We start from the raw sequence: 71835 nt of genomic DNA on the forward strand, positions 1-71835 counted from the left end.
TCTTATAGCTTCCCACCCTTCCTTTGGTTTCCACTTGCGTGGAATATCATTTTCTATCCCTTTTATTTTAGTGTAAGATTGTCCATAGAGCTGAAGTGAGTTTTTTGTAGGCAGTATATAGTTGAGTCTTGTTTTTTAATCCATCCTGCCACTCTATACCTTGTGACTGAAGAATTCAATATATTTATGTTTAAAGGAATTATTGATATGTAAGGACTTATTAATGCCATGTTATTGTTTTCTGGCTGTATTGTGTTTCCATTATTCCTTTTCCCCCCACTTTCTTTCTGCTTTTGTGAATTGGTGCTTTTCATGGTAGCTTATTTCTCGGATTCACTTCTCTTTATATTTTCTGAAGCTGTGATGGGTTTTTGCTTTGTGGCTTTTAAGGCCTACATAAAACTTCTTATATTTTTCTTAAAAATTTATTTACTTACTTTTGGTTGTGCTTTGTTGTTGCACAGGCTTTTTTCTAGTTTCGGAGAGTGGGGGCTACTTTCTAGATGCAGCATGTGGGCTTCTCATTGTGGTGTCTTCTTTTGTTGTGAACTTCAAGCTCTAGGTGTGCAAGCTCCAGTAGTTGTGGCATGAGGGCTCAATAGTTGAGGTCCCCAGGCTCTAGAGCACAGGCTCAGTAGTTGTGGTACATGGACATAGTTGCTTCATGGCATGTGGGATCTTCTGGGATCTGGAATCCATGTCTCTTGCATTGGCAGGCTGAGTCCTTACCACTGAGTTACCAGGTAATCCAGAAACCTCTTATATTTTAACAGTCTACTTTAAGCTGATCTCACTTTGATCACATACAAAAGCTCTCCCCATTTATGTTTTTCATGTCACAATTTACCTTTTTATATGGTGCATTCATTAACAAATTAGAGTCACTATAATTACACCTTATATTATTTTCATTTAAATTTTATACTATAGTTAAGTGGTTAATACATCATCGTATCATTGAATTAGAATTTTCAAAATTTGACTGTATATTAACTTTACCACTGTGTTGTGTATTTTCACATGTTTTCATGCTAACCATTAGTGTTTTTTCATTTCAACTTGAAGGCAGGTCTCATGGTGATGAGCTCCCTCAGCTTTGTCTGGGAAAGTCTTCATTTCTCTTTCATTCCTGAAGGACAACATTGACAGAGTAGTCTTGAATGGCATTTTATTCCTTTCAACAGTTTGAAGATATAATTCCGCTCTCTATTGGCCTGTACAGTTTCTTTTAAGAACTATAGTGATTCTTTAATGGATATACCTGTGTGGGTTACAATCTTTTTTACTTCTTGTTTTTAGAATTTTCTATTTGTCTTTAACTTTTGACAGTTTTATGTGTCTTAGAGAAGGTCATTTTTGATTGAGATAATGGGGTGATCTATTAGCTTCATGAACTTGGACATCCAAGTTTCGCCCCAGGTTTGGGATATTCTGAGCTATTACTTCTTTAAATAAACTTTCTTCCCCTTCTCCTTTTCTTCTCCTTCTGGAACTTCAATTTTGCAGTGCTCCTTAGATCGCATAGGCTTTCTTCACTCTTTCATTCTTTTTCCTTTGTTCTCCTCTGACTAAGTTATTTTGAAGTTCCTGTTACCGATTCTATCTTTTGTTTGGTCTATTATACTGATGTCCTCTATTGCATTTTTTGTTTCATTCAATGAATTCTTCAGCTCCAATATTTCTGCTTGGTTCTTTTTTGTGTTTCTTTTTCTTTGTTAAATTTCATTTTGTTCATGTATTATTTTCCTGATTTCATTGAATCGTCTCTAAGTGCTTTTTGTACCTCATTTCATTTCCTCAAGATAACTATTTCGAATTTTTATCAGGTAAATAACAAAACTCCATGTCTTTGGGCCTGGTTACTGGAAGATTATTGTGATTTTTTGATGATGTCGTGTTTCCTTGATTTGTTGTATTCTTTGGAGTTTTCTATTGCTGATTTTTGAATTTGAAATAGGAGTCACCTATTCTAATCCTTAATAACTGTCTTTAAGGGAAAAAATCTTCATCAATCCTGCTATAAACTCTGAAGCCTTCTTAAACCTTATATGGATATACCTCCTCTCCATGCTTTTTGTTCTCTCTTGTGGCATAATTTTTAATCTTGTACGTCTTCATTCGATCTTACAACAAACCAGGCTGGCTGCTAATAGCCTGTTTTTGTTTTGTTTTGTTTTGTTGTTTCTGCATGGCATGTGGGATCTTAGTTCCCTGACCAGGGTTTGAACTTGTATCCCCTGCACTGTAAGTGCATTTTAACCACTGGACCACCAAGGAAGTCCCTGATAGCCTCTTTTTTGTTTTCTCATAAGTGGTGCTAGAGTTCACATTTGTGGTTTTTGTTTATTTGTTTGTTTGTTTTTGTCCCTTGCCATAGTCCATCTTCTGAGCATACTCCCTGTCTACCAGGACTTACTTTTGCTTTTACCCTTGAGAATATGGACAAGCAGCTGGTTTCAGACTGAGATAGATGACGACTGGGCACTCAGGACATTGGGAGTGCTTGCAGGCCAGGTGGGGGGATCTTCCAGTGAGGTTTTCTCAACAGAAAAAATCCTGTGTGTTTGTAGTTGATTGATTTCCAAACAGAATATCAAGAATGCCAATATTATCACCAAATGTGCTTCATTCTGAGGCCTCTTCTCTTAGCTGCTATCTCACTGTGTGCTCACATGACTTCTTCACTGTGCACACACAGTGAAGGAGGAAGAGAACAAGTTCTCTGGTCTGTTTTCCTGCTCAGTCACTTCAGTCGTGTCCGACTCTTTGCGAACCCGTGGACCACAGCCCGCCAGGCTCTTCTGTCCATGGGATTCTCCAGGCAAGAGTACTGGAGTGGGTTGCCATTTCCTCCTCCAGTGATAAAGTTTTCTTATAAGAACACTAATCCTATCAGACTAGGGAACTGTCCTCCTGAGCTCCTCTAACTGTAGCTATTTCCCAAAGGCCCCATCTTCAAGTACCATCACACTGAGAGTTAGGGCTTCACCATATGAATTTAGGAGGGAAGACAAATACTCATAACGTTAGGCAATATTCAGGTAAGTGTCACATGAATTCTTTACATAATGACAACTTCCTAGATTTACCACTAAAAGGAGCTTACTAAGGAATATTGGCAACAGCAGGCACAAAAGTATATAATGGGTCTGTTGTACATACTTGTAAAAATGTATGGCTTTGGTTAAAGAAATGATGGAACAAAATGAACAGGTAAGTTTGAATCTCAAATTAAACAGTGAAGATTCCAAATAACAACAGTTAACTCTTACTACAAGTCATTACTTATACTGCCCAGAAGTAAATTTTAAAACCAACTGCCTATATCTATATTGTTACTTATCTGTCTAGTGATATATATATCTTGGCATGGATGCCTTATAGGGTTTTCTGAAAAGTAAACTAGTTGCATGATCATGGATTGGAATGGTTTAACTATTTTTAAAACACAAATGTTACCTAAAAAAATTCATGTTAAACCTCAGTTACAGCTAAGTCTATGAGCCCCATCTAGAGTAACCTTTAAAACAAGAAACTTCTAAGGAGTACTAATAACATAAGTGAATAAAATAAAAAAAATTAAAAGGAAAAAAAATAGATGTGGCTATCTTATCCTAATAGAAGTGGATATCTCATTGTGGTTGGATTTATATTTTTGCAATGACTAATGATTTTTAGCTTCTTTTCATTGTGCTTATTTGGCCACTTTTATATTTTCTTTGGAAGAATGTCAATTCAGATCTTTTGCCTGTTTTTATTTGTTATTTACTTAATTTTCCCTTTGTTTATTTTTATCATTTCCTTCTGCAGGAGATCTTCCCAATCCATGGATCAAACCCCCATCTCTTGTTTGGTAGGTGGATTCTTTACCACTGAGCCACCTAGGAAGCCCTCCTTTGCCTATTTTTAGGGCTTCCCTGGTGGCACTAGAGGTAAAGAATCTGCATGCCAATGCAGGTGACCTAACAAGGCATGGCAACCCACTCCAGTATTCTTTTTTTTTTTCCTACGGTGAGCATCCATTAGGTGCCATATAGCCCAGGATGCTCCTAGAGCCAGGTGGTTGAGAGAGAAGGCTCCACTCCAGTATTCTTGCCTGTAGAATCCCATGGACAGAGGAGTCTGGTGGGAGTCCAGAGGGTCACAAAAGAGTCAGACATGACTTAAGTGACTTAGCTCGCACACCTATTTTTAAATGGAGTTGTTTCTTGATTATTGAGACCTCAAAGAGGTCTTTATGGGGCTTCCTTGATGGCTCAGTGGTAAAGAATCCACCTGCAATGCAAGAGATACAGGAGACACAGGTTCAATCCTGGGGCCAGGAAGATCCCCTGAAGAAGGAAATGGCAACCCACTCCACTATTCTTGCCTGGGAATTCCCATGTACAGAGGAGCATGGCAGGCTACAGTCCAAAGGGTCGCAAAGAGTCAGATGCAACTGAGCAGCAACGGCTGTTATTTTGTTATCTTCTAGATACAAGTCCTTTATCAGATATATGATTAACAAACATTTTCTTTGATAATGTGGGTTGTATCTTAATTTTCTTGAATGTGTCCTTTGTAGAATCTGCTTTTCCTTCTCCTCCTTCTTATTCATTTTACTCATCTTTGCCATTTCATCTTAGAATATTGAACCTCTTCATATAAGGCATCATTATCCTCTCTGATAGCTTCTCTTGAGTGATGTTCTACTGATCCTGGGACTCATAGAAAATGTGCTCCAGTTTATCTGTGGTAAGGATAGCTTCAGCAGCAGCATTTAGGGATTCTTCCTCAAGAACTTCAGGGGCTTCCCTGGTGGCTCAGTGGTAAAGAATCCACCTGCCAATGCAGGGGACACGGGTTTCATCCCTAGCCCAGGAGGATATCACATGCCACAGGGCAGCTAAGCCCATGCACCACAACTACTGAGCCTGTGCTCTAGAGCCTGGGAGCTGCAACTACTGAGCCATGTGCCACAACTACTGAAGCCTGTGCATCTAGAGTTCATGCTCTGCAACAAGAGAAACCACAGCAATGAGATGCCTGTGTGCTGCAACTAGAGTAGCCCCAGCTCACTGCAACTGGAGAAAAAAAGCCCATGCAGCAACAAAGACCCAGTACAGGCAAAAATAATGAACAAATAAATAATTTTTAAAAAAAGAACTGCAAGAAGACAAAAGCAACTAAAGAAGGAATCATTATTTACCCACTTAACTGGAAAAAAATAAAAAAGCCTAGGAATGCCAAGTGTTGTAAAGAATGTCAAACAATAAACCAGTGTAAATTTTTTCACTAGTTGTAAAGTTTATCATATATATACCATATGATCCATAAATACTCCTTTGTATATACCCAAGAGTAGTAGTGTTTGTCAAAGGAAAAGATGGTATTAATATTTTGTGGAGAGATGATCTTTATTTGTACTGGGTAGTACCAGACATTATAGGATGTTTAACATCTGGCCCTCACCTTCTAAATACCAGTTGACTCCCCAATCCCTGGGACGATCAACACATCCCAGGTAAGAACCACTACCCAGATCAGATCAGATCAGATCAGGTGCTCAGTCGTGTCCGACTCTCTGCGACCCCATGAATCGCAGCACGCCAGGCCTCCCTGTCCATCACCAACTCCCAGAGTTCACTCAGACTCACATCCATCGAGTCAGTGATGCCATCCAGCCATCTCATCCTCTGTCGTCCCCTTCTCCTCCTGCCCCCAATCCCTCCCAGCATCAGAGTCTTTTCCAATGAGTCAACTCTTCGCATGAGGTGGCCAAAGTACTGGAGTTTCAGCTTTAGCGTCATTCCTTCCAAAGAAATCCCAGGGCTGATCTCCTTCAGAATGGACTGGTTGGATCTCCTTGCAGTCCAAGGGACTCTCAAGAGTCTTCTCCAACACCACAGTTCAAAAGCATCAATTCTTCAGCGCTCAGCCTTCTTCACAGTCCAACTCTCACATCCATACATGACCACAGGAAAAACCATAGCCTTGACTAGATGAACCTTTGTTGACAAAGTAATGTCTCTGCTTTTGAATATGCTATCTAGGTTGGTCATAACTTTCCTTCCAAGGAGTAAGCGTCTTTTAATTTCATGGCTGCAGTCACCATCTGCAGTGATTTGGGAGCCCAGAAAAATAAAGTCTGACACTGTTTCCACTGTTTCCCCATCTATTTCCCATGAAGTGATGGGACTGGATGCCATTATCTTCATTTTCTGAATGTTGAGCTTTAAGCCAACTTTTTCACACTACACTTTCACTTTCATCAAGAGGCTTTTGAGTTCCTCTTCACTTTCTGCCATAAGGGTGGTGTCATCTGCATATCTGAGGTTATTGATATTTCTCCTGGCAATCTTGATTCCAGCTTGTGTTTCTTCCAGTCCAGCATTTCTCATGATGTACTCTGCATATAAGTTAAATAAACAGGGTGACAATATACAGCCTTGACGAACTCCTTTTCCTATTTGGAACCAGTCTGTTGTTCCATGTCCAGTTCTAACTGTTGCTTCCTGACCTGCATACAAATTTCTCAAGAGGCAGATCAGGTGGTATAGCTGCATTAGAAGATGTGAAAAAGAATGTTCAGTAGCATTATTAATAATAACTCCTAACTGGAAACAGCCCAAATATTTATAATAGAAGAATGAATAAATAAGTTGTGGTATAATCACCTAGTGGAATATCCTGATAACCTCATGATACCAGCATACCAGCCCTCATTTGCTTATATCTAGGCTTTTAAATTTAAGAGTAAAATAATCTTACTGTCTTGTTGAGTCACTCTTTTCTTTCCCAGTCTCTAAAAAATACTGGTTTGAAAATTAATGACTTAGAAATGAGCCCTGATCTTTGGTAAGGACCACATTAAACAAATGTGGTATTACAATGAGATTTTTTTCCCCTTTTAATCACTAGGTTGTTCCCTAACATATATGAAATGTTTAAGACTTAGGCATAATGCTGGCTGATGCAATTTGAGTATGAGATAGCATTCTGAGTTTCGATGCTGCTATTACTTTTGAAATTAAAGTATACAGTTGGTTTCTAGCTATATGATTTATAAGGCAGATTACTGTGCCTTAGCAAATCAGCCTTTGAATGTCTGGTCATTTTTAAAAACTTAATTAATTTATTCATTTTTGGCTGTGCTGGGTCTTCGTTGCTGCCCGCGGGCTTTCTCTAGTTGCGGCAAGAGCGGGCTACCCTCTAGTTGCAGTGGGCAGGCTCCTTATTGCAATAGCTTCTCTTGTTGCAGGGCACAGGTTCTAGGGCATGTTGGTTCAGTAGCTGTGATGCATGGGCTTAGTTTCTCTGTGGCATGTGGGATGCTCCAGGATCAGGGATCAAACCCATGTCCCCTGTAGTGTTGGCAGGCAGATTCTTAACCTTTAGACCATCAGGGAAGCCCTGTCTAGTTATTTTTAATGTAGTTAAGTTGTTCAAATCCTGGATATCTGGAGGTCTTCAATGTGCTTGGATAGCCTGGACCTTGAATGTTTTGCTAATTTTCATAAAAACAGGACTTGGCTGGCTTCATAAGATAGAAGCCTTAATGGTATTCTCTCTTAAACAGCTTGGATAAAATTCTTATCACTAATCTGTGCTGGTGCTGTTGTAACATCTGGTTACACATGGTTAAGGTCGTGCTATTCCTTTTCTAACTAGACACAGTTTTCCGGAAGCCCCAGTTTCTTTGGTGGTACCCCTCAGTTCAGTCACTCAGTCATGTCCAACTCTTTGTGACCCCATGGACTGCAGCACGCCAGGCTTTCCTGTCATCCCCAGATCCTGGAGTTTGCTCAAACTCATGTCCAGCAAATCGGTGATGCCATCCAGCCATCTCATCCTCTGTCATCCCCTTCTCCTCCTGCCTTCAATCTTTCCCAGCATCAGGGTTTTCTAATAAGTCAGTTCTTTGCATCAAGTGGTACCCTAGGCTGTTGAAATTATTTCATGTACCCTTATCCTTTTCCAAAGTTGCCTATATTCTGGAGAATTATGAGAAATTGCAACTCATCTTTCTCTTTGGTTGGGGATCTTTCACTTTCATCCCTACCACATCTCAGAAGACAAGCATCAGCAAAATATACATACATATATATAGAGAGACAATATATAGAGAGAATATATATATATATTCTCTATCAATAGTTTGCATAGAATGATGCTAAAGCTGAAACTCCAGTACTTTGGCCACCTCATGCGAAGAGTTGATTCATTGGAAAAGACTCTCATGCTGGGAGGGATTGGGGGCAGGAGGAGAAGGGGACGACAGAGGATGAGATGGCTGGATGGCATCACGGACTCGATGGACGTGGGTTTGGGTGAACTCTGGGAGTTGGTGATGGACAGGGAGGCCTGGCGTGTTGTGATTCATGGGGTCTCAAAGAGTCGGACACGACTGAGCGACTGAACTGAACTGAACTGATAGTTTGCATCCAATTTAACTAACTAGAAATTGAAGTGTGTTAGTCGCTCAATCGTGTCTGACTTGTGTCTGACTCTTTGTGATCCCCTGGACTGTAGTCTGCCAGGTTCCTCTGTCCGTGGAATTCTCCAGGCAAGAATATTGGAGTGGGTTGCCATTCCATTCTCCAGGGGATCTTCCTGACCCAGGGATGGAACCTGGGTCTCTTGAATTGCAGGCGGATTCTTTACCACTTGAGCCAAAGCTAGCTTTTAATTTGACTAACACAAATTTAAATTCTCATTCTCCTGCTTACTATTTGTTGATCTTGACCAAGTTACCTAAACTCTCCAAACCTGGTTCCTCTTTTTAAAAATGGAATGGAGGGAATTCCCTGGCAGTCCAGTGGTTAAGACTCCAGGACTTCTACTGCAAAGGGCACAGATTCAATCTCTACTTGGGGAACTAAAGATCCCACATGCTGCATGGCATGACCGAAAAAAAGAAGAAGAAAAAAAAGAGAAATAAATAATCAGGACTTCTCTGGTGTCTCAGTGGTAAAGAATCTGCCTGCCAATGCAGGAGACACAGGTTCAATCCCTGATTCAGGAAGATCCCACATGCTGTGGAGCAACTAAGTCCATGTGCCATAACTACTGAGTCCGTGCTTTAGAACCCATGCTCCATGACAAGAGAAACCACTACAATGAGAAGCCTGTGCACTGCAACTAGACAGTATTCCTCACTCAGCGCCCCCATGCACCAATGAATGCCCAGCATAGCCAAAAATAAATAAATGAATAAAGAAATATTATAAAAAGAAACAAAAAAAGAAATAAATAATGATAGGAAAAGTATCCTAACTCCTTTAGTAGTCAAGAAAATGCCCATTAACATTACTTATAAAATTGCCCCCACCCAATTTTGAAGCATCATAATTTGTTATTCATTGGCTGTCATTTTGTCTCACCTCCAAGTTGTTGGATATTATTTAGGCCAGAGGAACAGGAGGAAGATGATCATATTATTAATAACTGAACTGCAGGGAAAGTGCCAGTCTCAAGGATACTGAACTTCACTGGAATATGGCCAGACTGCTCATGTATCTTTTATGCATTTTCTCCTCCCATCCTATAAGACTAATCAAAGCTCTCAACAACATGACAAGGCTAGAAGATCTCTCTTCTCTTTTCTGTACTACAGAGAATTATATCTATGTTAATGAAGAAGAAATATTCATGATATATTGAGCTAAATACATACACACACACTGAATATGAGAAAAGTGTGGAATAATACATAGAAGGTTATCTGGAGTTTGCAGGTGAAGAAGGAAAAGGGGTGAAATTATATATATTTTTATAAGATCAACATATTATTTACTTGTTTTCAGTAAACACAGGCTAATTTTATAATTCTGGAAGGAAATTTGATCACAGATTGAAGAAATATACAAATTTGAAAACTTTTAATTTAATATGGATATATAGTTTAAAATATATTTTATTATCATTTATTATTAATATAAGCTTAAAACTTATAATTAACTTATCACCTTAAAGTAAAAATATATTTTTTTTTTTTGGCTGTGCTGGGTCTTCATTGCTGTGCTTGGGCTTTCTCTCGTTGTGGCAAGCAGGGCCTACTGTCTAGCTGTGGTGTACGGACTCCTCATTGTGGTGGCTTGTCTTGTTGCAGAGCATGGGCTCTAGGGTGCACAGGCTTCAGTAGCTGTGGTGCTTGGGCTCAGTAGTTGTGGCTTGTATGCTCTAGAGTGCAGGCTCAGTAGTTGTGGTGCATGGGGTTAGTTGCCCCAAGGCATGTGGAATTTTCCCGGATCAGAGAGCAAACCAGTGTCCCCTGCATTGCAAGGCGAATTGCTAACCACTGGATCACCAGGGAAGCCCCAGAAAAATGAATATATTGCATAAACCTGAATATTCAGTGACATGAGCATCAAACATATGTTTAATTTAGAGTCATTTCACAGAAAAATTTCTATTTGTAGTATACATTTCTTCCACCAAAAGGGCCAAACATCATTCCAATAATATGAGTTATGAAGTTTTATTTATTATTGCATATGCTAAGTCGCTTTGATCGTGTCCAACTCTTTGAGACCCCATGGACTGTAGCCCACAAGGCTCCTCTCTCCAGGCAAGAATATTGGAGTGGGGTGCCATTTCTTTCTCCATCATTGTATATAGTCTTTGTGAAATGGATGCAATAAACATGATTTTTTCTTTGAAATCACCCGTAGATCATTTGGTATTTCACAGAGGCATTTTGAGGAACACACTTTAGAAACTTGGAATTAGAAGAGTGATTTCCATACTCTTTAAACAATGCACCCTTTCTGGTAAAATATTGATTATAAATATTTATCTATTAATGATAAATTATATGTTTATTTCTCTTCTAAAATTTTATGTATGTTTAAAACCTACACGAAATTCAAAACATTAAAATGATAAAATCAAACAAAATTATGTTTTAAAAATACTTTACATTAATGCCACAAAAATGTACCTTTAAATATTTATCTTCAGGTATAAGTATTTTATTGAGCTCTGTATTGCTAAACATACTTTGTTATTTTGAAAACCACGGTCAACATTTTGTGATACAATGATTAAAAGGATTGGTTCTAATTTAAAAGAAATCCTAATTGCTGACAGATAACGGTTGGATAAAATTACTTAGAAGATATGATAATATAGCATTTGCAGAAGCCAGATAAAAGAATGATACAAACAGCTCTTTTGAGAGGCTCTTCAGTGTTATTTGCTTGCTTTTGCTCTGTATTTCCTTTTCAAATTTCTATTTTAGCTTGTAATTTTGGAAAAGCTCCTGATTATAGTAAATGACCATTGTTCTACAAAATTTATGATGTTTCAGCAAAATGAAATAGCCTCTATCACATTAATTTTCTTCTTGTCAATACATTCCAATCATCATAGTCTTTAGTCTGTTGCAGAGGTTGCAATGGTGTCAATAATTTCCCAGTCTGTCAGAAACTGGTAAATGACAGAGAACTGTCATAATCTGTATGTTACAAGTGGTACTGCCATGATGTCAGTGAGATTATCTGCTGCAGATGTTAATGGTCATAATCACAGCTTAGTGGGTCACCATGTCATTGTGCACCCTGCAGCATATAGAATTGATTCAATGCTTCCTGTGTGCCAGGAACTGTGCCAAGCATTGTATAAGCATAATATCATTTAAGATAAACACTTATCCAGTTAGATGTGCTTAGTTGCTCAGTCGTGTCTGACTCTTTGCGACTCCATGGACTGCAGCTCTCCAGGCTCCTCTGTCCATGGGGATTCTCCAGGCAAGAATACTGGAATGGGTTGCCATGCCCTTCTCCAGGGGATCTTCCCAACCCAGGGATCGAACCCAGGTCTTCTGCACTGCAAGCAGATTCTTTACCGACTGAGCCACCAGGGAAGCCCATCCAGTTAGATAGGTATTATTATCTACACGAAGACTCAGAGGTTAAGCCATTTGTCAGGAGGCAAATAGCGAAGCTAGGGCTTGAATTTAAGGTTTGTGATTCCAGATGTGCTCTTTACCTATAAGCTATACTGCTTCTGGTAGTATCTGAAGTATACATTACGAAAGCTCAAAAATGTTTGGTTCTCTTCTATTTTATGCATGTTGTGTGTGTGTGGTGTTAGTCACTTAGTCATGTCTGAATCTTTGTGACCCCATAGCCCACCAGGCTCCTCTGTCCACGTAATTGCAAGGATATATTTCCTAGTGTTCTTGTAATTGGTAAGGGCCACCTAATGAGTTCTGGCCAAGGGGCTGTGAACAGAAGTGATATCTTTTGTTTCCAGGTAAAAACACTTAATTGGTAATATGCAACTCTCTTACCACCTTTCTTTTGTGTTCAGATGCTATAGCTTCTCAAATTCAAATAAACCTGATAACTCTGGAGAGTTACCTGAATCCGTAGAGTAATTTGTGTGAGTTAAAAGCATACTTTTGTTCTGTTAAGCTACTGAGATTATAGGACTATTTGTTAACATACGTTTGTATGTGTGTGCATGCTCAGTCACTAAGTCCTATCCAACCCTTTGCAAACCCATGGGCTGTAGCTGGCCAGGCTCCTCTGTCCATGGGACTTTCTAGGCAAGAATACTGGAGTGCATTGCCATTTCTTTCTCCAAGGAATCTTCCCAACCTAGGGATAAAAATTTTGCTTGGCAGGTGAATTCTTTACCACTGAGTCACCTGGGAAACCCTAGCTTACTATAACCTGATTACTTCAGAAAACTGGTACTGGAAGTAGAGTACTGCCACAACAAAACTCTGAAATATGACATTGGCTAAGTGGTTTTGTGGTAGGATTTTTCAATGGCAAAAATGTGGTGAAATTGTAACTTGCAATAGACTCAGCATATATAATTAAGGAATTTGTAACTCCAAGAGATTGGAAAGCAATGCTAGTGGGAAAATATGGGGAAGAATCTAGAAAATAAGATGTTAGTACTATTTGTCATAGTGATGGCATTGTTCATCAATAGTTGCTGGCTTTGATTGGTGTGATGGTTAATTTTATGCGTCAACTTGATTAGGCTAATAAGAAATGCTCAGATAGCTGATAAAGCTTTATTTCTGGGTGTGTCTGTGAGGGAGTCTCCAGAACAGATTAGCATTTGAATCAGGAGACTGAGTGAAGAAAACTACCATCACCAATGTGGGTAGGCATCTATCAATTTGTTGAAGGCTTGGATAGAACAGACAGACAGAGAAAGGGCAGTTCACTCTCTCTACTTTGACAAAACACTCATTTTTTTCCCCGGTCATTGGATATCAGCACTCCTGATTCTTAAGTTTTGGGATTCAGACCGGGAATTACACCATCAGCCCCTCAATTCTTAGTCCTTCAGACTGAGTTACATCACTGGCTTTCCTGGTCCTCCAGCTTGCAGATAGCAGATGGAGGGACTTCATGGCTTCCATAATAGCATAAGCCTACAAGAAATTTCTCTGTGTGTGTGTGTGTTTCTCTTTCTCTCTGTCACCGTCTATCTATAATATATACATATAACATATATATATATATGTATATCTTAATGGTTCTGTTTCTCTGAAGAGCTTGAGTAATTCAATTGACAAGAATAGCTCAAGAAAGAATTAGCTGGTTTGCAAGCAGAAATAAAGGGGAATATTGGGAGACTGGGATTGACATATACACAATACTATATATATATAGTATCATGTATATGTATATATAAAATAGATTAATAAGGACCTACTGTATAGCACTGGGAGTGAACTGAAAGTCACTCAGTTGTGTCCGACTCTTTGCGACCCCAAGGACTATACAGGAATTCTCCAGGCCAGAATACTGGAGTGGGTAGCCTATCCCTTCTCCAGTGGATCTTCCCACTGGAGAACCAGGGTCTCCGGCATTGCAGATAGATTTTTTACCAACTGAGCTATCCAGGAAGCACAGGGAGCTATACTCAATACTCTGTAATGATTTCGATTCACTTTGCTATGCACCTGAAACTAACACAATGTTGTAAATCAACTATAAAATGTGAACCTGTTAACCACTCAGTCATGTCCCTGCTCTTCATGACTCCATGGGCTGTAGCCCTTCCAGGCTCCTCTGTCCAGGGGATTCTCCAGGTAAGAATACTGGAGTGGGTTGCCATACTATACACCAACAAAAAAATTTTTTTAAGAAATAAAGGGGAATAGTTTATGGTTGGAAAATCCAACTGTATTTCAACCTCAAACTGTAAAAAATAAGATTGAGAGATCTTTGGAAGGACAAATACCCATTGAAATGTTTCAAATTATTAAAATGTATCATGGGAAAATCAGACTAATTTAGTATTAAATAAAATACTCAGGTCAAAGATTACCTTAATGTGGTTTTTCCACAGAAGTCTGACAACCTCAAGTTAATCCACATTAAAGAAATGGGGAGATATGAGAGCAAGAAAGAAAAAACAAAAACAGTCTATGGCAAATCTGAAAACTACATCTGCATAAGAAGTGCAGGTGTGGTTATTGGCACATGTTGCTGACTGAAACCAAGTCTGTTTTTGAAACAATGGAACTGTTAAACCATAAGCCTGTAAAAAAGACTTATACCACTCCTTGGACCACCAGGATGAAAAAAATTCTACGTCATCAGGGTCAATTTAGGCCATAAGACTTAAAAACAACTCTTAGGCCACCAAAATTATATAGACAAGAAGCAGGCATACCCCTCAAGGCATACCTCAAGGCATACCCCTCATAGTCCATAATGCTTAGTTCAGATATAATACCTGTACAAACATGCGTAGAGATTCAATTAATTTTATGAAACTAGCATAGCCTTAACACAAATCTTGTAAAGATAATTCAAAATAATAAGCTAATTGTATTGATGGGTAAAAATACATCCATTTCTAATAAATAATAGTAAATATTGTGGATTGATTAGCTCAACCTCCATTCTATCTTCCTAACTGCAGTTAGAGTTCTGATGGTAAATTCATTTCTGCCAATTAGATTGACTTGTTAGATATGTATAATGTGTGTATGAGATGGAAGACATGCTGCTGTTGCTGCTGGCAATGTCATGGGTATGAGACTGGTGACTCCATTTAGCAAAGACACCTTTGAGTCCAGGTGTGGCAGACATATTTGATGCCTAACATTGAATAACCTGATTTCTGACTTGTCCTGTCCATGTCAGCCAGCCTCCATCCTTGGCCACCTCAGTGTTTGCACAATGAGCCTACAAGTGGAATAGCCATGATGGTAAGGATGGATGCTATACATGGGCTCAAAAACATGGAGTACCTACCAAAACAAGCTAGCATCTTGGTGGCAAGTTGATTATTTCAGACCTTTTTGCCATGGAGGATAGTGTGAATTGCTCTTAACAGAATTGACACCTTATCCAGATATGAGTTTAGCTTGCTTTCTCTGCTGGCATCATTATGTGAAATTTACAAAATGCCTGATTCAAGGGATCCATTTTATGGTGAAGAAGGTGTGGCAATGGCCACAAGACCACAAGGACCCATTGGTCCTCTAATATACCATAGACCTCAAGATTAACTGGTCCAATAAACTGATTGAATGGCTGGTTCAAGGCACAGCTAAGGCACCAGACAGAGGACAACACCTTGCAATGTTGGGATATTGTCCTTCACAATGAATAATATCTACTTAGATATCAACAAATGATATGTAGCATTGCATTTCTAATATCTAGAATGCATGTCTTGGAACCAACTCAGTGACTCACTTACAAAATTTGTATTTCTTATTTCTACATACACAAATCTGCTTCTCACGGGGAATGCTTCCACCAGGAAACACATTAAGGGTTCTACCTAACCTGAAACTACACCTACCAGTGGTAACTTTAGGCTTCTCATTTTGATAGAGGAGAAAGCAAAGAAAGGAGTTACTATACTAGTGGGCATAACTATCTCTGATTATCATGAGAAGTTAGAGCTTCTGCTTCATAATGGAGGCAGGATAGAATATATTTGTCACTCAGATGATCCACTGGGATCTCTTTTAGTTATTCCATGTCTGATGATAGCAGTGAATGGACAACAATTACAGTAAAAGTGACTCATAATGGCAAGGCAACAAAGGGCTCAAACCCCTTGAAGATAAAATGTTAGGTTGTCCCAAAAGGTAAATGACTTAAACCAGCTCCAATGTTGGTCAAGAGCAAGGGTAATAAAGAATGAATGATAGAAGAGAATATGTTGATCAACTGGTCTTCAATCAAGATTAATCAAAGCAGGGGGGCTTCAGCTTGTTAATTAACTCTCCTAAATTACTTAATTTTAGAGACTATGGCCTGCATCTCCTTAAAAAATTTGATATAGTATACTTAATATAGGGTAATAGTGTATCTGATTAGTACAAAGGGTGAACTGAGGCAGATACACATATGTTGTGCAAAGGGTAAACTGTTGTACATTTGAGTCCTCCCTTTTAAAGAATATGTATTGTATGAAGATTCTTCAAAAAACTAGGAATAAGCTACCATATGACCCAGAAATCCCACTACTGGACATATACCCTGAGAAAACCACAATTCAAAAAGATACCAGTACCTCAGTGTTCATTGCAGCATTATTTACAATAGCCAGGACATAGAAGCAACCTAGATGTCCATCAACAGATGAAGAGATAAAGAAGTTGAGGTACATATATACAATGGAATATTACTCAGCCATGAAAGGAATGAATGTGAGTGAGCTGAACTGAGGTGGATGAAACTAGATCTTGTTATACTTACTTTCTGAAGTAAGTCAGAAAAACAAATATTGTGTATTAATGTATATATTTGGAATCTAGAAAGATGGTGCTGATGAACCTATTTGCAGGGCAGGAATAGAAATGCGGATATAGAGAATGGACTTGTGGACACAGCAGGGGAAGGAGAGAGTAGGACGAACTGAGAGAGTAGCATTGACATATATACACTATAGATAGCTAGTGGGAAGCTGCTATATAATACAGGGAGCCCAGCCTGGTGCCCAGTGCTCTATGATGACCTAGAGGGGTAGGATGGGGAGGTGGGGATGGGAGGGAGGCTCAAGAGGAAGGGGGTATATGTATGTGTGTGTATATATATATATATATATGTATGTATGTATGTATATGTGTCTATATATAGTTATGGCTGATTCAGGTTGTTGTATTACAGAAACCAACACAACAATGTAAACCTCCAATTTAAATTTTTTTTTAATTATTTATTTTTTTATTTGTCTGTACCAAGTCTTGGTTGCAGCCCACATGTTCGTTAGTTGTGGCATGTGAGATCTAGGTCCCTGACCAGGGACTGAAACCAGGGCCCTGCATTGGTAGCATGGAGTGTTAGCCACTACAAACAATAAATGCTGGAGAGGGTGTGGAGAAAAGGAAACCCTCTTGCTCTGTTGGTGGGAATGCAAATTGATACATCCATCATGGAAAACAGTGTGGACATTCCTTAAAAACTAGGAATAAAACTACCATTTTGTTGTTTAGCAGCTCGGTCATGTTATTGATATTTCTCCTATCAGTCTTGATGCCAGCTTCTGCTTCATGCAGCCTGGAATTTTGCATGATATACTCTGCATATAAGTTAAATAAGCAGGGTGACAATATGCAGCCTTGACGTACTCCTTTCCCAATCTGGAACCAGTCCATTGTCCCATGTCCGGTTCTGTTGCTTCTTGACCTGCATACAGGTTTCTCAGGAGGCAGGTAAGGTGTTCTGTTATTCCCATCTCTTGAAGAATTTTCCACAGTTTGTTGTGATCCCCACCGTCAAATATTTTGGCATAGTCAATAAAGCAGAAGTAGATTTTTTTCTCTATAATTCTCTTGCTTTTTCTATGATCCAACAGATATTGGTATTTGATCTCTTGTTCCTCTGCCTTTTCTAAATCCAGCTTGTACATCTGAAAGTTCTCAATTCATGTACTGTTGAAGCCGGGCTTGGATAATCTTGAGCATTACTTTGCTAGCATATGAAATGAGTGCAACTGTGCAGTAGTTTGAGCATTCTTTAGCATTGCCCTTCCTTGGGATTGGAATGAAAACTGACCTTTTCCAGTCTTGTGGCCACTGCTGAGTTTTCCAAATTTGCTGGCATATTGAGTTCAACACTTTCACAGCCTCATCTTTTAGGATTTTAAATAGCTTAGCTGGAATTCCATCACCTCCACTAGCTTTGCTTGTAGGGCCCACATTCCAGGATGTCTGTCTCTAGGTGTGTGATCAGACCATCATGGTTATCTGGGTCATTAAGACCTTTTCTGTAGAGTTCTTCTGTGTATTCTTGCACACCTCTTCTTAATATCTTCTGCTTCTGTAGGTCCGTACTGTTTCTGTCCTTTATTGTACCCATCTTTGCATGAAATATTCCCTTGGTATCTCTAATTTTCTTGAAGAGATCTCTAGTCTTTCCCATTCTATTGTTTTCCTCTATTTCTTTGCATTGATCATGTAGGAAAGCTTTCTTATTGCTCCTTGCAGTTTTTTGGAACTGCTTTCAGATGTGTATATCTTTCCTTTTCTCCTTTGCCTTTTGCTTCTTTTCTCAATTCTTTGTAAGCCCTCCTCAAACAACCATTTTGCCTTTTTCCATTTCTTTTTCTTGGGGATGGTTTTGATCCCTGCCTCCTGTACAATGTTATGAACCTCCATCTAAAGTTCTTCATGTACTCTATCAGATCTAATCCCTTTAATCAATTTGTCACTTCCACTGTATAATGTTAAGGGACTTGATTTAGGTCATAACTGAATGGCTTACTGGTTTTCCATACCTTCTTCAATTTAATTCTGAATTTGGCAATAAGGAGTTCATGACCTGAGCCACAGTTAGCTCCTGGTCTTCTTTTTGCTTACTGTATAGAGCTTCTCTGTCTTCAGCTGCAAAGGATATAATCAACCTGATTTCAGTATTGACGATCTGGTGATGTTCACGTGCAGTGTCTCTTGTTGTCGGAAGTGGTTGTTTGCTATGACCAGTGTGCTCATTTTTTGTGTGTGTGTGAAAGAAAATTCTGGTTCATGAACTAGAGCCCAGGCTTCTCCCTCCTTCCATCTTTAGAAAACCTCTGATTTGAGACTTTCAGATCTATAGTTCTGGCTCTAAGGGAGGAGATGTTTGAGAGTAAAGTGAGCAATGGGGAACTGTGGGGAGCAGCAGATGAAGCTTCCCTTACTCACTCCCCCCTCAACTCACCCTCTGCTGTACAGCCTGGTTCCCAATAGGAGTTGGGGACCCCTGCACTAGGGGATATCTGCCTACATTGACTACATTTTTTTTTTTTTTTTAAGGAGAGACTACTTTGTTTTTTTCTACTGTCATTGCAGTAAGCTACCAAGCTCTGTTTGGTATTTACTTTATATTTTCAAGGTTTTTTGTTGCTGTTGTTTTTTGGTATGATCTCTCTGGAATAGGTTAGAATTAATTCTAGACATTTTATTATGTTCAGAATAGTCAGGTACTTTGCACAAACTTCAGAAAAGCCCCTATATTGCACCAAGTATTTAGTAAAGCTATGCTTCAAGAAGTCATCTTCCAGTCCATGGAGCTCAATTCTGGCCTGTTTCTCCCAGAAGCATCTGAATGACCCTAGACAAGTGTAGCACCTCAGTAAGCCTCAGCAACCTTGGAAAGTTGATGATTTTGGTATCAGACTCCCCTTGTGAGGAATACAGGGAAGAACAGATGCAATGTAGCAAGGACAGCACATTTCCTACTGCTGGCCCTCCCAGTTCTCTGGGTCTGCAAAATGAAGGAACACAGTGTAATGTAGCTGATGCAGCGTCTGGCACAGAGAGTTCTCTGTGTTTGTAGCTACATGTATCAAGATCCCTAAGCCTCCTAATTCTAACTGGCCTCCTCTGCAGGGGTGGTACCCTTGGAAAGAGTTCCCTGGATGTTAGGTTGGTAGCAAACTCAGAGGGCAGTAATTACAGGAAGTTAAGTCTCCTCTGGCCCCCAAGACTCTCCTCCTCTATGACCTTGGGGAAGGGACTTCCTGTTAGGACCCCATCTTGTTTGTGTGGCTGTGATGAAGTGGTCTGGGGCTTGCACTCTCCTACCTCAGCAGCCTTCTTTGATATTCTACAAGCTTCCAGCTCCAGACCCACAGATTCTCTTCCAGGGCAACCTGTGAGGACGGTGGTGACAGATCTCTGCCTTCAGGCCACCCTATGGGTGAGTGGTCTGCATGAGACCTTCTCTTCAGATCCCCTCAAAGCAGAAAGGGTTCTGGGTTCCCTCCCCCACCCCAAACCACAGGACCTCACAACCACTTGACTGTCCTTGAAAGGGGGGAGAGAGCCCAGACTGACTATTTTCCAGTCTCTTGAGGAGATGGGCCAAGCGAGCTCTGACACACCCATCTCGATTCCATGTGGTAAACCTCCCCTCCGACGAAAATGGCCGTTGCTGACTTGAATTTTTCCCTGGCTAAGGAAAAGGCATGAGTCATGTTATCTTCTCAGGTCTAGGGTTTGGGGAGTGGCGAGGGTCACCTAGGTGGAGGGTAGGATTATATAAACTAATATTCTTTGGATTTATACTAGAGGTGGGGGAGGGGCAGAAAACCCACCATTACTAATGGATATTACATTAACTAGTCAGGGTAAATTGTATTAGTCCGTAGAAGATTGTTGAGGCTTTATTGCCTGGCATGTGAACTATCTGGAATGTTTGATGAGTATTTATGTGCATTGTTCTACGTTAATTAAATAAATTTGTTTAAGTTGTATTTTAAAATCCTCTTCCCTCTAGCTGAGATTTTGTTCTCCATTTTATGTGTCACTCAGTGATATGTGTTAAAATTTCCCACTGTGACTGTGGATTTGTCCATTGTTTATTTCTGTCAGTTTTTGCTTTGTATGCTGGCTTTAAGAGGCATACAAATTTAGAATTTGTATTACTATCTTCTTATTGCATTGAACCTGTTATCATAAAGAAATTTCCCTTTAAAGTGTACCTTTTACTGATATGGTTATTACCAGTTTTCTGAGGTTAATGTGGAAAAGGTGTACATTTTGCCATTTTTTATATTCTAATTTTCCTGATGATTAAATTTTGCATGTGTCTCTTTTCAGGAGTATTTGATGAGAGGTTTCTTGACCAGTCTGATAAAATGTCTATTTGGAGTATTTAGCCTGAATCTTTTAATATAAATAGATCTAATTTGGTTTATGTATATCATATTACTGTATATTTATTTTTACCTCATATACATTCCTTTCCCTTGCCTTTCCTTTGATATAGTTGATGTTTTATAACTATTAAATCGTTACTTCACATGGCTATCTAGTTAAACTTTCTTTTGCTGTTCTTGTAGTGTTCACTCTTCAGATTACAGTGGACATGTTTGCATTTTCACAGTCTAATGTTAGTTAATTAGTTCTTTAAAACTGCTCAGAGGATTATGGGACGTGAGACACTTTGATTCTCTAAACTGTCTCCAAATTTATTGTCACACATTATCGTTGTCTCTATATTTAAATCCCCAGAGGAAATGTCAATTGTGTTCTATAGCCAATACTCATTTAAATTTGCCTATATATTCCCAATGCCGTTAGTCTTTCTTTATAGCGTCTATGTGCCTCTGCTGCTACTGCTAAGTCACTTCAGTCGTGTCCGACTCTGTGCGACCCCATAGACGGCAGCCCACCAGGCTCCCCCGTCCCTGGGATTCTCCAGGCAAGAACACTGGAGTGGGTTGCCATTTCCTTCTCCAATGCATGAAAGTAAAAAGTGAAAGTGAAGTAGCTCAGTCGTATCCGACTCTTAGCGACCCCATGGACTGCAGCCTACCAGGCTCCTCCGTCCATGGGGTTTTCCAGGCAAGAGTACTGGAGTGGGGTGCCATTGCCTTCGCTGCTATGTGCCTCTACTAAGGATGATATTTCTTCTGCCCCAAAGAGTCTATAATATTTTAGATTGAAACATTTAGTCACAAATTTCCAAGTTTTTGCTACATGATGATGAAATGAATGTATATTCTTGTAAGAATGTTTCTCCTCCATTATACTTTTTTCTTACTAATATTCTTATACTGAGTTGATGTCTTGTTACTTTTGGAAACTTCTCAACCCTATTCTCTTCAAATACCTCTTCTCTACTATTCCCTCTCCTCTCTGGGACTCACATTAGCCATGTGTTAGATATACTCTTCGCATCACCTGTAATTCTCCATACTTCTCTTTTGGTATTCTCCATATTATGTCTCTCCAGACTACATTCTGGATCTTTACATCAGACTTATCTTTTATTTCTCTAATTCTTCCTTCAGGGAGATAGGTCACTTTGACCCTGGAACCATCACACCATGGTAGATTTAAGAGTATGTTTTTTGTCCTCCTAGAGCAGAACAGAAAAGTGAGACTTGGGGATGAAAAGCCACTTGTCACAGGCCACCTAGCCTGAACCAAGTACAGCAGGGTCTAACATCACAGACTACACTCTAGATCCAGACCCTTTCCCCAGTGCCTGTTTTCTTCTTAGCTGTGACTGATCCCTATCTCTCATTTCCTGAACAATGGAGCCACAGTGAGGTCTCTTAGTCTTTACTTTTAGCATTGTGATACATTTCTGTTCAGATTATAAAGTCAATGATATTTCTTCAGTAGCCATGATATTTACTGAGGACTTCTTCTGGTACTGTGACCATCAACCTGTCGTTGATGATTTTAGAGCGCACTGATAAAGTGAACCTTTTACAAAGAAGAGCACAAAGCTGGGGTATTTACCAAAGGCAACACAGATATTGGTCTGAACAGGTCACTTCCCAGCAGCACCATCTGCTTCCCATCAGAAGCACGTGATGCTCATATGGACAACCAAGCAAGACAGTAAGTGACCAGTCAGCATGACTGACATGTACCAACCAAAACCTTGTAGCTAAACATGTCATTCTTCTCTCCAACCTGGCAGAGTGAAAAATGATGGGATGAGGTTAATGTTTGAGCATTCTTCACTGTAGCTCCAATATCATTTGGAAAAATGTAAAGAAGACTTTCCAAGCCTATATGGACCACTTTGTTCTCTCCACTTCCCCACAGTGCTCCATATGCCATTCCACCCCATCATCAGAGAAGTAGTTTTCAGAAACAAGACCAAATGCATGTTAACATGGAGACAAAGCAAAAGCCTCCAGAGAGAAGAATGGAGAGAAACAGACAGGATAAGACCTTTGGGAGCTGGTTCAAGATCATAGTGAGTGTCCTGGCTAAATGGACCTAATGTGTAGAAGATGACAGACAGTCATGTTGGACTTATGTAGAGATGCTGGGAACTTTTCTGGGGAAGTGGAGTTCATAATCCATCTTATTACTACGAGGAATCTTCTTAGATCATCTAAGGATGAGTTCAGAGAAGCAACAGAAAGGAAACAGACTGGCTGCAAGGAGGAACATGGGAGAGCTTATCTAAAAGCAAAGGAGGAAAAAATAAAATAAAATAAAAGCAAAGGAGGAAACTACTGCCAGGGAGATGGAGGACTTCACACCAGATTACGTGTTTGGCTCTAGCTGGGTGTAGGAGGAGGTTGAGTCTCTGGGGTCTATGTCAGAGGGGCCGGTGAGGTGTACCTCATGTGGAACTTTATTAAAGGAAGTACCTGTGAAACATACTAACTTGATTTTTTCAGGAAAAGTATTTGAATGAAAAAAAAGGGGGTACCTAGAAAATCCATGTCTGGTGCCAAAGTCAGTGATAACAGATATTGTCCTATTTTCAAAAATGATTTAAAGCCTGATAAAATGTCCTAAAGCAAGACACAATTGTGTCTTACCTTAACCTTGGATTCTATTATATCAATTTTGTTTCCCATTTGTTCTTTGGCTCCTACATTGCCTTTGGTATAAAATATGATGAGAAGTGGCTGCTTAATTGCATTCTGAAGCAATTCAGTGTGCCCTTCATTCTAGTCAAAGTAAGAGAGGGCATGGAGGCGATGAAAGGAAAAGGGGTAGGTGGCAAGCACAGAGAATTCAGTCTGGTCTCATGTTCTGTTTCTCCTGTCACTCTGAGAAAATGCAAGCCCAGTTCTTTGTAGAGAATGTCAACATTGCCTGTGCATTGAAGAATGTCAACAGCAAGATTTTCAGTGAGGATAATGAAAGAGTGTGTGTCAGGGGCTGACTAAGGATAAGAGGGCAGGGGAGGGGCATGGTCTTGCTTGATCCCATGCACAGATTTCCTGGAGCTTACCCAGCCCCTCTTGTGTTCTCTACAGATATCTATCTTTGTTGAACCCTGTGACACACCCCAGTCTGTGCAGAAGGCGCTGAAGTCTGAAAAGGTGGGACAGGTAATGCAGACTTAGCACAAGCTGTGCACTCATACCCAGACAGTCCTCTTCCCCAACCCACCCTCAGACTCAGAGCCACTGAACCCCATCCCTAACTCTGCAGCTTACTATGAACAAACCATAGGATGCCTGCCAGCAAGCTCTTGGTATCCAGAGACTCTGCTTTGGCCCTGGTATGGCTACAGCAGTAATTGTAGGGGAGGTGAGGGTAGAGGGTCTGTCTGGGTAGAGCACTCAGAGATGATATCATGGGGTATCACAGTTGGTGCTGTAAGTACACCAGCGTGGACCCTCTCAGCTTGTCTCCCTCATCCTGGCTTCCTGGAGACTTGATAACCTGTCATATTGGAATGACACAGAACTGTAGAAATGGCATGGCTGCTTCCCTTCACATCCATTCAGCAATCATGCCCAACTTGAGGACCTAGGCCCAGTGTTGGGGCTGATGGTGTGGGTGGTCAGATAGATCGGGTAGAAAAAGCAGATTTGTCTCAGTTATCCCCTTTGGGATCCTCACTCTCTTTTCTCATCATAGCTTTTGTCCTTGGACCTGAGCAACAAGAAGCCCTACCTGGTGCATGGCCTGTCCACCCTATAGAGAATGCTTCCACCAAAAACTTGAACCTCTCCAACACTGAGGCGAGGTGGGGCACCCAGATCCTCCTTTGAAAGAAATGTGGGAGGCCTCATGGGGTGGTGACAGATGAGCGGAAGTGGATTTGTAGGGAAAGGAAGGGTGTGGGTGCAGAGCCATCTGGTCCATGTGGGTATTCCCATAATTCCAGGTGAAGGCTTCAGGGGAGATGGACAACAGTCAGCAGCTGGAACCAGAAGGGATGTGTGCAGACAGAAATACTGTGTGCACCGCTTTCCGTGATAACCAGTATGAGGTCTTCCTCTGCCTTGTCTCTACACCCCTATGTCTCACCTGTCCCCTCCTCCGTCCACTCCATATTCATCCCCTTCCATCTCCCTCCCTACCTCCTGAGCCCCACCTCAGTCACCTCCCTGCCACAGCATCCTGGGCCTGAGGGCATCCCTGAGGTGTGTCCTGACTTTTTGAAAGAGTGCTGGACCCCCAGTGAGGCAGCAAAGCACCAGGCTCTCTCCCCATATCCTCTTCTCTCCACAGCCTTCCCTGGGTCCTGAAGGAAGGAAGGGAGGGAGGGAGGGAGGGGAAGAAGGCCTGCAGACTGGATTTGAAGTGCTGGCCCTTGTGGAACCAAAGAAGGGAGTCGGAACAGTCTGGCTGGGAGTTACCCATGGAAGGAGATGAAAGAGAGGGTGGTAGGAAGGAATGGAATAAACAGTCTCTCTCTGAGTCAGTCCATGGATTTGTGACATGGGTGAGATGACCTAAGAGCCCTGGAATGGTAGGATACTGGGCTCTGTGGGGGGGCACACAGGGCTGTGATGATGTAAGTGACTTGCTCCAATGAGGAAGGTCATGTCCACAGTTTCACGGACTTTTCTCTTTTGTCTTAATTTTGACAGCACCATCCTGGAATTGTTCCCCAGGTTAAAAAGCTTGGTAAGTGCATTCCTTGATCACAGACTCCTCTAAAGAGCACTGACAGTGCCCATAAACTACTCTGAAATCTATTAGGACCCATTCAAGTTCCATTTTTGAACTTGACCCTTAAATGTCCTGGGGGAGGGGGGCGGACCATTCTCTGTGGGAACCTGAAAAGGCTCTGGATCTTCTTTAGCCATGTGTGCCACAGGCTTCAGGTAAACCATGGAGGTGACTGAAAATGTAGTCCTACCACTGGCATTTCCAGGGACACTTTCTTCCCTGACCTCTGATCCCCAACCCATCCTGGGCCCATCCTTTTCCCTGACCATCCAGCACCACATCCTGGACTGCACTGCTGACTTCCTCTTCCCTCCCCTAGGATGGCCAGGAGACACTCTCAGGTTCTAAATGTGCTGTGGAAGCCCCCAAGTGCTTACCAATGTACAAGGTGAGCACAGAGGATCCAGCAGGGTTCCAGGTGGTACAAGAGGGTGTGTCAGCCCTTGTCCTGAGGACTGTTTTAATTCCAGGGAAGTTTCTCTGGATCTGATCAGGTGAACAGTCAAATCCTGCAATTCCTGCAGCAGTAAGTACCCCTGGGAATCTGAACAAGGGGAGGGCCAGGACAGGGGAGGCCACCCAAGCTCAGGTCTGCTCATGGGAGTTTTCAAGTCTTCTTTGAGCTTCAGACCACAGAGAGAGACTCGCCTCACTTCTTCCCTCAGCTATTACTTGATCCATGACTATGGAGATCGCCAGGGACTGCTGGGCTTTTATCATGAGGAGGCCTGCTTCTTCCTGACCATTCCATTCCACTCCAAGGACTCAGGCTTGTGAGTATCACAGTGTAGACTCCTCCCCCAGGACATGTGGTTCCCCAGCAGATGCAGGGCAGCTCCTGCTGACACCTATGCTGGCCAGACCACCACCCACTGTTCCTCTGTGTCTCCTAGAAGCAGCATGCGTGCGCACTTCTTGGACAACAGGAATATGAAGATGCTCAAGGACCCCAGTGAGTGTGTGGTGGGAAGAATGGGCCGGAAAGGGTGGTAAGGGGGCCAATCACAGGGTCCATCGTGTGGCTGCCCTGACTTTCCCTTCTTCCCCTCCCCCACAGACCCGCGTGTCCAGATGATGAAACACACAAAACATGACATTGTGCGTGCCCTCTGTGCATTACCCAAAACTCAGCATGACTTCAGCTCCTTTGAGGTGGACACACCTGCTCCTCGCTTGGTGGTGAGGGGCAGAAAGGCGCAGGTGGGAAAGAGGATGAGGGGTGACTGAGTACCTGGTCTCTTCCTTATCAGGAAACGATGTTCTGCTTCTCTGTCAGTGGGGTGTTCAAGGAAGGTGAGTGTGTGTAGCCCGCTCCCCCCAGATGCCACACTGCTCTCTCGCCTGGTCAGGCTCCCTCCCACCAGAACTCTTCCTTCCAGATTCCCTCCCCTCCCCAGCCCTCAGTCTTCCCACAGACAACCCAGGTCTGAACTGCGTCCATGTCTGCCCTGCCCACCCTGGACACTAGGGACACAGGCTGTGGAGTTTGGTGGCTCCCATACCAGATCCTTACACTGAGAACCTGGGCTACTACTTAACCTCACAGTTTCCTCATAATATCCATCTCTTCAGCACCTGAGAAAAATGCATCCCATGAACTTGTGAAGTGGTTGTCATGGGGACATGTCACTGGGAGCAGACATCTCCTACAGTTGCCCTCCCCATTCCTGACATGCAACTCCCCATGTGAACAGCTATCCCCTCAGCATGAGTGTCAAGTCAGACCCTGACTGGGGAATGACGTGGGAGCCTGTAAACACGTGGGGTTCTTAGGGGGTACTCTTGCTTATTGTTTGTTGTTTGTTGTTGAAGTGGAAGGAATTTCTCAGGGCTGTGTCTGTGCCTTCACCCGGACCTTCACCACTACTCCCACCAACTTTTCCAGGTGAGAGCCATGTTGTGGGTGGGATGGCCCATCCAGCCTGGGCTCAGGGCCCTGGGCATGTGGATGCAGATCTTAGGCTGACTCAGTATTGTGGAAAGCCAGCAGGGAGATCCAAGGACCAGTCTAGCCTAGTGGTTAGGAAGAGCATGGGCTCTGGAATCAGCACATGGGTTCTCTCCTTGACCCAGTGCTCACTCTCTGTGTGACCTTGGTCAAGTCACATGATCTGTCTGTGACTCTGTCGTCTTCTGAAAAAGGGGGATCAGACTGTACACTCCTGTACTGTAATGTACTGAGTTACTGTTCAGGGTAAATGTGAAGTTGTCCCTGGGTTGGGGAACAGACTGTCCATTGAGTGAAGCTGGTAGACAATCTCTCTGAAGGTGAGCTCTGTGCGAGGCTCAGCGGAACCAGTTAAGGAGCCTGGGGACAGACACAGGAGGGTATGGAAGGGATCTAGTTGCTGAGTGTTAGTGTGGAGCAGTCAGGATTGGGGTGCAGGTGGTCCATCCATAAATTGTCCACATGTGCATTTTTCCTCCAGTCTTTGTATAGTGAATGAAGAGCTGTTTGTAAGGGAAGCCAGTCCCAGTGAAGCTCAGCGTCTGCATTCTCCATCCCAGTGCCTACACTGTCGACCACGTTCATGTTCCGCCTCTCCCCTGAGTAGCAGGAAATGGTGTGGGCTTTCTCCTCCCAGTGTGGAATCACCTCCAATAGTCTCAGAAGTGACTGCTGCGTTTGCATGGAGTTGGGAGGGAGCTGGGAGGAGTGGACGAGTAAGTAATGGGAACTTGAATGTAAATTGTTTTCCTTGTTTATTTCAGTTATTTCTACCCTGAACATTTCATTCTTAGTACATAGTAAGCTACTAGTTGTTTTGAGCAGGCTTGTATCACTTTTGTGAGTTTGGTGAATCCTGCGCCTGTCTGTACAGACAGTTGGGTTTTCAGGCACTTTTATCTTGATACACTGGGGCTGAGGTTCATTCCACTCTGTATGTCACGGTAGATGTCCAGTGGGGAGCAGGGAAAATCATTGTTCCACAACATACCACCCAAAGATACCCCTTTAATGTTTTCATCTTCATTATGTCTTCCTTGAAGTTTGCTTATGTAGGTATAGGCATATTTGTGCATATATATATATATATATATATATATATATATTTGTGTATTTATCTACAGAAAATGAGATCTCATCGTGAGAGAGAGAAAAGGAAACCAGAGACAGAAACGAAGAGAAAGAGAGGCATGTGGCTGGATGGGGAAGTGAAGTCCAAGGATTGATTACTTAATCTTCAATGCCTTGAAACTTGAGTAAGATTAAAAGTTAATGTGAAGGAGCCATCCCATCTCATTTTTTACCCTAAAATTTTCCCATGTACTCATTTTCTTTCTTAACCTCTTATTTCTACTGCAGAGTAAAGAGATATTTCAAATGGGATAGTGTAAATTTTAAGCCCAATATATATTGAGTTATTAGTGAATGAAAGAAATACCATTGTATTTCAGTAAAATGGTAGTACTTTTAGTGTTTTGTCCCACATGGAGGCAGCAGATATTGGAAATTCTGGTGTGACATGGCTGGATGTTGCATGATCTGATACCCTCTGCAGTGTTGAATGGGAGACAGGTCCAACATTTTCCTATCAATGTATTAACATAAGGAGCAGTTCAGGAGCAGCAGTTAGGCAACACCACAGCTTACTGCCCTGTTGCCATCTCTCACTGAAATCACCAGGTGAGTCAAAGGCAAGCCTGTCTTCCCAGCATGGGGACTGGATCAGAGTCTGCTCACAGATATGATGTTGGGTGCCTCTTAGGAGCTTCTGAGTCTCCCAAGAGATTAGAGTTCCTTCTCTCTTTAGAACTTTGAACTCCAGCCGTATCAGAGAGACTTTGCTTCCTTTCTAATGATATCTACTTTCTCATTAGGAGAACCATGAGAAATGACAGCGCCTGCCTTAGCCCCAGGCTTTCTCACTCACTCCTCAGGACAGCTCTGTGTTAGAGATGAGTCCCATTTCACAGATGATAGAGCTGCTCCTCTTATAGCTTCTGTCGCCTGTCCAGATAAGCAGGAACTTTGGGTGAGGTTCTGTCCCTTGCCCTCTCTGGAGGACAATGGAGCAGCCTCCCTTTTAGACTATGGGCTAGAGAAATGGTCACTTTGCTCTCCTGTGATATAACAGGCTCAAGGGGTACTCCCTCAAAAGCCCCTATTGATGAATATAATACTGCACAGACATGTGCACATGCATTCATTACCTAAGAAAAGAATTCATTATGTTCAGTTTCATGAGGAGATGAATTAGAATTAAAATGAATTGCCAGCATATCTACGTGTGTGTGTGTGTGTGTGTGTGTGTGTGTGTGTGTGTATCATCGGGCTGTGTGTAGGAAATGTATAATATCATTACTTATAAAAGCACAGTATGTCAGGTAAATATGTGGAGATGACATACCTCTGAGAGAAAGACATTTCCTTCTTTACCTCGGAGTCTCCTTTCCCTAGTGTGCAGGGCAACTTTTGAGGACTGCGGAAAAGAGAGTATCATTTGCATGTGGAAGCCCTTTAAGAATCCAGTCTGGAAGGTTCCACAGGGGCACTTTTTCTGATACCCAGAAGCAAAGAGCTGAGAGATGGCAATGGAAAGGCAGCTATGGTGGCCTTCAGTGGAGAGGAGCTGATCAGGGCAGAGTGCTTCAGCTAGGCACCTCCCTGGTAGCCTCCACATCACCACTGTCTGCAGCTGAGAACCAGGAACGCTATTGGGTAAGAATCTTCCCTGGGTCGTTAGAGGATGGGCACAGGGCCAAGCACCCAGGGAGAGCCCAATGCTTGTCTGCATCTTTCACCTCCGCAATCTTCACTTCCTATGTACTCCACTCTCAGTTGGGTTCATCCCTAACTTCTTGCTGATTACCACCTCCACCATTCATATTTTGGCTGAGTAGTAAGAAAAATAATAGTACACATAAAACTGAAAAAAAACCCATAAAAATGATAAAAGATACCAAGCACACATATTAGATAAATGACTAACTTATCAAGGTAAATCATTCAGCACATAATGGTTCACAGCATCAAATCCTGGTCTTCTGACTGAAAAGGCTCTGCCCATCACCTCTGTTTCTGTAGTGAGTGTACTTATGCGTTAGGACTGAGGCCAACACAGGTAAGGGACTCAGCACAGGTCCTGTGGTCAGCTGATGACTCTGGAACTGGAGATTTGCTTGATGACTTCTGTCTAGCTGACCTGTGCCTATTCTCTGCTCTCCTGTACTAATCCTTCCTTGGGGGTTCAATAAGAAGTTACTTCTGGTCAAACTAGAGTTTGAAAAAAGACACCAGAAAGTGTGAGGAAATAGGAATTGATGAGATGGAACCAACGTTTACTTGATGCTACATTTCCAGATACTTTTTCAAATCTCCTATTTAAGAGGACATAGGCAGAAATGTTCTGAGGTGGTGCTAGTGGTAAAGAACCTGCTTCCCAATGCAGATAGACATAAGAGAGCAGGTTCGATCCCTGGGTCAGGAAGATCCCCTGGAGAAAGAAATGGCAACCCACCCAGTATTCTTGCCCGGAGAATCCCATGGACAAAGGAGCCTGGTGGGCTGCAGTCCATAGCATCGCATAGAGATAGACACAGCTGAAGCGACTTAGCATGCACACACAAGATGCAAGGTGGGCCAGGAGTAATACACCTCAAAGTCCCGTTGTATATGAGCCGTTCTCTGAGGTTTTCTCCTTTTCTTCTAACAAGTCTATAAGTAGGCGCCCGCAGTCCTGTTTTACAGATGGTCAGCCTCAGGCTGACAGAGAATGTAAAATTTCCAGGGTCAGATGCTTACCCTTTGCCCTCTGCACAGGCCAGACCAGCAGCTGCATTTTAGATGATGGATTTCCAGGGCTTAAAGACTGATCGTGGAAAATTCACCTGATGTAGAATCTAGGTTGTGTCATGCTCCCCACTGGACATGAAGATGATAATGGGGACGAAGTCCTACTCCCTGGGCCAGGAGGAATGGGTGTGGGGGCCACAGTGATTACCTGATTCCTGAGGTGCTGAACTGAACCCAGGAGGCAGCACAAGCTGTTACTCTTTGGAAAGAGGACCTGGATTGTAGGACAGTAACATGTTCAACTACTATATGAAACCTGTTTTACATTTTATCTCATTCAGCCCTACTCTTTTCAAGGCCAATATGCACTCACAAACAGTGAGAAAGAGAGTTTTTTGCGTGTGATTTTTTTTTTATTTTTTTACTTTACAGAATTGTATTGGTTTTGCCATACATCAACATGCATCTGCCACGGGTATACACGTGCTCCCCATCCTGAACCCCACCTCCCACGTCCCTCCCCATACCATTCCTCTGGGTCATCCCGGTACACCAGCCCCAGGGTTCCTGTATCCTGCATTGAACCTGGACTGGCGATTCGTTTCTTATATGATATTATACATGGTTTAATGCCATTCTCCCAAATCATCCCCCAAATCATCCCCCCCTCTCTCCCACAGAGTCCAAAAGACTAAGCTTATTATACAGAGTGAAGTAAGCCAGAAAGAAAAACACCAATACAGTATACTAATGCATATATATGGAATTTAGAAAGATGGTAACAACAACCCTGTATGCGAGACAGCAAAAGAGACACAGATGTGTGTGAATTTTTTAAATTGAGATACAGCTGATGTAGGGCATTATTTTCAGGTGTACAGTAAAGCAATTTGGATATATATATATGTATTTCAGCTTATTATCCATATATTATTATAAATTAATCAGTATAATGTCTGTACCTTACTGTAATTCCTTATTGGTTACCCTTTTTGTGATAAAAGCTTGTATCTGTTAACCCCAAATTCCTGTTAATTAATTTCTGTCCCTCCCCACTCCCTATCCCCTTTGGTAATCATAAGCTCAGTTTGTCTGTCTGTGAGTCTGTTTCTGTATTGAATATAGATTCATTTGTATGATTTTTAAGATTCAACATATAAATGATATCATATCATAGTTACTTTCTCTTTCTGACTGACTTAACTAACTATAATATTCACTAGGTCTGTCTATGTTGCTGCAAATGGTAATATTTCATCCTTTTATGGCCGAGTGATGGTCCACTGTTTGGGTGACTGTGTGTGTGTGTGTGTGTGTGTATCATATCACATCTTCTTAAGCTAGTCATCTGTTGATGGGTACTTGTGTTGTTTGAGTGTCTTGATTACTGTAAATGGTGCTGCTATGAATGACAGTTTTCTTTCCTTCCGGCTATGTTCCCAGAAGTGGAAATGCTGGATCCTATGGTAGCTATATTTGTAGCTTCCTCAAGTACTTCCATACCAATCTCCATAGTGGCTGCACCAATTTAATTCCCACCCGCAGTGTATCAAGGTCCCTTTTCTCCACACCCTCTCCAGAACTTATTATTTGTAGACTTTCTGATGATAGCCAGTCTGACCCATGTGAGGCATAACCTCATTGTGCTTCTGATTTGCATTTCCCTAATATTTACTTATGTTGAGCCTCTTTTCCAGTTCCTCTTGGAGATCTGCATCTCTTTGGAAAAATATTTAGATCTTCTCCCCATTTTTTCATTTTGTTGTTTACCTTTTGTTTTAGAGTTGTGCATTTTGGATATTAAATCCTTGACAGCCACGACATTTCAAATATTTTTCTCTCATCCCATAAGTTGTCATTTCATTTTGCTGATGGCTTCCTTTGCTGTGCAAACCCTTTTAAGTTTAGTTAGGTTCCATTTGTTTATCTTTGTTTTAATTTATTTTGCCTTGGGAGACTGATCTAAGAAGATATTGCTATGATTGTTTTGTCAGAGTGTTTGTTGCTTCTGGTCTCAGAATTCTAAGAGTTTATATTTAGGTCTTTAAACCATTTTGAGTTTATTTTGTATATGGTGCGAGGGGGTGTTCTAATTTCACTGATTTACATGTAGCTGTCCAGTTTTCCCAGCACCACTTGTTGGAGAGACTGTCTTTTCTCCATTGTACATTCTTGCCTCCCTTGTTGAAGATTAATTGACCATAGGTGCATGGGTTTGGGCTTCCCGGGTGGCACTAGAGGTGAAGAATCCTCCTGCAATGCAGGAGACGTGGGTTCCATCCCCGGGTCAGGAAGATGCCCTGGCAGAGGGCATGGCAACCCACTCCAGTATTCTTGCCTGGAGAATCCATGGGCAGAGGAGCCTGGTGGGCTACAGTCCATGGGGTTGCAAAGAGTCAGACACGACTAAAGTGACTTCGCACGCAGGCACACACTCGTGGGATTATGTCTGGACTCTCTACTCTGCCATTGATACATATGTCTGCTTTTGTTCCAGTATCAAGTTGCTTTGATGACTGTAGTTTCCTAGTATAGCCTGAAGTCTGGGAGGGTTATGCCTCAAGCTTTGTTCCTTAACTCAGGATTGCTTTGGTAATTCTGGGTCTTTTTGTAGTTCCATATAAATTTTTGAAATATTTGTTCTAGTTCTGTGAAAATGTCATAGGTTTTTTTTGATAAGCATTGCATTAAATATGTTGATATCTTTGGGAGGTGTAGACATGTTTAAGTGTTCTGATCTAAGATCATGGGATATCTTTTGAATTCTTTGAATTTTCTTCCAATTATTTGATCAAGGTTTTAGAGTTTTTATGTCTTGGTTAAGTTTATTCTTAGGTATTTTTGATGGCATTTTAAATGGGATTGTTGTTTTTTTGTGTGTGTTTTTTTTTTTTTTTTTGCAATCTCTTTCTGATATTTCTTTATTAGTGTGATGGAATGCAATAGATTCCTATAGATTAATCTTCTATTCTGCTACCTTGCTCCGTTCATTTCAGGGAACAGAATGTAAAAGTTAAGTAACATGACCTAGGAAACAGCATTATTAACTACTACTTCAGGATTCATAAACGGGAGTTACAAAAATGATTCAGCATTTCCCATTTTATACTTTAACTGACATTCGACATCCCAGGAAGCATCATTATTCAGTTGTTCTTTTCAAAACAATGTGAAGAACATGCAAAACACTAAAACTCATTACAAAGTATTGGATACCCTCTGCATAACAACATTAAAAACTGTGTAAACACCTGGAGATATTATATTCACATATAGATTTCTTAAGCTATAGAGTAGGTCAATGATATCAACAGCACACAAAAACACTTGACTTTTTTTTTATACCATTCATTTGTGAATGATGCAATTTATTTTTTCAATTTTTTTTAATTTTTTTATTTTTTTTTAATTTTTTATTCCTTTATTTCTCATGTGTTCCACATCCTGAACCCTCCTCCCTCCTCCCTCCCCATACCAACAAAAACACTTGAAAAGAAAAAAAAAACTATGTAAATAAGTAAGAATTAAATCATATTAAGTGAACAGGATTGTCATGATGTACCAAAAATATGATGCTATTTTTTGCAAAGAATATATATCAGCATGGGTGTATGAGTGTGATTAAATATGTTAGTGCATTACATGCAGAGAAAAATCTGGAAAGTAGGCACCAAGAAGTTAAGAGAAACTCATGTCTCTATTTTTTCCATATGTGTTAAACAAAGAGAAGTATTAATTGGTGACTTATCAACATATTAAGAGAAAGTTTTGTAAAACGGGTTTATCAACAGCTGAGTCACAAAAGAATGGTGTAGAAATACATTCATTGACTTAGGTATTAAACAGATCTCTGTAATGATTATTTGGTGAATATGCATTGTCAAAGATAGAGGATGTTTTTATTTTATAACGTTGCCTTTCTAGGGTGTTTTCAATATGTAATTTACTGAATAAAATGTTGAAAATACAAAAAATTGCACCCTGATAAAGATACAACATTCATATATTCATTGTTTCAGAAGGCGTTGAAAACAATGTATTTGACAGTTTTCTATATGTGTGTGTATTTATATGTGTTTTTTGTCTCAAATTGTTTATATCAATTATCCATACACTAATTCGTGCAGCTTTCTACTCAATTCACTAGGAGGCTGGATTTCCAGTCCCGGGCTTGATGATCCCAGCATGGGCATAAACACAGAAGGATTGCTGCCAGTGTGAAGTCTAGAAATCTTGGCCTGTGGAGGGGAATCCGTTCCATTCCACACCAATACCACGGCTCTTTCCGTCCCCCATCCTTTGCCAAACCCCCAGTTCAGACATTCACACCTGCAGTTCTGACTCTGTTCACCAGGTGGCAGCACTCTCCATTTTCTACATATTTTTCTTTCTCTCCCTCAAGGAAAAGACATTATTTTTTTTTAAGTAAAAAGTTTCCTAAAAGACAGAAGTAGGTACAATGGGCTTTAAGTTTCTTTGAAAATTCAGACGTGTGTAAAAAGACTAACAGGATATGCGTGTAGTTTCTATCCTGCTTCTCACTGAGGTATTATGTATACCGTGTGTGTACTATGTGGAGGGACTGTCGGTCCAATTCCTTATCTGCATCTCAGCCTCTCTGTCTTCATCCGCAGACCTGCATAACTGGAAATGCCTATAGGAAACATGATGGACGTTAGTGGCCATCCCTTGGGGATGGGGATACAACCCTCATCCCTTTGACTTCAGACCTCATTCTAAGCAACAGTAGTCCAAGCTTGACCCCGAGTCTTGGAAACTATCATGGAAACAAGAAATGATGTAGGTGAGTGGGAGAGCTTGTAACATGGGACAATGTGGCACCTTCTAACTCAAACCTCTGTCCTTTTGCATAGGACTAATACCTACTTATTACCTTTTCTGACTGGGCATTGCTCAGAGAGTCAAGGATGAGGTGGTCAGTGTTGGTTTCAGTTTTGCTTCTTCTCACCAGATCCAGCTGCAGGTTTCCCTTTCTTTTGTTCTGTCAAAATGGTACACTTTGGAATTGGTTTGGAATTTATTACCCCTGAGGAGATAAGAGGGTGGTTCTATCCATTTAGTCATCTGACATGTCCATTTGAGATGCCATGGAATTCCTGCTTTATAAAGATGTTCTCTGCCAGTCAGGGGGAGCCTGGCATGTATCCACAAGAGATGGAAAAGAATAGAGACTGAGCTATCAAGACAAACACAGGACAGAAACTCTGGTCCAAATGCCCAATCTATTGACTCAAAGAAATGGTTTTCCCAGATTTCTCCCATGATGGTCACTTGTTTTCTGGGTTCCTCTTATACCTGACACTCTAATATGATCCTTTGTTCTCTTTCTCCTGTCCACAAATGTACACCCCCAGTCGTTTCCTCTAGAAGCTAGTAGTTGAGAAATGTTTTCCAAAGATGACTTCAAATCCAGAAACAGGAAGGGAAAACCATGGTAACACTCGATTCCATTAAAAATTGCATGGCAAAAAATCACATAAGCAAAGTAAAATGAAAAATTACACATTGGGGAAAATATACAACTTATCTAACCAACGAAGTTTATGTCCTTGTACAGAAAGCTTATGAAAATAAAAGGCAAATTAGAACATTCTGAAGCAGATAGTGTACTACATACAAAGAAATATTTCCAGAAAATATGTTCCTTAAACATGTTAAAAACTATTTAACCTAACTCTTGACTAAGAGATGCAAAGAGAAAAAAAAAAAAAAACAAGATGCCTCTTCTCATCATTTACATAGTCTGTGAAGTAATATGGAGACATATACGTTGCTGGTTGTAATGTGACATGGTACAACTCCTAACCAGGGAATTTGTTATGATTTTATAAAATTACCAGGAGACTTACCATTGGAATCAGCAACCTCTTCTAAGAAATTACCCTAAAGTAACAATGTAAAAAGAAAAAAAGATTTAAGTACAAAATCATTCCTGCCAGAATAATGCATACAGCAGAAGATAAGAAACAAGACACATACAACATATATATTCAACCAGCCCCCTGTTGCGAGGGTCTGGTTGAATAAACTGTGGTCCATCTACATCCAAAAGGACTATGCAGCTATAAAAACCAATAAGAGTAAAAAAAACCAATAAGACTCTCTTTCTCTATTGCTATGGAGTCATTGCCAGGATATAATGTTCAGTGATACTAAACAACAGGTGTAGAAAAGTGTGTAGAGCTGCTGCTGTCCCATAGGATAGCCACTAGCCTCAAGTAACTACTTACAGGAAGTTAAATTAAAATTACATGGCATTAAGAATCAATCACAGTTGCCACGTTTTAGTAGCTAAATGTTCAATTCCTGAATAAAATGTTAGTTAATGACTGCCATGTTGAACAGCACAGATACAGAATATTTTCCTCGCTCCACGGAAATTTCTATTGGATAGCACTGGTATAAAGTATGACAACTTTTACATCTGAAAGGAGAAACAAATGTATGTTATCTGTTCTTATATTCTCTAAACTGGGCAGTAAATACAATCGATGATAAAAATGTGTACCTATAAGGGGACAGAAGAGCAACCCAGGATGCATGACAATGATGTAGATTTTCTGACTATGAGATCTAGGTTTATTAGCTCTATTCGCTGAAAGGGGCAAGAAACATTGACCAATCTAGTAGCAATCAGCAACTGTAGTCCCTGCACTGAATTTTCTAAACACATTTCCCACTGAAAGGCACCAGGCTTCCTGGAGAAATGCCTGATTTCTGGTCTAGGTAAGGATTGTACAAGGTGGGTCTGGACTGAACTCTCGTAACAGAAATTATATCAAAAAGAAAAATAACCTGAGGGGCTCCCACTGACCAAAGATAGAACAATTGGACCATCAAAAACATTCATGCTTATAATGGGGACTGCAGCCATGAAATGAAAAGACGCTTGCTCCTTGGAAGAAAAGCTATGACCCACCTAGACAGCATATTAAAAAGCAGAGACATTACTTTGCCAAGAAAGGTCTGTCTAGTCAAAGCTATGGTTTATCCAGTAGTCATGTATGGATGTGAGAGCTGGACTATAAAGAAAGCTGAGTGCTGAAGAACTGATGCTTTTGAACTGTGGTTTGGAGAACACTCTTGAGAGTCCCTTGGACTGCAAGGAGATCCAACTAGTCCATCCTAAAGGAAATCAGTCCTGAATATTCACTGGAAGGACTGATGCTGAGGCGGAAGCTCCAATACTTTTGGCCACCTGATGGGAAGAACCGACTCATTGGAGAATCCCCTGGTGCTGGGAAAGATTGAAGGCGGGAGGAGAAGGGGATGACAGAGGATGAGATGGTTGGATGGCATCACCAACGTAATGGACATGAGTTTGAGTAGGCTCCAGGAGTTGGTGATAGACAGGGAAGCCTGGCGTGCTGCAGTCCACGGGGTGGCAAAGAGTCGGACACGACTGAGTGACTGAACTGAACTGACGTAGGGAATCCTCAGGCTCCCAACACGGGAGTCATCTGCTGTTCCCACTCTCAGCTTCCCTCCACAAGCCTGGCCACCTGCAGCCTGTGAGAGGTGGGCCAGGCCCAACTGCAGGGAATGGGTCTTGAAGGGCAGCCTGGGGGGCCTTGCAGAAACTTGGGGTGCAGAGGAAGTTCTGGGGTCTGTCCTTTGCACTCAGACATTGAAGGTCCATTTCAGTGCACCCCTCCCCAATATCTAGAAGCTTAAATGAGGCCAAAGATCGAGGGTGTGAAGGTTTAAAATATCCCAGCTGGCTCCAGATGGGGTGGACCATGAAATTGAAGCCAGCAAGAGGGCCTAGGGGGCTCATTGCCTAGTAGGGGAGCTGTGGGGGTCTTCAAAGCCTTCAGCAGGCCACGATTGGCTGCCCCAGCCCAGGAGGCTTTGCCAAGGAAAGCTGTCACCAGCCCCCCAGTTTGAGCCTCACCTTAACACACCCCAGTAACCCCCTGAACACCCGATGCCACAATTTGTTCACACATCCCCTCGGGCCCCCAGACCACAAGATGACCACATGCTGCATGTGGGTACATTCAGCCCAGCACACTTGCCAGGAGGATCAAGCACGTAGGAGGTGCCCCAAGGAAAGGGGACACCAGGGGTCAAAGATGACGTATACCTGCTCACACAGATAGGTAATAGTTGTGGACCCAGGAATCATTTATGACTCTGCCGTATGATCATCCCAATTGAGCAGCCTCAGGGAAATCACATGGCTAAGAGAAGGGAATCTGTCTCTAAACAAATGTTACATTCAACAGTTAGGAAGGGTCTCCACTTCCCAGCATTTTAACTAAGGTCTTGAGTTGACAGTAGTTTCTCAACATGCATCACTCTGTCCTTTCCAAATAAACTCTCTTGAAATGAAGGCAAGCTCGTGGGTTTAACCACCCAGTTAGCAAAGCAGTGAACACCACAGAGACGGGAAAGGTTGAGAGCCTTCATGAACATCCAGAGGGGCAAATGTTCAAAGGGCAGGTTTCAGGGAAAATTTAGTCCCAGGATCATTCAAAGTCCCCATAAACAGTCAACAGAGGTAAATGAAAGCACCTTTGAAGTACCTTCCTTGTTGTTGTTCAGTAATTGCTCATGTCCAGCTCTTTGCAACCCTATGGACTGCAGCACACCAGGCTTCCGGTGTCCTCCACTATCTCTCGGAGTTTGCTCAAACTCATGTCTACTGAGTCCATGATACTATCCAACCATCTCATCTTCTGCCATCCCCTTCTCCTCCCGCTTCAATCTTTCCCAGCAATCAGGGTCTTTTCCATTGAGTTGGCTCTTCACATCAGGTGGCAAAAATACTGGAGCTTCAGCTTCAGAATCAGTCCTTCCAGTGAGTATTCAGGGTTGGTTTCCTTTAGGATTGACTGGCTCCATCTCCTGCTGTCCAAGGGACTCTCGTGAGTCTTCTATAGCACCACAATTCAAAAGCATCAATTCTTTGGCGTTCAGCCTTCTTCGTGGTCCAACTGTCACATCACTGCATGACTACTGGAAAAATCATAGTATTATACGGACCTTTGTCAGCAAACTGATGTCTCTGCTTTTTAATACGCTGTCTAGGTTTGTCATAGCTTTACTTTCAAGGAGTGAATGTCTTTTAACTTCCTGACTACAGTCACCATCAGCACTAATTTTGGAGCCCAAGACTATAAAATCTAACACTGTTTTCATTTTCCCCCATATATTTGCAATAAAGTGATGGGACCAGATGCCATTATCTTCATTTTTTTGAATGTTGAGTTTTAAGCCATTTTTTTCACTCTCCTCTTTCGCCTTCATCAAGAGGCTCTTTAGTTTTTCTTTGCTTTCTGCCATTAGAGTGGTATCATCTGCGTATCTGAGGTTACTGATATTTCTCCCTGCAATCTAATTCCAGTCTGTGATCCATCCAGCCCAGCATTTCACATGATATACTCTGCAGATAAGTTCAATAAACAGGGTGGTAATAGATAGCCTTGACGTACTCCTTTCCCACTTTGGAACCAGTCCTTTGTTCCATGTCTGGTTCTAACTGCTTCTTCTTGACCTGCATACAGGTTTCCCCAGAGGCAAGTAAGGTGCTCTGGTATTCCTGTCTCTTTACAAATTTTCCACAGTTTGTTGTGATCCATACAGTCAAAGGCTTTAGCGTTACCTATGAAGCAGAAGTAGATGCTTTTCTCGAATTCCCATCTTCTTTCTATGATCCAACAGATGTTGGCAGTTTGATCTCTGGTTCCTTTGCCAATCCAGCTTGTACATCTGGACATTCTTGGTCCTCATACTTTTGAAGCCTAGCTTGAAGGATTTTGAGCATTACCTTGCTGGCATGTGAAATGAGTGCAATTGTGCCGTAGTTTGAATATTCTTTGGCATTGGCTTTCTTTCGGATTGGAATGAAAACTGACCCTTTCCAGTCCTGTGGCCGTTGTTGAATTTTCCAAATTTGATGGCATATTGAGGGCAGGACTTTAACAGCATCATCGTTTAGGATATGAAACAGCTCAGCTGAAAGTCCATCACCTCCACTTGCTTTGTTTCTAGTAATGCTTCCTAAGGTCCACTTGACTTCACATTTCAAGATGTCTGGCTGTAGGTGAGGGACGACATTATCTCAGTTATCCAGGCATTAAGATCATTTTTGTACAGCAGACACCTTCTTTGGGGCACCTAAAATAATCCCAGGAAAGGAAAATATACACATGCCCAACACTAGTAATACAAAATTGGGTCACCTTCAAAATTGAGGCATCCATAAAGTGACCAAAAGTCTGTGTGTTAGTCTGCATACAGGAAAACACACTCCTTTCAGTCACTGTCTTCTTAGACCAGGTTGTGGCTATCAGATTTTAGCTCTGCAGAAATGCAAAGTGCAAAAAAAAAATGTAAATGATAGTGAAGGTGAATATTAAATTTGGGGTTATCTTGGGGTTGGATAAGACTCTTGAGAGTCCCTTGGACTGCAAGGAGATCCAATCAGTCCATTGTAAAGATTAGTCCTGGGAGTCCATTGGAGGGACTGATGTTGAAGCTGAAACTCCAATACATTGGTCACTTGATGTGAAGAGCTGACTCATTTGAAAAGACCCTGATGCTGGGAAAGCTTGAGGGCAGGAGGACAAGGGGATGACAGAGGATGAGATGGTTGGATGGCATCACCGACTCAATGGACATGAGTTTGGGTAGACTCCAGGAGTTGGTGGTGGACAGGGAGGCCTGCCATGCTGTGGTTCACGGGGTCACAAAGAGTTGAACACGACTGAGCAGCTGAAATGAACTGAACTGAACTGAACTGAACTGTCACGGCAGTGCTGTGTTGTGATACACCTCACTGAGCTGATGAAAGGACTTGAGACAACAAAGGAGGAGAAAAGCCTGAGTGATGTCAGCGACGATGCAGAGATGGAACAAACCAGAGAGCTAGCAGGTGGACAGAATGTTCTGGCCAGGAATGTGACTCCAGGAGGCAGGTAGGACCTCACTGGCAGATGGAGTCCCTGGGGTCTGGGGACAGAGAGAAATTAAAGAGGGTGTATATTTTCCAGATGGCATGGGGCATCTCTTACTCATGAATTCTTCCCCTTTAAGTCTGCTTCCTACTTTCAAGGAGGTTCAGGGAACTGAGTATCAGCACAGTTTCCCTACTCTCAGTGGACCTGGTCCCTCTCTGCTCCGTGGACCAGTGAGAGACATGTGGGGCACTTTACTCCTTACCATTGTTGTCACTTTTCAGTGTATGAAGGGGCTGTGTAGTGTCCATGGAAGCAAATATGGTCCTTCCCCAATCAGTCCTACACCCAGATAGCCTCAGTGCCCAGGAGTGTCCCATCAGTTACCTCTCAGCCTTATGTGCTCACCTGGGAGCCCCCACTCTTCACTCCAGTCAGAGTGGACTCCCCATCTCTTCCCTTCCATCCACCCCTCCTTTAGTCTTGCCCACTGTTCCAGGCCTAGTTCCTCTTTCAGGAATCTCTGATGACTCCAGTGAACATCAAGATTGTTCAGGATTGTTGTCTATTCAGGATCTTTTGTTCCCTACCGATTTTAGAATTATTGGATTTGGTTCTATGAAAAATGTCATTGTCATTTTGATAGAGGTTGATTTGAATCTGTAGATTGCTTTGGTGTTATGGTCATTTTAGCAACATTAAGATTTTCAATCCATAAGATGCACTATCTTTCCATTTATTTGTGCCTCTTTCATTTTCTTTCACCAGTGTCTTACTGTTTGCACTATAGAGGTGTTTCACCTCGTTTGTTAAATCTGTTTCTAGGTATTTTATTCTTTTTTATGCAATTGTAATGATATTGAGCACCTTTTCATATACATGTTGACCATTTATATATAATCTTTGGGAAAATATCTCTCTAGGTCATTTGCCAAATTTTACTCAGACTTTTCTATATTGAGTTGTGTGATTTCCTTACATATTTTGAAAATTAATTGCATGTTATATACACAGTTTACAAAGATTCTCTCCAATTCCACAGGTTACCTGTTTATTTTGTTGACTGTTTCTTTTGTTGTGCAAGATGTTTTGTTTTGTGGTCCCACTTGTTGGTTTTTGCTTTTGTTACTTGTGCATTTGTAATATATCGAAAAATCACTGCCACAACCAATGCCAAGGAGCTTTTTCTTCTATTCATAAAACCTGGGAGTTTTATGGTTTCAGGAAATAGCAAGAGAACTAGAAATAGAAAAGGGACCTGAATACCTGAATGCATTTTTGCAATCTCATGATAAAACTTTAACCCCGAGGAGCTGTTTCTTATGGGAGTGAAGAAAGTGGTTTCTTGAAAGGAATCTGCCCTTGGTGGAGATGCTGTGAAGATTTTTGAAATGACAATGAAGGATTTAGAATATTCCATGATTTAGAATATTAGATAAAACAGTGGCACGTTTTGAGAGGATAGACTCCAGTTTTGAAAGAAATTCTTCAGTGGGTAAAAGGCTAACAAACAACACTTCATGCTAGTTGTTTCTGAAAAAGAAGAGTCAATTGATACAGCAAACGTTAGTGTTGTTTCATTTAAAGAAGTTACCATGGCCACCCCAACCTTCAACAGCCACCACCCTAATCAGTCAGCAGCCATCAAAACACATGCCTGACCCTCCACCAGCCAAACGATTATGGCTCTCTAAACTTTCAGATATTTGTTAGCAAGTTTCAGCAATCAAGTATTTTTAATTAAGATATGCACTTAGTTTTTTAGACAATGCTATTGTACACTGAATAGCCTACAGTACAGTATAGACATAATTTTTATAAGACATGGAGAACCAAAAAATTTATGTTATTCACTTTGTTGCCATATGGGCTTTCTTGCAATGGTGTGCAACCAATTCACAGTATTTCCAACATATACTTGTATCTATAATTGAGGCAAGGTTGAGTGAATTGGTAGGAAGAATAAAGTTTAGGTTCAGAAGACGTGGGTCCCAGTCTGGAACCAGCCAATGAGTAGGAGCATGCCGTGCAGCAGTGTAGACCATTAAAGTAGGTCCTGAACCTCAGGTTCCCCATCCAGGGAGTGACCACTCTCTCCTTCATACGGTCCTTATCAGGATTTACTGAAACCACAAGACAGTAAAGGTCACCCAGAGTGTTGAGTCTCAGTCAGGTCTGGCTGAGGCTCAGTTTTGTCACCTATAAGGAATGAATTACAATGTGGAGTTTGTAGTTATGTCAAAAGGATTAAATGTTATACGTAGATTAAAGATAAGCCAGTGTCATTTTATGTACATAATTAATGAGAATATAAAAATGGTGATATCTCATCAGAGGTTAATGGAACATTTTTCTTCCTTCTTTAGTTTTTTTTTATTACTTTCAAAGCTCATTTAAATATTTTGAAATATATTTAAGAGTATTCCACAAAACAAATTATTCAAAAATTTTAAGACTTGCAATTCTACCTCAGGAAGATTCATTTGGTTTTTGCCACGCAAAACCAATCCACTAAAACTGACAGACTGTCCATACATTGCTACCATGGGCTCTTTTACAGAAGGAGAAACAATCCCCAGCTGCCACAGGTTCTCAGAAATACAGAGTCTGATTTTTGTCTGAGGAACGATGCTGCAGTTCCTTTGCTGAAGTGTCCCCAGCATCCCCCTTCAAAGTGGAACAGTGAATTTTCGGTGACTCTTCAGACAAGATATTTGAAAAGTTCAGCATCTGAAGTCAACTATGTGATGCTACAGCCTCTGAAAACTGGTGCGCTCACAGCCTTCGGTCCCCATTCACATGCAAAGTGTGTCTGGAGATGACAAATGTGGTGGAGTCATTATATGCCTGAAGTGAAGTGAAGTGAAGTCGCTCAGTCACGTCCGACTCTTTGCGACCCCATGGACTGTAGCCCACCAGGCTCCTTGGTCCGTGGGATTTTCCAGGCATGAATACTGGAGTGTGTTGCCATTTCCTTCTCCAGGGGATCTTCCCGACCCAGGGATTGAACCCAGGTCTCCCGCTTTGTAGGCAGACGCTTTACCATCTGAGCTACCAGGGAAGCCCCCCATTATATGCCTAGTGGTAATCAAACCAGTAGGGTGTGTCTGGGACTTCTCACATGAGGTGATCTTTAAGCTGAGATCTGAGCTTAAGGAGGCTTTAGCCAGCAAAAGGGGTAAGGGTGGAGACGAGCCAAATATAACAGGAAGGACATACCCTGTAATCTGGTTCATCCCTTTGGAAAATCCAGAGTGGAAATCCCTTACCCATCAGTCTATCACTCAGGGAAAAACTTTGTGAACCTTAACAGGACAGCTGTAGAGAGATGTACATGAACCCCTTCTGCCTTCCTTGCTCCCACCTCAGGCATATACTAACCAGTTGTTCTCTAAGAGTCATATTATTACTATGATTTCTATGTGGGAAACCACAGAGAAGAAAATTGTTAGGCAAAGCAATCTGAGCATGAATTTATTTTATATATTCTCCCACTACTCGCAATGCAAAGCAACTTTTACAACATTTTTCATTCCTTTTCCCAAATAGCACTTCTCACTGGATAAAATTCAAAAACTGGAGATCTGTGCCACCTGGTGAACATATCTGGAATAAAAGCCTTGGAAGGAGGAAAGGAGCAAGATGCCCATCACTAGGAAATATCTGGTAGGATTTTATGGTAAATGAATCAGTAAGGGTGAGTCAGAGCCCATGTACATTAAATCTACTGGCAAGAGCTTTTCTTCAGCCTCTCCCTCCCTGTTGTGACAGGAAACTGATATACATGTGATTAAAAGAGTAAAGAGAAAGTGTAGTGTGAAAAAAATTATCGACTCATATATAAACACAGTTAAGCCACATAAATTGTTTTTTGAAATAAAATTCACAACTAGTTCTATACTATAATGTTATAAAAATTGTCATTAATTACTTTTCTGACTTCAAATTAATATCTTTCTTTTCAAAACTAATGAAATGCAGGGATGTGTATACAATAGATAAAGTATATTTTTATGTTTTATTAATCTTTTTCCATAACACGAAATGTATTCTTGATAATTTACTTTGTTCCCCAGATATATTTCTCTGTGTACAGTATTAAATAAGTAAATTTACATGAGCATATCCGTTCTTCCACATGTTGTTCACAGTATGTATATATACTAAGTTCTGTATCTATATATCTATGTTGATATATGTATGTATGTTTATGTAAATATACATATGTAAATGTATGTACATTCATATATACTTCCAATATAACTGCTTTTGTATTTGTTTGATCTTTATATGTTTGTGAATCATAGTTCTCATTCAAGGTTTTAAGAGACTTTAAATGACCCTCTTTACTGATCAGATTTATTTGTATTATATAGTATAAAACATGTGCTCTAAAATATGTTCCTAATATTTTGCCAATAATTTGATTTATTTTGTATGTGACATTTTTGTTTGGGAGAGACATGGGCTTTTTATCACTTCACTTCAATTGCTCTAATTAATTTTGTAACAGAGTTCCAAGCTTTTCTTGCCTCTCAGATCTAGTTTTGGTTGTCCTGGTGTCAATGCCATGTTGATAGGGTCCTCAAACAACCTTCTCCCCCATGTCTTGGTCTTGAAGATAGGTGAAATCCACTCCCTGGATATAGGGCCCCAGGAATTGAAGTGTCCTGAAGGATTTGTGTGAGGCTCAGGTTGAAGCAGAGGAAATTAGACTCCATGGAGGGAAGGAAATGGTCATTTATGGAGTTATATTAGGCCAGATGCACTTTACATGGTATCTTGTATACGCAAACACAGATTCAAATATTTTCCCCATTATTAATCAATGTAGACTTTGGGCTAAAGCTGTTTTCCATTTTGTTATGAGGCCCTCAAGTCTTTGGATCTAGAATTCCCAGTGGACTAGTACTCAATGCAACCCTATGCATTACTCACTTTTTCAGTCATGCACGCTAAATTGCTTCAGTTGCATCTGATTCTTTGCAACCCTATGGACTACAGCCTGCCCATCTTCTCTGTCCATGGGATTCTCCATGCAAGAACAGTGGAGTGGGTTGCCATGCCCTCCTCCAAGGGAGCTTCCTGACCCAGGGGTCGAACCCGTGTCTCTTGTGTCTCCTGCATTAACAGGCAGGTTCTTTACCACTTGCGCCATCTGGGAAGCCCTTTATTTTTATATTTAAAAATAAACCACGAAAATTAAAGGAATTTTTTTACTGTCAAAAGAAAAAAATGTAAAAGATTGAAAAGTTTGGAGACAACATTTCAAACAGTATTACAGCTTTTGTGTTCATGTGCAAGAGCAAACAGGATTTTTGATAATCAATAGAGAAAAGACCAAAAAAAACCCACAAATAATTCATCTAAAAAATGAAATGCTTTTCAGTAAACATCTGGAAATATGCCAAACCATGAACTGAAGAAATGAAAATCTGAAGATGTCATATTAAATTAAAAATTAATTTGCATATATTTGCATAGGTAACTTAAAATTTTATTTTATTTATTTATTTTTGTGCCTTGTGGCATGTGTGATCTTAGTTCCCCAACCTGGGATCAAGCCAGTGCCCCTGGATTGGGACTGCAATATCTTAACCACTGGACCATCAGAGAAGTCCCTGTAATGGAAAATTATAAACAATATTATATCTAGAACTACATACCTACACAAATCCTTTAAGATAGGTATATGCATTACCATAAGAGAAACACATCTGGAAAATGTGCACTAATTGTTTTACATTGGATACCTTGGGTACGTGTGGGTCATGATAAGGTGATCGTGTAGATGGAAGGTTGAGAATAATTTTATTTTCCAGATATACATTTTCAATGTTTGAGAATTTCTGATTAGGCTAATTTGTTAAGAGGAACACTTGAAAACAACAACTAATTGACAAAAACGTCCAATATATTTACATGTTATAAAAATGTTCACATGTGGTTGTTTAATAAAAAGTCAACTTCAACTTTTGACTTGACAATGTATCCGTGTATTCGTATGCATTTGTGTCTTACATTTCCCTCACCTCAGATGTTCACACACTCAGGTGTAGATTTTCTTCATCTCTCTCAGGCGTTGTACTTCTTTCAGGGCACAGAGAGCTGGAGAGGAAGATATTAAACATTCCAGAAAATTCTAGTTCATGAACTAGAGCCCAGGCTTTTCCTTCCTTTCTTCTTTAGAAACCCTCTGATTTGAGACTTTCATATCTACAGTTCTGGCTCTAACGGAGGCAGTGTTTCAGAGAGTAAAGTGAGCAATGGAGAGCTGTGGGGAGCAGCAGATGAAGCTTCCCTTGCTCACTCCCCGTAGGCTCACCCTCTGCTGTGCAACCCAGATCCCAACAGGAGCTGGGGACCCCTGCACTAGGGGATATCTGCCTACATTGGCTATTTTTTTTTTTAAAGGAAAGACTAATTTTTTTTTTTCTACTGTCATTGCAGTGACCCACCAAGCTCTGTTTGGTATTTCCTTTTTATTTTCAAGGATTTTTGTTGTTTTGGTATGATCTCTTTGGAATGGATTAGAGTTAATTCTAGCCACCTGATTATTTTTAGAATAGTCAGGTGGTGGCTCAGACGGTAAAGCGTCTGCCTGGCAATGCGGGAGACCCGGGTTCGTTTCCTGGGTCGGGAAGATCCCCTGGAGAAGGAAATGGCAAGCCACTCCAGCACTCTTGCCTGGAAAATCCCATGGACGGAGGAGTCGGACACGACTGAGCGACTTCACTAAACTTGCATAAACTTCAGAAAAACCCCTTTATTGCACCAAGTATTTAGTAAAGCTATGCTTCAAGAAGGCATCTTCCAGTCCATGGAGCTCAATTCCGGCCTGTTTCTCCCAGTAGCATCTGGATGACCCTAAACAAGTGCAGCACCTCAATAAGCCTCAGCAACCTTGGAAAGTTGATGATTCTGGTATCAACGTCCCCTTGTGAGGAATACATGAAAGAAGAGATGTAATGTAGCAAGGACCGCGCATTTCCTGCTGCTGCCCCTCCAGTTCTCTGGGTCTGCAAAGTGAAGGAACACAGTGTAATGTAGCTGATGCAGCAACTGGCACAGAGAGTTCTCTGTATTTGTAGCTACAAGTATCAAGATCCCTGCTGCTGCTGCTGCTGCTGCTGCTAAGTCGCTTCAGTCGTGTCCAACTCTGTGTGACCCCAGAGACGGCAGCCCATCAGGCTCCCCCATCCCTGGGATTCTCCAGGCAAGACACTGGAGTGGGTTGCCATTTCCTTCTCCAATGCAGGAAAGTGAAAAGTGAAAGTGAAGTCGCTCAGTCATGTCCGACTCTTAGCGACCCCATGGACTGCAGCCTACCAGGCTCCTCCGTCCATGGGATTTTCCAGGCAACAGTACTGGAGTGGGGTGCCATCGCCAAGATCCCTAAGCCTCCTGATTCTAGCTGGCCTCCTCTGCAGGGGTGGTACTGTTGGAAAGAGTTCCTTGGATGTTATGCTGGTAGCAAACTCAGAGGGCAGTAAGTACAGGAAGTTAAGTCTCCTCTGGCCCCCAAGACTCTCCTCCTCTATGACCTTGGGGAAAGGACTTCCTGTTAGGACGCCATCTTGTTTGTGTGGCTGTTAAGACGCCATCTTGTTTGTGTGGCTGTGACGAAGGTGTTTGGGGCTTGCACTCTTCTTACCTCAGCAGTTTTCCTTGATATTCTACAAGCTTCCAGCTCCAGACCCACAGATTCTCTTCCAGGGCAGTCTGTGAGGACGGTGGTGACAGATCTCTGCCTTCAGGCCACCCTATGGGTGAGTGGTCTGTGTGAGACCTTCTCTTCAGAGCCCCCCAAAGCAGGAAAGGTTCTGGGTTCCCTCCCACACCCCAAAGCACAGGACCCCCAACCAGTTGCCTGTTCTTCAGGGAAAGCGGGGAGAGAGCCCAGACTGACTATTTTCCGGTCTCTTGAGGAGATGGGCCAAGCGAGCTCTGACACACCCATCTCGATTCCATGTGGTAAACCTCCCCTCCGATGAAAATGGCCGTTGCTGACTTGAATTTTTCTCTGGCTAAGGAAAAGGCATGAGTCATGTTATCTTCTCAGGTCTAGGGTTTGGAGAGTGGCGAGGGTCACCTAGGTGGAGGGTAGGATTATATAAACTAATATTCTTTGGATTTACACTAGAGGTTGGGGAGGGGCAGAAACCCGACCGTTACTACTGGATATTACATTAACAGTTAGGGTAAATTGTATTAGCCCTTCGAAGCTTCTTAAGGCTTTATTGCCGGGCACATGATATATTCTGGAATGTTTGATGAGTAGTCATGTGCATTGTTCTACGTCAATTAAATTAATTTGTTTAAGTCAGATTTTAAAATCCTCTCCCTCTAGCTGAGATTTTGGTCTGTCATTTTATGTGTCACTCAGTGGGATGTGTTAAAATTTCCCACTGTGGCTGTGGATTTGTCCATTATTTCTGTCAGTTTTTGCTTTGTATGCTGGCTTTAAGAGGCATACAAATTTAGAATGTATATTACTATCTTCTTATTGCACTGAACCTGTTATCATAAAGGAATTTCCCTTTTAAAGTGTACCTTTTTCTTTACTGATATGGTTATAGCAGTTTTCTGAGGTTAATGTGAAAAGGTGTACATTTTGCAATTTTTTTATTTTCTAATTTTCCTGATGATTAAATTTTGCATATGTCTCTTTTCAGGAGTATTTGAGGAAAGGTTTCTTGTCCAGTCTGATACAATCTGTCTTTCTATTTGGAGTATTTCGCCTGAATCTTCTAAAATAAAAAGAGATATAATTTGGTTTGTGTATATCATATTATTGTGTATTTATTGTTGCCTCTTCTAAGTTCCATTTCCTTTCTTTTCCTTTGATATGGTGAATATTTTTTAACTATCAAATCATTACTTTGCATGGTTATCGAGGTAAACATTCTTTTGCTATTCTTGTAGTGTTTGCCCTTCAGATTACAATGTACATTTTTGCCTTTTCACAGTCTAATATTAGTTAATTAGTTCCTAAAACTGCTCAGTTATGGGGCTTTGAGACACTTTGATTCCATAAACTCCTTCCACATTTATTGTCACGCATTTTCATACTCTATATATATAAATCCCTGAAGGAAATTATTATCATTGTGTTATATAGTCAATACTCATTTAAATTTTCCTCCATATTCACAAATGTCATTCGTCTTTCCTGTATCTGTGTGGCTCCACCTAGGGTGATGTTTCTTCTGCCCAAAGAAGAGCCTATAATATTTCTTTAGTTTGGATCTTTAGGTCACAAATTTTCTGAGTTTTTGTTACATGATGTGGAAATGCATGTCTTTTCTTTTAAGGATGTTTTTCCATAAAGCATATTTTTTGTCCTATTAATATAGGTCTTTTAAAAATTGATTTATTTATTTTTGGCTGTGCTGGGACTTGTTGCTGGGTGAGGGATTTCTCTAGTTGCAATGAGCAGGGACTACTATCTAGTTGCAATGCACAGGATTCTCATTACCATGGCTTCTCTTGTTGCACTCTTGTTGCAGAGCACGGGTTCTAGGGCACATGTGCTTCAGTAGTTTTGGCTCATAGGCTCTAAAACACAGGTTCCGTTTCTGTGGCACAGGGCCTAAGTTGTCCTGAGGCATGTGGAATCTTCGCAGACCAGGGACCCTGGTGTCCCCTGCATTGGCAGGTGGATTCTTAATCACTGAACCACAAAGGAAGTCCTCCTATTAATATTGTTATCCTAAGTTGATATCTTGGTACATTTGGAAACTTCTCAGCCAAGTTCTCTTCAAACACCACTTCTCCCCTGTTCACTTTCCTTCTCTATGGGGCTCACATTAACCATGTATTAGGTATACTCATTGTATGACCTTTAATTCTCTTTTTAGGGGGAGGGTATTCTCCATATTATATCTCTCCAGGTTCCATCTTGGATCTTTTCATAAGACTTACCTTTCATTTCTCTAATTCTTCCTTCAGGGAGGCAGATCACCTTTGACCGTTGAACTGTCACATCAGGGTAGATTTCAGGGTAGGGTTTATTGTACTTATAGAGCAGAGCAGAGAAGTGAGACTTGGGGATAAAAAGCCACTTGTCCCAGGTCACCTAACCTGAACCAAGTAGAACACAGCCTAACATCACAGACTGCACTCTACATCCAGACCCTTTCCCTGGTTTCTTGTCTGTGACTGCTCTCGACCTCTCATTTCATGAAAAGTGGAGTCATGGTGAGGTCTCTCAGCCATGTTTTAGCTCTATGATGCATGTATGTTTAGATTATAAAGAATGATGTTTCTTCATTAGTCATATTTACTCAGGACTACTTCTGATACTGGGACCACTGATATGTTGTTGTCAATTTTAGAGCACACTGATAAAGTGAAGTCTTTACAAAGAAGAGCACAAAGCTTGGGTATTTACCGAAAGCAATACGCCTGTTGGTCTGAACCGGTCACTTCCCAGCAGCAGCAAGACAGAGATTCAAAAGAAAGTGATGCTCATATGGTCATCCAAGGAAGATAGTAAGTGACCAGTCACCATGGTTGACATGTACTAACCACTGAACAACAAAACCTTGCAGTTAAATATGTCATTCTTCTCTCCAACTTGCCAGAGTAAAAAGTGATTGGATCAGGTTGATGTTTGAGCAGTCTTTATTACAACTCTGGTATCATTTGGGAGAATGTAGAGAAGACTTTCTAAGCCTATATGGACCACTTTTTTCTTTCCACTTCCACACAGTGCTCCCTATGCCATTCCATCCCATCACTGGAGAAGTAGTTTTCAGAGAAAAGACCAAATGCATGTTAACATGGAGACAGAGCAAAAGCCTCCGGAGAGAACAATGAAAACAAATAGACAGGATGAGACCTTGGAGAGCTGGTTCAAGATTATTGTGAGTATCCTGGCTAAATGAACCTAATATGTAGAAGATGACAGAGTCGTGTTGGATTTGTGTAGAGGTGCTGGGAACTTTTCTGGGGTAGTGGTGTTGGTAATCTGTCTTGATATTACTAGGAGGTATCTTCTTAGATCATCTAAGGGCAGGTGCAGAGAAGCGGTATGAAGGAAACAGACTGACTGCAAGGAGGAGCATGGGAGAGGTTGACTGAAAGCAAAGGAGGAAGCCTACTGCCATGGGGATGGAGCATTTCATACCAGATGACACAGTTTGGCTTGAGCTGGGTGTGGGAGGAGGTTGAGTCTCTGGGGTCCGTGTCACAGTGACAGAGGTGTACCTCATGTGGATCTCCTGGAACTTTATAAAAGGAAGTACATGTGAAACATATTAAGTCAATTTTTTTTTCAGGAAGAGTATCTGAATGCAGAGAAAGTGTATATAGAAAATCCTTGTCTCATACCAAAGTTAGTGATAACAGATATTGTTTTATCTTAAGAAATTATTTAAAACCTGAAAAATGGCCCTAAAGCAAGACACAGTTGGGTCTTACCTTAATCTTGGATTCCATTGTATCCATTCTCTTTCCCATTTGTTCTCTGATTCCTAGATTCCCTTCGATATAAAATATGATGAGAAGTGGCTGATGAATTTGATTCAGAAGAAGTGCAGTGTCCCCTTTACTGCAGTCGAAGTAAGACAGGACATGGAGATGATGCGACAAACTGGGGTAGATTGCGGGCCCAGAGAAATGGCACCGGTCTCATGTTCTGCTTCTCCTGTCACTCTTCCTACAGTTTCACTATGAGAAAATGCAGGCCCAGTTCTTTGTAGAGAATGCCAACGTTGCCTGTGCATTGAAGAATGTCAGCGGCAAGATTTTCAATGAGGATAATGAAAAGGTATGTGTCAAGGGCTGACTAAGGGCAAGAGGGCAGGAGAGCGGCATGGTCTTGCTTGATCCCATGCACAGATTTCCTGGAGCTTACCCAGCCCTTCTTGTGTTCTCTACAGATATCTATCTTTGTTGAGCCCTGTGATGCACCTGAATCTGTGCAGAAGACACTGACATCTGAAAAGTTGGAGCAGATAAAGGTAATGCAGACTCAACACAAGCAGTGCCCTCATAGCCAGACCCACCTCTTCCCCCAACTCACCCTCAGACTCAGGCTCGCTGGACCCCATCCCTAACTCTGCAGCTCACCATGAACAAACCATATGATGCCTGCCAGCAAGCTCTTGACATCCAGAGGCTCCACTTTGGCCCTGGTATGGCTACAGTAGTGACTGCAGGGCAGGTGAGGGTAGAGGGTCTGTCTGAGTAGAGCACTCAGAGATGGTATCATGGGGAGGGCTTGGTGCTGGAGGTGTTCCAGCTGGGACCCTCTCAGCCTGTTTCCCTCCTTATAGTTTCCTGGAGACTTGATAACACGTGGTATTGGAATGACATGGAACCGTAGAAATAGCATGGCTGCTTCCCTGCACGTCTATCCAGGGATCAGGCCCATGGTGAGGACCTAGGCCCAATGTTGGGTCCAATGGTGAGGGAGGGGGACATTGCGTAAAAGAGGCAGATGTCTCAGGTATTCTCTTTGGGGTCCTCACTCCCTTTCCTCATAGCTTTCATCTTTGTACTTGAGCAACAAGAAACCCTACTTGGTGCATGGCCTGTCCACCATTATGGAGATTTCTTCCACCATGGAGAACTTGAATCTCTCCAACACTGAGGTGAGGTGGGGCACCCAGATCCTCCTTCGAAAGGAATGTGGGAGGCCTTATGGGTGATGACAGACAAAGGAAAGTGGATTTGTAGGGAAAGGAAGGGTGTGGGTGCAGAGCCATTTGGTCCATGTGGGTGTTCCCTATAATTCTAGGTGAAGATTGCAGGGGAGATGGACAAGGGTCATCAGCTGGAACCAGAAGGGATGTGTGCAGACAGAAGCGCTGTGTGCACCACCTTCCGTGATGAGTCAGCCAACATGAGGTCTTCCTCTGCCTTGTCTCTACACCCCTATGTCTCTCTCATCTCTCCCCTCCTCCCTCCACTCCCTTTCTGTCTTTATTCCCCTCCCTACCTCCTGAGTCCCACCTCAATCACCTCCCTGCCATAGCACCTGGTCATCCCTGAGGTGTGTCCTGACTTGACAGCATGCTGGACTCCCAAGTGAGGTAGCAAAGCCCCGGGCTCCCATCCTCCCATATCTTCTTTTCTCTACAGCCTTCACTGGGCCCTGGAGGAAGGAAGGAAGGGATGGAGGGGAGTAAGGCCTGCGGACTGGATTTGAAGTGCCGGTCCCTGTGGCACTGCAGAAGGGAGTCAGAACAGTCTGGCTGGGAGCTACGCAGAGGAAAGGAAATGGAGGAGGAGGTTCAAGGAAGGGGTGGAGGGGACAGTCTCCCTCTTGGTCCATCCATAGAGTGGTGACCAGGGCCCTTGAATGCTAGGATACTGAGGTGTGAGGGTGCTGTTATTACTGTAAGTGACTTGCTCCCATGAGGAGGGTCGCATCCATAGTTTCACTGACATTTTTCTTTTGTCTTGATTTTGGCAGCACCCTCCTGGAGTTGTTCCCCAGGTTACTAAGCTTGGTAAGTGCATTCCTTGATCAGACGCCTCTGACTAGTGCTGACAGTGCCCTCAAACTACTCAGAAACCCGTTAGGACATGTCCAAGTTCCGTTTTTTAGCCTGACCCTTAAATCTCCTGGGGGAGGGGGATGTACCATTCTCTGTGGGCACCTGAAAAGGCTCTGGATCTTCAGCCATGTTCTCCACAGGCTTTGGGGACCCATGGTGATGACAGAACATGTAGTCCTGCCTCCGGCATTTCCAGGGACACTTTCTTCCCTACCCCCAGCCCATCCTGGGCCCATCCTTTTCCCTGACCATCCAGCACCACATCCTGGACTGCACTGCTGACTTCCTCTTCCCTCCCCTAGGATGGCCAGGAGACACTCTCAGGTTCTAAATGTGCTGTGGAAGCCCCCAAGTGCTTACCAATGTACAAGGTGAGCACAGAGGATCCAGCAGGGTTCCAGGTGGTACAAGAGGGTGTGTCAGCCCTTGTCCTGAGGACTGTTTTAATTCCAGGGAAGTTTCTTTGGATCTGATCAGGTGAACAGTCAAATCCTGCAATTTCTTCAGCAGTAAGTACCCCTGGGAATCTGAACAAGGGGAGGGCCAGGACAGGGGAGGCCACCCAAGCTCAGGTCTGCACATGGGAGTTTTCAAGTCTTCTTTGAGCTTCAGACCACAGAGAGAGACTCGCCTCACTTCTTCCCTCAGCTATTACTTGATCCATGACTATGGAGATCGCCAGGGACTGCTGGGCTTTTATCATGACGAGGCCTGCTTCTTCCTGACCATTCCATTCCACTTCAGGGACTCAGGCTTGTGAGTATCACAGTGTAGACTCCTCCCCCAGGCCATGTGGTTCCCCAGCAGATGCAGGCCAGCTCCTGCTGACACCTATGCTGGCCAGACCACCACCCACTGTTCCTCTGTGTCTCCTAGAAGCAGTATGTGTGCGTACTTCTTGGACAACAGGAATATGAAGACACTCAAGGACCCCAGTGAGTGTGTGGTGTGAAGATTGAGCCGGAAAGGGTGGTAAGGGGGCCAGTCATAGGGTCCGTGGCATGGAAGACATGACCTTTGCTTTCTTCCCCTCCCCCACAGACCCACGTGTCCAGATGATGAAACACACAAAACATGACATTGTGCATGCCCTCTGTGCATTACCCAAAACTCAGCATGACTTCAGCTCCTTTGAGGTAGACATGTGTTTCCACACGGTGAGCACCTGCTTCTTGCTTGGTGGTGAGGGGCAGAAAGGCACAGGTGGGAAAGAGGATGAGGGGTGACTGAGTACCTGGTCTCTTCCTTATCAGGAAACGATGTTCTGCTTCTCTGTCAGTGGGGTGTTCAAGGAAGGTGAGTGTGTGTAGCCCGCTCCCCCGATATGCCACCCTGCTCTCTCACTTGATCAGGCTCCCTCCCACCAGAACTCTTCTTTCCAGATTCCCTCCCCAGCCCTCAGTCTTCCCACAGACAACCCAGGTCTGAACTGCGTCCATGTCTGCCCTGCCCACCCTGGGCACTAGGGACACAGGCTGTGGAGTTTGGTGGCTCCCATACCAGATCCTTACACTGAGAACCTGGGCTACTACTTAACCTCACAGTTTCCTCATAATATCCATCTCTTCAGCACCTGAGAAAAATGCATCCCATGAACTTGTGAAGTGGTTGTCATGGGGACATGTCACTGGGAGCAGACATCTCCTACAGTTGCCCTCCCCATTCCTGACATGCAACTCCCCATGTGAACAGATATCCCCTCAGCATGAGTGTCAAGTTAGACCCTGACTGGGGAATGACGTGGGAGCCTGTAAACACGTGGGGCTCTAAGGGGGTACTCTTGCTTATTGTTTGTTGTCTGTTGTTGAAGTGGAAGGAATTTCTCAGGGCTGTGTCTGTGCCTTCACCCGGACCTTCACCACTACTCCCACCAGCTCTTCCAGGTGAGAGCCATGTTGTGGGTGGGATGGCCCATCCAGCCTGGGCTCAGGGCCCTGGGCATGTGGATGCAGATCTTAGGCTGACTCAGTATTGTGGAAAGCCAGCAGGGAGATCCAAGGACCAGTCTAGCCTAGTGGTTAGGAAGAGCATGGGCTCTGGAATCAGCACATGGGTTCTCTCCTTGACCCAGTGCTCACTCTCTGTGTGATCTTGGTCAAGTCTCATCATCTGTCTGTGACTCTGTCTTCTGAAAATGGGGATCAGACTGTACACTCCTGTACAGTTACTGTTCAGGGTAAATGTGAAGTTGTCCCTGGGTTGGGGAACAGACCATCCATTGAGTGAAGCTGGTAGACAATCTCTCTGAAGGTGAGCTCTGTGCGAGAGGCAGAGGAACCAATCAAGGAGCCTGGGGACAGACACAGGAGGTTATGGAAAGGATCTAGGTGCTGAGTGTTAGTGGGAGAAGTCAGGGTTGGGGTGCAGTTGGTCCATTCATAAATTGTCCACACATGCATTTTTCCTCCAGTTTTTGCATAGTGAATGATGAGCTGTTTGTAAGGGAAGCCAGCCCCAGTGAAGCTCAGCGTCTGCATTCTCCATCCCTGTGTCAGCCACCTTCATGGTCATCCTCTCCCCCGAGTAGCAGGTAACAGTGCGGGCTTTCTGCATCCTGTTTGGAATCACCTTCAATGGTCTCAGAAGTGAGTGCTGGGTTTGCGTGGACATAGGAGGGAGCTGGGATGAGTGTAGGAGTAATTAATGGGAACTTGAAGGTAAATTGTTTTCCTTGTTTATTTCAGTTACTTTTACCCTGAACATTTCATTTTTACTACATAGGAAGCTACTAGTTGTTTTGAGCAGGCTTGAATCATTTTTAGGAGTTTAATGAAATTTCTCCCTGTGTTAATGGACAATTGGGTGTTCAGATGTTTTTATCATGATACAATCAGCATGAGGTTCATTTCAGTGTATAATACACAGTATATGTGAAAGAGAAAAATAATTGTTCCACAACATAACACCTTAAGATAACCCTTTTGTTTTTTATCGTCATTGTATCTTCCTGAAAGTTTGCTTATGTACATATATACGTAATTGTACATGTGTATATATATATATATATATTTGTATTTTTATCTACAGAAAATGAGATCTCATCATGAAAGAGAGAAAAGGAAACCACAGAAGATACGAAGACAAAGAGAGGCTTCTGGCTGAATCGGGACCTGAAAGTTGAGCAAGATTGAAAGTTAATGTGAAGGAGCCATCCCATCTCATTTTTTATGCTTAAATTTGCCCATACACTTATTTTCCTTCATAACCTCTTATTTCTATTGCTGAGTTAAGTTATATCTCAAATGGAATAGTACAAATTGTGAGCCAAATAAATATTGAGTTATTACTGCATGAAAGAATGGAGCGTTGTATTTCAGTAAAATGGTAGTACTTTTTAGTTTTTTGTCCCGCATGGAGGCAGCAGATATTGGAAATTCTGGTGTGACATGGCTGGATGTTGCATGATCTGATACCTCCTGCAGTGTTGAATGGGAGACAGGTCCACACCGGGAGCCAGCACGGGAGTTCCCATCCATGACAAAGGTCATGCGGAGAGGCCTGATATGCAAAGGCGAGTCAGGACTCGAGGGGCCCCCTGGATCTGCTTGAGCATCTACCCCAAAACCAGAATCTGTCTGTTTTACTATTTTACGACTTTCACCAACTCCTCTGACATTAACGGGGGGCTATCCCCGACCACCTTTCTCTGAAGGAAATCAACTTAAAGCTCCAGTTAATTAGCCTCCTGGGCATAAGAGGAGTGTTTCAATCCAAACCCCTCAGATGGCTCTCTAACTTCCCTGACAGGTTTATCTGGACTCCTATAGCTACGCATATGATTGTTTACAGCCTCCCAACCGCGAGAGGCACGGGAAGCCTAAGATATTCAAATAGTATAGAGCCTCTTGTGGAGTTAGAAATTATTAGAATAGATCTGGTGGAGGATTTCATTGTTGAGCCAATGCTTGCTGCCAAGTTTCCACATCCCCTGTATTGGGTCCTTGGGAGTATATTAATTAATATAGTTGGTATATAGAAAAAATAAGTAGTGGCCTTGGTGTTAACAACTTTAGACCCTTAAGGTAATAAATTCTTTCCTTCTTGTAAGCCCACTGCACCTTTGCCCTATAGGAATGCAACTTTATCTAACACTTTCGGAGGATGGCGCCAAACTTTGAAATAATTACTCTTAGAAAAAATAAATTTTCTGGTTAACTAACCTTTATCAGAACAAAGAGTCGTAAAATGTTAATAGGCCTCCTGGCCAGAAGATGATGTAAATCACCTAAAGCATTTGTATACAATACGTTTGCAGAAAAGAAAGCCTGGTCTCGATAAGGATCAAGGACTGCTGATTTTGCATGACTTTACACCTCCTATTAACCTCTATGCACACCTTAAGTTATATAAGCTCCCTTTGAAAATAAAGCTACGGACCTTGCTCATCAGGCTTGGTCTCCCCGTGTTGTTCTTGCTTCCCTTTCTCTCCTTTTCTTCTCTGTTCTTCCTTCAGCATGACTGAATGGAGCATGGGGGCTCTCTGAGACCACTTACTGCCTGGGCTTCTAAGACCCACTCGAGAAGGTGCTTAAGGTGGGGCACCTTCAGATATTTGGGAGGGTGCCTGCAGCATCTGTGGTCAGAGCAAGTTCGGTGTCACGAACTTTATTGGTGTCCCACGTTAACCAGTCAGATCAAGCCTCTGTCTCTCCCCTTTTGCTATTCTTTCACCAAAGCTCTTCTCCTGAGGATATCCCTGAATCCAACCGGTAGGTCCAGAATTTTCCTATCAGTATATTAATATAAGGAGCAGTCCAGGAGCAGCAGTTAGGCAACACCACAGCCTGCTGCCCTGTTGCCATCTTTCACCGAAACTACCAGGTGAGTTAAAGGCAAGCCTGTCTTCCCAGTGAGGGGACTGGATTAAGGTCTGCTCAGAGGCATGGTGTTGGGCAGCTCTTAGGAGCTTCTGAGTCTCCCAAGAGACTAGAAGTTATTCTGTCTAGAAGTTTGAACTCCAGCCATATCAGAGAGTCATTTGCATCCTTTCTAATCATATCTACCATATCATTAAGGAGAAGTGTGAGAAATGACTTTACACAGTGCCTGCCTTAGCTCCAGGCTTTCTCATTCACCCCTCAGGACAGCTCTGGGTTAGAGATGAGTCCCATTTCACAGCTATAAGCTCCTCCTCTTATAGCTTCTGTCCCCTGTCCAGATAAGTGGGAACTTGGGGTGAGGTTCTGTCCCTTGCCCTCTCTGGAGGACAAGGGAGCAGCCTCCCTTTTAGACTATGGGCTAGAGAAATGGTCACTTTGCTCTCCTGTGATATAACAGGCTCAAGGGGTACTCCCTCAAAAGCCCCTATTGATGAATATAATACTGCACAGACATGTGCACATGCATTCATTACCTAAGAAAAGAATTCATTATGTTCAGTTTCATGAGGAGATGAATTAGAATTAAAATGAACTGCCAGCATATCTACGTGTGTGTGTGTGTGTGTGTGTGTGTATCATCGGGCTGTGTGTAGGAAATGTATAATATCATTACTTATAAAGGCACAATATGTCAGGTAAATATGTGGAGATGACATACCTCTGAGAGAAAGACATTTCCTTCTTTACCTCAGAGTCCCCTTCCCTAGTGTGCAGGACAACTTTTGAGGATTGGGGAAAATAGAGTATCATTTTCATGTGGAAGTGCTTTAAGAATCAAGTCTGGAAAGTTCCACAGGGGGACCTTTTCAGATATCCAGAAGCAAAGAGCAGGGAGAAGGCAATGGAAGGGCAGCTATGGTGGCCTTCAGTGGAGCAGGAGCTGAGCAGGGCAGAGTGCTTCAGCTAGGCACCTCCCTGGTAGCCCCCACGTCACCACTGTCTGCAGCTGAGAACCAGGAACGCTATTGGGTAAGAATCTTCCCTGGGTCATTAGAGGATGGGCATAGGGCCAAGCACCCAGGGAGAGCCCAATGCTTGTCTGCATCTTTCACCTCCGCAATCTTCACTTCCTATGTACTCCACTCTCAGTTGGGTTCATCCCTAACTTCTTGCTGATTACCACCTCCACCATTCATATTTTGGCTGAGTAGTAAGAAAAAGAATAATACACATAAAACTGAAAAAAACCCACAAAAATGATAAAAGATACCAAGCACACAGATAAATTACTAACTTATCAAGGTAAATCATTCAGCACATAATGGTTCACAGCATCAAATCCTGGTCTTCTGACTGAAAAGGCTCTGCCCATCACCTCTGTTTCTATAGTGAGTGTACTTATGCGTTAGGACTGAGGCCAACACATGTAAGGGACTCAGCCCAGGTCCTGTGGTCAGCTGATGACTCTGGAACTGGAGATTTGCTCGATGACTTCTGTCTAGCTGACCTGTGCCTATTCTTTGCTCTCCTGTACTAATCCATCCTTGGGGCTTCAAAGAAGTTACTTCTGGTCAAACGAGAATTTGAAAAAAAGGCACCAAAAAGTGTGAGCAAATAGGAAGTGATGAGATGGAACCAAAGTTTACTTCTTGATTCCTCATTTCCAGATAGTTTTTCAAATTTTCTACTTAATAGCACATAGGAGACAAGCTTCCCAGGTGGCACTAGTGGTATAGAACCCACCTCCCACTGCAGGTAGACATAGGAAACTCGGGTTTGATCCATGGGTGGGGAAAATCCCCTGGAGAAGGAAATGGCAACCCACCCAGTATTCTTGCCTGGAGAATCCCATGGACAAAGGAGCCTGATGGTCTGCAGTCCATGGGGTCACACAGAGTCAGACACAACTGAAGCAACTTAGCATGCATGCACAAGGTGCAGGGTGCTGCTGCTGCTGCTGCTGCTAAGTCGCCTCAGTCGTGTTGGACTCTGTGCAACCCCAGAGACGGCAGCCCACCAGGCTCCCCTGTCCCTGGGATTCTCCAGGCAAGAACACTGGAGTGGGTTGCCATTTCCTTCTCCAATGCATGAAAGTGAAAAGTGAAAGGGAAGTCGCTCAGTCGTGTCTGACTCCTAGCGACTCCATGGACTGCAGCCTACCAGGCTCCTCTGTCCATGGGATTTTCCAGGCAAGAGTACTGGAGTGGGGTGCCATTGCCTTCTCCGGTGCAGGGTAGGCCAGGAGTAATACATCTCAAAGTCCCATTGTATATGAGCTGTTCTTTGAGGTTTTCTCCTTTTCTTCTAACAAGTCTAGAAGTAGGCAGCCATAGTCCTGTTTTACAGATGGTCAACCTCAGGCTGACAGAGAAGGTAAAATTTCCAGGGTCAGATGTCTTCCCTTTGCCCTCTGCAAAGGCCAACCGGCAGCTCCATTTTACATGATGGATTTCCAGGGCTTAAAGACTGATAGTGGAAAATTCACCTGATGTAAATCTAGGTTGTGTCATGCTCCCCACTGGACATGAAGATGATAATGGGGATGAAGTCCTCCTCCCTGGGCCAGGAGGAATGGGTGTGGGGGCTACAATGAGTACCTGATTCCTGAGGTGCTGAACTGAACCCAGGAGGCAGCACAAGCTGTTACTCTTTGGAAAGAGGACCTGAATTGCTGCACGGGCACAGGAGGGCCTAGAGGAGCTATGCCACGTTGAAGGTCAGGAAGGGCGGCGCTGAGGAGATACCCCTCATCCAAGGTAAGGAGCAATGGTTTCGCTCTGCTGGAGCAGCCGTGAAGAGATACCCCACGCCCAAGGTAAGAGAAACCCAAGAAAGATGGTAGGTGTTGCAAGAGGGCGTCAGAGGGCAAACACACTGAAACCATATTCACAGAAAACTAGTCAATCTAATCACACTAGGACCACAGCCTTGTCTAACTCAATGAAACTAAGCCGTGCCCGTGTGGCAACGCAAGATTGTTGGGTCATGGTGGAGAGATCTGACAGAATGTGGTCCACTGGAGAAGGGAATGGCAAACCACTTCAGTATTCTTGCCTTGAGAACCCTATGAACAGTAATGAAAAGGCAAAATGATAGGATACAGAAAGAGAAACTCCCTAGGTCATTAGGTGCCCAATATGCTACTGCAGATCAGTGGAAAATAACTCCAGAAAGAATGAAGGGATGGAGCCAAAGCAAAAAGAATACCCAGCTGTGGATGTGACTGGTGATAGAAGAAAGGTCCAATGCTGTAAAGAGCAATATTGCATAGGAACTTGGAATGTCAGGTCCATGAATCAAGGCAAACTGGAAGTGGTCAAACAGGAGATGGCAAGTGTGAATGTCGACATTCTAGGAATCAGTGAACTCAAATGGACTGGAATGGGTGAATTTAACTCAGATGACCATTATATCTACTACTGTGGGCAGGAATCCCTCAGAAGAAATGGAGTAGCCATCATGGTCAACAAAAGAGTTTGAAATGCAGTACTTGGATGCAATCTCAAAAACGACAGAATGATCTCTGTTCATTTCCAAGGCAAACCATTCAATATCACAGTAATCCAAGTCTATGCCCCAACCAGTAACGCTGAAGAAGCTGAAGTTGAATGGTTCTATGAAGACCTACAAGACCTTTTAGAACTAACACCCAAAAAAGATGTCCTTTTCATTATAGGGGACTGGAATGCAAAAGTAGGAAGTCAAGAAACACCTGGAGTAACAGGCAAATTTGGCCTTGGAATACAGAATGAAGCAGGGCAAAGACTAATACAGTTTTGCCAAGAAAATGCACTGGTCATAACAAACACCCTCTTCCAAGAACACAAGAGAAGACTCTACACATGGACATCACCAGATGGTCAACACCAAAATCAGATTGATTATATTCTTTGCAGCCAAAGATGGAGAAGCTCTATACAGTCAGCAAAAACAAGACCAGGAGCTGACTGTGGCTCAGACCATGAACTCCTTATTGCCAAAATCAGACTTAAACTGAAGAAAGTACGAAAAACCACTAGACCATTCAGGTATGACCTAAATCAAATCCCTTATGATTATACAGTGGAAGAGAGAAATAGATTTAAGGGCCTAGATCTGATAGATAGAGTGCCTGATGAACTATGGAATGAGGTTCATGACATTGTACAGGAGACAGGGATCAAGACCATCCCCATGGAAAAGAAATGCAAAAAAAGCAAAATGGCTGTCTGGGGAGGCCTTACAAATAGCTGTGAAAAGAAGAGAAGTGGAAAGCAAAGGAGAAAAGGAAAGATATAAACATCTGAATGCAGAGTTCCAAAGAATAGCAAGAAGAGATAAGAAAGCCTTCTTCAGCAATCAATGCAAAGAAATAGAGGAAAACAACAGAATGGGAAAGACTAGAGATCTCTTCAAGAAAATCAGAGATACCAAAGGAACATTCCATGTAAAGATAGGCTCGATAAAGGACAGAAATGGTATGGACCTAACAGAAGCAGAAGATATTAAGAAGAGGTGGCAAGAATATACAGAAGAACTGTACAAAAAAGAGCTTCACGACCCAGATAATCACAATGGTGTGATCACTGACCTAGAGCCAGACATCCTGGAATGTGAAGTCAAGTGGGCCTTAGAAAGCATCACTACGAACAAAACTAGTGGAGGTGATAGAATTCCAGTTGAGCTATTCCAAATCCTGAAAGATGATGCTGTGAAAGTGCTGCACTCTATAGGCCAGCAAATTTGGAATACTCAACAGTGGCCACAGGACCAGAAAAGGTCAGTTTTCATTCCAATCCCAAAGAAACACAATGCCAAAGAATGCTCAAACTACCACACAATTGCACTCATCTCACACGCTAGTAAAGTAATGCTCAAAATTCTCCAAGCCAGGCTTCAGCAATATGTGAACCGTGAATTTTCTGAAGTTCAAGCTGGTTTTAGAAAAGGCAGAGGAACCAGAGATCAATTTGCCAACATCCACTGGATCATGGAAAAAGCAAGAGAGTTCCAGAAAAACATCTATTTCTGCTTTATTGACTATGCCAAAGCCTTTGACTGTGTGGATCACAATAAACTGTGGAAAGTTCTTCAAGAGATGGGAATACCAGACCACCTGATCTGCCTCTTGAGAAATTTGTATGCAGGTCAGGAAGCAACAGTTAGAACTGGACATGGAACAACAGACTGGTTCCAAATAGGAAAAGGAGTTCGTCAAGGCTGTATATCGTCACCCTGTTTATTTAACTTATATGCAGGGTACATCATGAGAAACGCTGGACTGGAAGAAACACAAGCTGGAATCAAGATTGCCGGGACAAATATCAATAACCTCAGATATGCAGATGACACCACCCTTATGGCAGAAAATGAAGAGGAACTAAAAAGCCTCTTGATGAAAGTGAAAGAGGAGAGTGAAAAAGTTGGCTTAAAGCTCAACATTCAGAAAACGAAGATCATGGTATCTGGTCCCATCACTTCATGGGAAATAGATGAGGAAACAGTGTCAGATTTATTTTTCTGGGCTCCAAAATCACTGCAGATGGTGACTGACTACAGCCATGAAATTAAAAGACACTTACTGCTTGGAAGGAAAGTTATGACCAACCTAGAGAGCATATTCAGAAGCAGAGACATTACTTTGCCAACAAAGGTTCATCTGGTCAAGGCTATGGTTTTTCCTGTGGTCATGTATGGATGTGAGAGTTGGACTGTGAAGAAGGCTGAGCACCAAAGAGTTGATGCTTTTGAACTGTGGTGTTGGAGAAGACTCTTGAGAGGCCCTTGGACTGCAAGGAGATCCAGCTAGTCCATTCTGAAGGAGATCAGCCCTGGGATTTCTTTGGAAGGAATGGTGCTAAAGCAGAAACTTCAGTACTTTGGCCACCTCATGTGAAGAGTTGACTCATTGGAAAAGACTCTGATGCTGGGAGGGATTGGGGGCAAGAAGAGAAGGGGACGCCAGAGGATGAGATGGCTGGATGGCATCACTGACTCGATCGATGCATGTGAGTCTGAGTGAACTCCGGGAGTTGGTGATGGACAGGGAGGCCTGGCGTGCTGCGATTCGTGGGGTCGCAAAGAGTCGGACACGACTGAGCGACTGAACTGAACTGAGCTGAACATGTTCACAGCTACTATATGAAACCTGTTTTACATTTTATCTCATTCAGCCCTAATCTCTTTTCAAGGCCAATATGCACTTGCAAACAGTGAGAAAGAGAGTTTTTGTGTGTGAATTTTTAAATTGAGATACAGCTGATGTAGGGCATTATTTTCAGGTGTACAGTAAAGCAATTTGGATACATATATATATGTATTTCAGATATTATCCATATATTAGTATAAATTAATCAGTATAATGTCGGTACCTTACTGTAATTCCTTATTGGTTACCCTTTTTGTGATAAGAGTTTGTATCTGTTAACCCCAAATTCCTATTAATTCCTGTCCCTCTCCACTCCCTATCCCCTTTGGTAATCATAAGCTCAGTTTGTCTGTCTGTGAGTCTGTTTCTGTATTGAATATAGATTCATTTGTATGATTTTTAAGATTCAACATATAAATGATATCATATCATAGTTACTTTCTCTTTCTGACTGACTTAACTAACTATAATATTCACTAGGTCTGTCTATGTTGCTGCAAATGGTAATATTTCATCCTTTTATGGCTGAGTGATGGTCCACTGTTTGGGTGACTGTGTCTGTGTGTGTGTATCATATCACATCTTCTTAAGCTAGTCATCTGTTGATGGGTACTTGTGTTGTTTGAGTGTCTTGATTACTGTAAATGGTGCTGCTATGAATGACAGTTTTCTTTTCTTCTGGCTATGTTCCCAGAAGTGGAAATGCTGGATCCTATGGTAGCTATATTTGTAGCTTTCTCAAGTACTTCCATACCAATCTCCATAGTGGCTGCACCAATTTAATTCCCACCCGCAGTGTATCAAGGTCCCTTTTCTCCACACCCTCTCCAGAACTTATTATTTGTAGACTTTCTGATGATAGCCAGTCTGACCCATGTGAGGCATAACCTCATTGTGCTTCTGATTTGCATTTCCCTAATATTTACTTATGTTGAGCCTCTTTGCCAGTTCCTCTTGGAGATCTGCATCTCTTTGGAAAAATATTTAGATCTTCTCCCCATTTTTTCATTTTGTTGTTTACCTTTTGTTATAGAGTTGTGCATTTTGGATATTAAATCCTTGACAGCCACGACATTTCAAATATTTTTCTCTCATCCCATAAGTTGTCATTTCATTTTGCTGATGACTTCCTTTGCTGTGCAAACCCTTTTAGGTTTACTTAGGTTCCATTTGTTTATCTTTGTTTTAATTTATTTTGCCTTGGGAGACTGATCTAAGAAGATATTGCTATGATTGTTTTGTCAGAGTGTTTGTTGCTTCTGGTCTCAGAATTCTAAGAGCTTATATTTAGGTCTTTAAACCATTTTGAGTTTATTTTGTATATGGTGCGAGGGGGTGTTCTAATTTCACTGATTTACATGTAGCTGTCCAGTTTTCCCAGCACCACTTGTTGGAGAGACTGTCTTTTCTCCATTGTACATTCTTGCCTCCTTTGTTGAAGATTAATTGACCATAGGTGCATGGGTTTGGGCTTGCCGGGTGGCACTAGAGGTGAAGAATCCTCCTGCAATGCAGGAGACGTGGGTTCCATCCCCGGGTCAGGAAGATGCCCTGGCAGAGGGCATGGCAACCTACTCCAGTATTCTTGCCTGGAGAATCCATGGGCAGAGGAGCCTGGTGGGCTACAGTCCATGGGGTTGCAAAGGGTCAGATACGACTAAAGTGACTTTGCACGCAGGCACACACTCGTGGGATTATGTCTGGACTCTCTACTCTGCCATTGATACATATGTCTGCTTTTGTTCCAGTATCAAGTTGCTTTGATGACTGTAGTTTCCTAGTATAGCCTGAAGTCTGGGAGGGTTATGCCTCAAGCTTTGTTCCTTAACTCAGGATTGCTTTGGTAATTCTGGGTCTTTTTGTAGTTCCATATAAAATTTTGAAATATTTGTTCTAGTTCTGTGAAAATGTAATAGGTTGTTTTGATAAGCATTGCATTAAATATGTTGATATCTTTGGGAGGTATAGACATGTTTATAATATTAAGTGTTCTGATCTAAGATCATGGGATATCTTTTGAATTCTTTGAATTTTCTTCCAATTATTTGATCAAGGTTTTAGAGTTTTTATGTCTTGGTTAAGTTTATTCTTAGGTATTTTTGATGGCATTTTAAATGGGATTGCTGTTTTGTTTTGTTTTGTTTTGTTCTGCAATCTCTTTCTGATATTTATTAGTGTAATGGAATGCAAATGATTCCTATAGATTAATCTTCTATCCTGCTACCTTGCTCAGTTCATTTCAGGGAACAGAATGTAAAAGTTAAGTAACATGACCTAGGAAACAGCGTTATTAACTACTACTTCAGGATTCATAAACGGGAGTTACAAAAATGATTCAGCATTTCCCATTTTATACTTTAACTGACATTCGACATCCCAGGAAGCATCATTATTCAGTTGTTCTTTTCAAAACAATGTGAAGAACATGCAAAACACTAAAACTCATTACAAACTATTGGATACCCTCTGCATAACAACATTAAAGATGTGTAAACACCTGGAAGATATTATATTCACATATAGATTTCTTAAGCTATAGAGTAGGTCAATGATATCAAGAGCACACAAAAACACTTGAAAAGAAAAAAAAACTATGTAAATAAGTAAGAACTAAATCATATTAAGTGAACAGGATTGTCATGATGTACCAAAAATATGATGCTATTTTTTGCAAAGAATATATATCAGCATGGGTGTATGAGTGTGATTAAATATGTTAGTGCATTACATGCAGAGAAAAATCTGGAAAGTAGGCACCAAGAAGTTAAGAGAAACTCATGTCTCTATTTTTTCCATATGTGTTAAACAAAGAGAAGTATTAATTGGTGACTTATCAACATATTAAGAGAAAGTTTTGTAAAACGGGTTTATCAACAGCTGAGTCACAAAAGAATGGTGTAGAAATACATTCATTGACTTAGGTATTAAACAGATCTCTGTAATGATTATTCGGTGAATATGCATTGTCAAAGATAGAGGATGTTTTTATTTTATAACGTTGCCTTTCTAGGGTGTTTTCAATATGTAATTTACTGAATAAAATGTTGAAAATACAAAAAATTGCACCCTGATAAAGACAACATTCATATATTGATTGTTTCAGAAGGCGTTGAAAACAATGTATTTGACAGTTTTCTATATGTGTGTGTATTTATATGTGCTTTTTGTCTCAAATTGTTTATATCAATTATCCATACACTAATTCGTGCAGCTTTCTACTCAATTCACTAGGAGGCTGGATTTCCAGTCCCCAGGCTTGAAGATCCCAGCATGGGCATAAACACAGAAGGATTGCTGCCAGTGTGAAGTCTAGAAATCTTGGCCTGTGGGAGGGAATCCGTTCCACTCCACACCAATACCACGGCTCTTTCCGTCCCCCATCCTTTGCCAAACCCCCAGTTCAGACATTCACACCTGCAGTTCTGACTCTGTTCACCAGGTGGCAGCACTGTCAATTGTCTACATATTTTTCTTTCTCTCTCTCAAGGAAGACATTATTTTTTTCAAAGTAAAAAGTTTCCTAAAAGACAGAAGTAGGTACAACGGGCTTTAAGTTTCTTTGAAAATTCAGACGTGTGTAAAAAGACTAACAGGATATGCGTGTAGTTTCTATCCTGCTTCTCACTGAGGTATTATGTATACCGTGTGTGTACTATGTGGAGGGACTGTCGCTCCAATTCCTTATCTGCACCTCAGCCTCTCTGTCTTCATCCGCAGACCTGCATAACGGTAAATGCCAATTGGAAACATGATGGACGTTAGTGGCCATCCCTTGGGGATGGGAATACAACCCTCATCCCTTTGACTTCAGACTTCATTCTAAGCAAGATTAGTCCAAGCTTGACCCTGAGTCCTGGAAACTGTCATGGAAACAAGAAATGATGTAGGTGAGTGGGAGAGCTTGTAACATGGGACAATGTGGCACCTTCTAACTCAAACCTCTGTCCTTTTGCATAGGACTAATACCTACTTATTACCTTTTCTGACTGGGCATTGCTCAAAGAGTCAAGGATGAGGTGGTCAGTGTTGGTTTCAGTTTTGCTTCTTCTCACCAGATCCAGCTGCAGGTTTCCCTTTCTTTTGTTCTGTCAAAATGGTACACTTTGGAATTGGTTTGGAATTTATTACCCCTGAGGACATAAGAGGGTGGTTCTATCCATTTAGTCATCTGAAATGTCCATTTGAGATGCCATGGAATTCCTGCTTTATAAAGATGTTCTCTGCCAGTCAGGGGGAGCCGGACATGTATCCACAAGAGATGGAAAAGAATAGAGACTGAGCTATCAAGACAAACACAGGAGAGACATTCTGGTCCAAATGCCCAATTCTATTGACTCAAAGAAATGGTTTTCCCAGATTTCTCCCATGATGGTCACTTGTTTTCTGGGTTCCTCTTACACCTGACACTCTAATATGATCCTTTGCTCTCTTTCTCCTGTCCACAAATGTACACCCCCAGTCGTTTCCTCTAGAAGCTAGTAGTTGAGAAAAGTTTTCCAAAGATGACTTCAAATCCAGAAACAGGAAGGGAAAACCATGGTAACACTCGATTCCATTAAAAATTGCATGGCAAAAAATCACAAAAGCAAAGTAAAATGAAAAAATTACACATTGGGGAAAATATACAACTTATCTAACCAACGAAGTTTATGTCCTTATACAGAAAGCTTATGAAAATAAAAGGCAAATTAGAACATTCTGAAGCAGATAGTGTACTACATACAAAGAAATATTTCCAGAAAATATGTTCCTTAAACATGTTAAAAACTATTTAACCTAACTCTTGACTAAGAGATGCAAAGAGAAAAAAAAAAAAAAAACAAGATGCCTCTTCTCATCATTTACATAGTCTGTGAAGTAATATGGAGACATATACGTTGCTGGTTGTAATGTGACATGGTACAACTCCTAACCAGGGAATTTGTTATG

The 71835-nt window shown here is 42.0% G+C and overlaps 2 protein-coding genes across 9 annotated transcripts; both read left to right on the top strand.

Annotated features, from left to right (window-relative positions):
* The first annotated feature begins 18889 nt into the window (after positions 1-18889).
* LOC133242961 (nuclear RNA export factor 3-like) lies at positions 18890-46715 on the top strand. Of its 8 annotated transcripts, XM_061409249.1 has the most exons (18): positions 19481-20099; positions 22967-23120; positions 24142-24216; positions 24752-24860; positions 25002-25099; positions 25711-25747; positions 26112-26180; positions 26263-26318; positions 26458-26565; positions 26686-26744; positions 26850-26944; positions 27043-27085; positions 27605-27677; positions 28222-28456; positions 28865-28996; positions 36164-36333; positions 45012-45220; positions 46001-46715. In XM_061409249.1, the coding sequence occupies exons 5-15, from the start codon at positions 25020-25022 to the stop codon at positions 28964-28966; spliced, it is 957 nt and encodes a 318-aa protein (XP_061265233.1). In that variant the 5' UTR covers positions 19481-20099; positions 22967-23120; positions 24142-24216; positions 24752-24860; positions 25002-25019; the 3' UTR covers positions 28967-28996; positions 36164-36333; positions 45012-45220; positions 46001-46715. The 8 variants fall into 8 exon arrangements, with proteins under 8 accessions (XP_061265237.1, XP_061265238.1, XP_061265233.1 ...); XM_061409251.1 differs by lacking the exon at positions 45012-45220 and having other exon boundaries at positions 19481-22756; positions 46001-46712; XM_061409247.1 differs by lacking the exon at positions 45012-45220 and having other exon boundaries at positions 46001-46712.
* Positions 46716-49544: 2829 nt separating this feature from the next.
* Positions 49545-58493, top strand: LOC133242962 (nuclear RNA export factor 3-like). Its single transcript, XM_061409256.1, has 18 exons — positions 49545-50220; positions 52789-52945; positions 53166-53319; positions 53933-54016; positions 54120-54224; positions 54337-54417; positions 54733-54831; positions 54943-55050; positions 55197-55306; positions 55875-55911; positions 56262-56330; positions 56413-56468; positions 56608-56715; positions 56836-56894; positions 57001-57116; positions 57213-57255; positions 57770-57842; positions 58370-58493. Exons 1-18 carry the CDS (start codon positions 50217-50219, stop codon positions 58491-58493), a joined length of 1587 nt encoding a protein of 528 aa, XP_061265240.1. The 5' UTR covers positions 49545-50216.
* Positions 58494-71835: the final 13342 nt, after the last annotated feature.

Source organism: Bos javanicus, chromosome X (genome assembly GCF_032452875.1).
Source record: "Bos javanicus breed banteng chromosome X, ARS-OSU_banteng_1.0, whole genome shotgun sequence".
NCBI lineage: Eukaryota > Metazoa > Chordata > Mammalia > Artiodactyla > Bovidae > Bos > Bos javanicus.

Bases quoted from the DNA above. Each gene is read 5' to 3' on its own strand.
- LOC133242962 (XM_061409256.1), top strand. The intron at 56,716-56,835 runs GTGAGTATCACA...TGTGTCTCCTAG, and splicing joins CACTTCAGGGACTCAGGCTT to AAGCAGTATGTGTGCGTACT. The intron at 56,895-57,000 runs GTGAGTGTGTGG...CCTCCCCCACAG, and splicing joins GAAGACACTCAAGGACCCCA to ACCCACGTGTCCAGATGATG.
- LOC133242961 (XM_061409249.1), top strand. From the start codon at position 25,020: ATGGACAACAGTCAGCAGCTGGAACCAGAAGGGATGTGTGCAGACAGA. The intron at 25,748-26,111 runs GTAAGTGCATTC...TCCCTCCCCTAG, and splicing joins TCCCCAGGTTAAAAAGCTTG to GATGGCCAGGAGACACTCTC. The intron at 26,745-26,849 runs GTGAGTGTGTGG...CCTCCCCCACAG, and splicing joins GAAGATGCTCAAGGACCCCA to ACCCGCGTGTCCAGATGATG.